Source organism: Triticum urartu, chromosome 2A (genome assembly GCF_056163025.1).
Source record: "Triticum urartu cultivar PI428250 chromosome 2A, HENAU_Tu73, whole genome shotgun sequence".
Lineage (NCBI taxonomy): Eukaryota > Viridiplantae > Streptophyta > Magnoliopsida > Poales > Poaceae > Triticum > Triticum urartu.
Genome location: NC_141874.1, coordinates 691,480,504 through 691,550,774, shown reverse-complemented (window position 1 = coordinate 691,550,774; position 70,271 = coordinate 691,480,504). Strand labels below are relative to the sequence as shown.

Here is a 70,271-nt window from a genome sequence, read left to right as displayed (position 1 = left end):
TTAAGAAGAAGACAGACGTGGATGGTAATGTGACCATCTATAAAGCTCGGCTTGTCGCTAAGGGTTATCGACAAGTTCAAGGGGTTGACTACGATGAGACTTTCTCACCGGTAGCGAAGCTGAAGTCCGTCCGAATCATGTTAGCAATTGCCGCATTCTATGATTATGAAATATGGCAAATGGACGTCAAAACGGCATTCCTTAATGGTTTCCTTAAGGAAGAATTGTATATGATGCAGCCGGAAGGTTTTGTCGATCCTAAGAATGCTGACAAGGTGTGCAAGCTCCAACACTCGATTTATGGGCTGGTGCAAGCATCTCGGAGTTGGAACATTCGCTTTGATGAGATGATCAAAGCATTTGGGTTTACTCAGACTTATGGAGAAGCCTGTGTTTACAAGAAAGTGAGTGGGAGCTCTGTAGCATTTCTCATATTATATGTAGATGACATATTTTTGATGGGAAATGATATAGAACTCTTGGACAGCATAAAGGCCTACTTGAATAAGAGTTTTTCAATGAATGACCTTGGAGAAGCTGCATATATATTAGGCATCAAGATCTATAGAGATAGATCAAGACGCCTCATAGGTCTTTCACAAAGCACATACCTTGATAAGATATTGAAGAAGTTCAATATGGATCAGTCTAAGAAGGGGTTCTTGCCTGTGTTGCAAGGTGTGAAATTGAGCTCAGCTCAATGTCCGACCACGGCAGAAGATATAGAAGAGATGAGTGTCATCCCCTATGCCTCAGCCATAGCTTCTATTATGTATGCCATGCTGCGTACCAGACATGATGTAAACCTTGCCGTAAGTTTCGTAGGAAGGTACCAAAGTAATCCCGGCAAGGAACACTAGACAGCGGTCAAGAATATCCTGAAGTGCCTGAAAAGGACTAAGGAAATGTTTCTCGTTTATGGAGGTGACGAAGAGCTCGTCGTAAAAGGTTACGTCGACGCTAGCTTCGACACAGATCTGGATGACTCTAAGTCACAAACCAGATACGTGTATATTTTGAATGGTGGGGCAGTAAGCTGGTGCAGTTGCAAGCAGAGCGTCGTGGCGGGATCTACATGTGAAGCGGAGTACATGGCAGCCTCGGAGGCAGCACATGAAGCAATTTGGGTGAAGGAGTTCATCACCGACCTAGGAGTCATACCCAATGCGTCGGGGCCAATCAAACTCTTCTGTGACAACACTGGAGCTATTGCACTTGCCAAGGAGCCCAGGTTTCACAAGAAGACCAGGCACATCAAGCGTCGCTTCAACTCCATTCGTGAAAATGTTCAAGATGGAGACATAGATATTTGTAAAGTACATACGGACCAGAATGTAGCAGATCCGTTGACTAAACCTCTCCCTAGAGCAAAACATGATCAACACCAGAATTCCATGGGTGTTCGATTCATCACATGTAACTAGATTATTGACTCTAGTGCAAGTGGGAGACTGTTGGAAATATGCCCTAGAGGCAATAATAAAAGCATTATTATTATATTTCCTTGTTCATGATAATTGTCTTTATTCATGCTATAATTGTGTTATCCGGAAATCGTAATACATGTGTGAATAATAGACACCAACATGTCCCTAGTAAGCCTCTAGTTGACTACCTCGTTGATCAACAGATAGTCATGGTTTCCTGACTATGGACATTGGATGTCATTGATAACGAGATCACATCATTAGGAGAATGATGTGATGGACAAGACCCAATCCTAAACATAGCACAAGATCGTATAGTTCGTTTGCTAGAGTTTTCCAATGTCAAGTATCCTTTCCTTAGACCATGAGATCATGTAACTCCCGGATACCGTAGGAGTGCTTTGGGTATACCAAACGTCACAACGTAATTGGGTGACTATAAAGGTATACTACGGGTATCTCCGAAAGTGTCTGTTGGGTTGACACGGATCAAGACAGCCCACTCGGTAATGCATCATCATAATGAGCTCAAAGTGACCAAGTGTTTGGTCACGGGATCATGCATTACGGTACGAGTAAAGTGACTTGCCGGTAACGAGATTGAACGAGGTATTGGGATACCAATGATCGAATCTCGGGCAAGTAACATATCGATTGACGAAGGGAATTGTATACGGGGTTGCTTGAATCCTCGACATAGTGGTTCATCCAATGAGATCATCGAGGAGAATGTGGGAGCCAACATGGGTATCCAGATCCCGTTGTTGGTTATTGACGAGAGAGCGATCTCGGTCATGTCTACATGTCTCCCGAACCCGTAGGGTCTACACACTTAAGGTTCGGTGACGCTAGGGTTGTAGGGATATGTATATGCAGTAACCCGAATGTTGTTCGGAGTCCCGGATGAGATCCCGAACATCACGAGGAGTTCCAGAATGGTCTGGAGGTAAAGAATTATATATAGGAAGTGCTATTTCGGCCATCGGGACAAGTTTCGGGGTCACCGGTATTGTACCGGGACCACCGGAAGGGTCCCGAGGGTCCACCGGGTGGGGCCACCTATCCCGGAGGGCCCCATGGGCTGAAGTGGGAAGGGATCCAGCCCAAAGTGGGCTGGGGCGCCACTTCCCCCTAGGGCCCATGCGCCTAGGGTGGGGGAAACCCTAAAGGAAGAGTCCTAGGAGGGGAAGGCACCTCCTAGGTGCCTTGGGGAGGAGGGATTCCTCCCCTTGGCCGCACCCCCCTAGGAGATTAGATCTCCTAGGGCCGGCGCCCCCCCTTGGCCCTCCTATATATAGTGGGAAGATGGAGGACTTCTTAACCCTTGCCTTTGGTGCCTCCCTCTCCCTCTCCAACACCTCCTCCTCCTCCATAGTGCTTGGCGAAGCCCTGCCGGAGTACTGCGGCTCCATCACCACCACGCCGTCGTGCTACTGCTGGAGCCATCTTCCTCAACCTCTCCTTCCCCCTTGCTGGATCAAGAAGAAGGAGAGGTGCCGTTACGCTGACCGTACGTGTGTTGAACGCGGAGGTGCCGTCCGTTCGGCGCTAGGATCTCCGGTGATTTGGATCACGTCGAGTACGCCTTCCTCATCCCCGTTCTTTGAACGCTTCCGCGCGTGATCTACAAAGGTATGTAGATGCAATCCGATCACTCGTTTCTAGATGAACTCCTAGATGGATCTTGGTGAAACCGTAGGAAAATTTTTGTTTTCTGCAACGTTCCCCAACAGTGCAAACCCCTACAACGTCGTCTGTGGATGTTGTGAACACCTGACAGACACATCCTGATGACTACTTGATAGTTTAGTGCACCATACTTTACGGCTTAGAATTGGGATTCCAATGACGTTTTGAACGCCATAAGACATATGAGATGTTCCAAGAGCTGAAATTGGGATTTCAGGCTCATGCCCGTGTTGAGAGGTGTGAGACCTCTGACAAGTTCTTTAGCCAACAAGATGGAGGAGAATAGCTCAGCTAGTGAGCATGTGATCAGAATGTCTAGGTGCTACAATCACTTAAATCAAGTGGGAGTTAAACTTCCAGATAAGATAGTGATTGATAGAGTTCTCTAGTCACTATCACTAAGCTACTAGATCTTCGTGATGAACTATGACATGCAAGGGATGGAGTTGATCCCGGAGTTTTTCGCGGTGATTAAGACCATAAAAGGTAGAAATCAAGAAGGAGCATCAAGTGTTGATGGTTTAACAAGACCACTGGTTTCAAGAAGGGCAAGGGCTAGAAGGGAAACTTCATGGATGGCAAACCAGTTGCCGCTCCAGTAAAGGAACCCAAGGTTGAACCAAACCCGAGACTAAGTGCTTCTATTGTAAGGGGAACGGTCACTGGTAGCGGAATTACCCCAAATGCATGGTAGATAAGAAGGCTGGCAACTTCAACAAAGTATATACGTGTTATTAATGTGTACCTCGCTAGTACTCCTGGTAGCACCTGGGTATTGGATACCAGTTCAGTTGCTATTACTGGTGACTTGAAGCAAAAGCTACAGACTAAACGGAGACTGGCTAAGGGCGAGGTGACGATGTGTGTTGGAAGTGTTTCCAAAGTTGATGAGATCACCATCGCACGCTCCATCTGCCTTCGGGATTAGTATTGAACCTAGATAAATGTTATCAGGTGTCTACGTTGAGCATGAATATGATTAGATCATGTTCATTGCAATACGGTCATTCATTTAAGTTAGAGAATAATGGTTATTCTGTTTACATGAATGATACCTTTCATGGTCATGCACCCTATGTGAATGGTTCATTGAATCTCGGTCGTGGTAATACACATGTTCACGCCAAAAGATGTAGAGTTAATAATGATAGTACCACTTTCTCGTGGCACTGCCGCTTAGGTCATATTGGCGTAAGATGCATGAAGAAACTCCATGTCGATGGATGTTTGGAGTCACTTGATTTTGAATCGCTTGACACATGCAAGCCATGCCTCATGGGCAGGATGACTAAGACCCCGCTTTCAGGTGCAATGAAACGGGCAACTGACTTTTTGGAAATCATACATGCTGATGCGTGTGATCCAATGAGAATTGAAGCGTGCGGTGGATATCGCTATTTTCTCATCTTCACTGACGATTTGAGTAGATATAGGTATATTTACTTAATGAAGCACAAGTCTGAAACATTTGAAAAGTTCAAGCGATTTCAGAGTGAAGTTAAGAATCATCATAACAAGAAGATCAAATTCCTACGATCTGATCAATGAGAATATCTGAGTTATGAGTTTGGCAAACACTTAAGACATTGTGGAATTATTTCACAGTTGAAGCCACCTGGAACACTACTGGGTTATGGTGTGTCCGGATGTCGTAATCGAACCTTATGAGATATGGTGCGATCTATGATGTCTCTTATCAATCTACCGTTTTCATTTTGAGGTTATGCGTTAGAGACAGCTGCATTCACTTTAGATAGGATACCATCTAAGTCCGTTGAGACGACGTCGTATGAACATTGGTTTGGCAAGAAACCAAAGTTGTCGTTTCTTAATGTTTGGGGCTGCGATGCTTAAGGCTTCAGCCGGAGAAGCTCGAACCCAAAGCGGACAAACACATCTTCATAGAATACCCAAAGGTGACAGTTGGGTACACCTTCTATCTCAGATCCGAGGGCAAATTGTTTGTCGCTAAGAGCGGGTCCTTTCTCGAGAAGGAGTTTCTCTCTAAAGAATTGAGTGGGAGGAAGATAGAACTTGATGAGGTTGTCGAACCTTTACTTCAACCAGAGAGTGATGCAACACAGAAAGATGTTTTCTGTGGAGCCTACGTCTGTTGAATAGGAAGTTAATGATAGTGATCATGAAGCTTCGGATCAAGTTGCTATCAAACCTCGTAGGTCGACAAGGACATGTACTACTCCTGAGTGGTACGGTAATCCTGTCTTAGATATCATGTTGTTAGACAACAACGAACCTACGAGCTATGGAGAAGCGATGGTGGGCCCGTATTCCGACAAATGGTTAGAAGCCATGAAATCCGAGATAGGATCCATATATCAGAACAAAGTATGGACTTTGGTGGACTTGCCCGATGATCGGCAAGCCATTGAGATAAATGGATCTTTAAGAAGAAGACGGACGTGGGCGGTAATGTTACCGTCTATGAAGCTCGACTTGTGGGAAAGAGTCTTTTCACAAGTTCAAGGAGTTGACTACGATGAGAATTTCTCACCCGTAGAGATGCTTAAGTCCGTCGGAATCATGATAGCATTAGCTGTATTTTTCGATTATGAAATCTTACAGATGGATGTCAAAACAAGTTTTCTTACCAGTTTTCGTAAGAAAAGTTGTATGTGATACAATAAAAGGTTTTGTTGATCCTAAGGATGCTAAAAGGTATGCTGGCTCCAGCAATCCTTCTATGGACTAGAGCAAGCATCTCGGAATCGGAATATATGTTTTGATGGAGTGATCAAAGCTTTTAGGTTTATGCAATGTTTGCTAGAAACTTGTATTTACAAGAAAGTGAGTGGGAGCACTACAACATTTCTGATAAGTATATGTGGATGACATATTGTTGATCCGAAATAATGTAGAATTTCTGGAAAGCATAAACGGTTGTTTGAAGAGTGTTTTTCAAAGGAAGACCTGGATAAAGCTGCTTACATATTGGGCATCAAGATCTATAGAGATGGATCAAGACGCCCGATGGTACTTTCAAAGAACGCACACCTTGACATGTTTTTGAAGGAGTTCAAAATAGATCAGTCAAAGAAGGGTTCTTACCTGAGTTGTAAGGTGTGAAGTTGAGTAAGACTCAAAGCTTGACCACGGCATAAGAAAGAGAAAGGACGAAGGTCGTCCCCTATGCTTTTGTCATAGGCTCTATATGGTATGCCATGCTGAAGTACCGCACCTGATGTGTGCCTTGCCACATGTCTGGCAGGAGGGTACAAAGGTGATCTAGGAGTAGATCACCAGATAGCGGTCAAAATTATCCTTAGAGGAATAAGGAAATGTTTCTCGGTTATGGAGGTGATAAAGAGTTCGACGTAAAGAGTTACGTCGATGCAAGCTTAACACCTATCCGGATAGCTCTGAGTAGAGATACCGGATACGTATAATGGAGCAACAATTTGGAATAGCTCCAAGTGGAACGTGGCAGCAGTATCTACGATATAAAGTTTTGCGAAATACATAGGGATCTGAATATGGCAAGACTCATTGACTACAACCTCTCTCACAAGCATAACATGATCAAACCCAGAACTCTTTGAGTGTTTATCACATAGTGATGTGAACTAGATCATTGAGTCTAGTAGACTCTTGGATGTTGGTCACATGGCGATGTGACCTGTGAGTGTTAATCACATGGCGATGTGAACTAGATTATTGACTCTAGTGCAAGTGGGAGACTGTTGGAAATATTCCCTAGAGGCAATAATAAATTAGTTATTATTATATTATATTTCATTGTTCATGATAATTGTTTATTATCCATGCTAGAATTGTATTGATAGGAAACTCAGATACATGTGTGGATACATAGACAACACCATGTCCCTAGTAAGCCTCTAGTTGACTAGCTCGTTGATCAATAGATGGTTACGGTTTCCTAACCATGGACATTGGATGTCATTGATAACGGGATCACATCATTAGGAGAATGATGTCATGGACAAGACCCAATCCTAAGCCTAGCACAAAGATCGTGTAGTTCGTATGCTAAAGCTTTTCTAATGTCAAGTATCATTTCCTTAGACCATGAGATTGTGCAACTCCCGGATACCGTAGGAATGCTTTGGGTGTACCAAACGTCACAACGTAACTGGGTGGCTATAAAGGTTCACTACAGGTATCTCCGAAAGTGTCTGTTGGGTTGGCACGAATCGAGACTGGGATTTGTCACTCCGTGTAAACGGAGAGGTATCTCTAGGCCCACTCGGTAGGACATCATCATAATGTGCACAATGTGATCAAGGAGTTGATCACGGGATGATGTGTTACGGAACGAGTAAAGAGACTTGCCGGTAACGAGATTGAACAAGGTATCAGGGTACCGACGATCGAATCTCGGGCAAGTATCGTACCGATGGACAAAGGGAATTGTATATAGGATTGATTGAATCCTTAACATCGTGGTTCATCCGATGAGATCATCATGGAGCATGTGGGAGCCAACATGGGTATCCATATCCCGTTGTTGGTTATTGACCGGAGAGTTGTCTCGGCCATGTCTGCATGACTCCCGAGCCCGTAGGGTCTACACACTTAAGGTTCGATGACGCTAGGGTTATAGGGAATAGATGTACGTGGTTACCGAATGTTGTTCGGAGTCCCGAATGAGATACTGGACATCACGAGGAGTTCCGGAATGGTCCGGAGGTAAAGATTTATATATGGGAAGTCATCATACGGTCACCGGAATAATTCGGGGGTTACCGGTATTGTACCGGGACCACCGGAGGGGTTCCGGGGGTCCACCGGGAGGATCCACCTGCCCCGGAGGGCCCTATGGGCTGTATGTGGAGAGGGACCAGCCCCTTAGTGGGCTGGGCGCCTCCCCCCCTAGGTCCCATGCGCCTAGGGTTTGGGGGAACCCTAAAGGGGGGGCGCCCCCTTGCCTTGGGGGGCAAGGCAACCCCCCTTGGCCGCCGCCCCCTCCTCAGATTGGATCTGAGGGGGCCGGCCCCCCTCTCCCTTGCTCCTATATATATGTGGGGGTTGGGAGGGCAGTCGCACCCAAGTTCTGGCGCAGCCCTTCCCCTCTCCCAAGTCCTCCTCTTCTCCTACGGTGCTTGGCGAAGCTCTGCAGGATTACCACGCTCCTCCTTCACCACCATGCCGTCGTGCTGCTGCTGGATGGAGTCTTCCCCAACCTCTCCTTCTCCCCTTGCTGGATCAAGGCATAGGAGACGTCACCGGGCTATACGTGTGTTGAACGCGGAGGTGCCGTCCGTTCGGCACTAGGATCATCGGTGATTTGGATCACGATGAGTACGACTCCATCAACCCCGTTCACTTGAACGCTTGCGCTTAGCGATCTACAAGGGTATGTAGATGCACTCCCCTTCCCCTCGTTGCTAGATTACTCCATAGATTGATCTTGGTGATGCGTAGAAAATTTTAAATTTCTGCTACGTTCCCCAACAAAAACTACATAGGATGAGTGGTTCCTCTTCCAGATTAGGGTTTATCGATGACGAGCAACTGACATTAGTAATAACTATGAGTTGATATCACACTTTTATATGTATAACACAAGAGGCAGTTGATCCTACTTAATTAAGTACTAAGATACCCCGGCCCATGCATTTGTCGCAAGTACCCCATATGTCCTATTTTTAGCAAAGTCATGCTAAAATTCACGAAAAATTTCAGCATGACCTTTGTTGAAAATAGGACATATGGAGTACCCGAATTTGCCGGAACGGAAGTTAATCGACATTCCGGCAAACTCAAGGGCCTCTCGGGGTACCTGCAAAATCATCACGACATGATGGTCGGAGACAAAACCCAGCAAACTCCTTCCCTTCACTCGGGGTACAACAATGTATCTTCTAGCCATGAAAAATAATACCAACTAGGATCGGTATGACCTTCGTTTTTCATTTTCTGTATGATCAATTAAATCTTCTACAAGCTTATATGAAAAGGTTCAGCAACTTGAAACATAACTCTTGCTTGGTGTGCCAAATCATTTCATTTATATTTTAAATAACAGTAGGAATTATTTCATAATAGAATTTACCCCAAAAACAAATTCCTTTAATGCCATTTTCAAACTCTGAGTTGCCTCTGTTGCACTAAAACTAATTCAAATAATTTTTGACTAAAGTAGGAAATCAATGTTGACTAAATTTTTTAAGTGCTCTTCCTAAAAATCACTAAAGTAGGAAATCTTTAACATAATGTACCCTGCAGCTTTGTTCAATTGGTACAGTCAACAGTGGGTTTCGTTCAATTGATCAGGAGTAGGAGATCTTGGTGTTAGACCAAAAATTCAGTTATGTCGTCGTCCAAAAATTGCTAATCTGATGTCACAGTAGCCACTATCTACCACGCATCATACAGAAGCACATCAGGCAACCGAACTAGCAGCAGCAGCCAATTCACATTAGCAGGATCATTGGTTGTGCCAACAAAATCACACTAAGCATTGACAGTACCAACAACATTGCCAGCACCATACAAAATTGTTTCACTGGCAGCCACCAATCCAAACTAGCAGTTCACACTAGAGCAGTACACACGAGAGAGGAGACAGAGAGACGAGGAACTCACCGGCGTCAGGCGGTGAGGGCGGGGCGGAGTCGGGGGACGGAGGCGCCGGCGGCGAGGCGTGGAGGGGTCGGAGTTGGAGGAGGGAGACAGCCGGCGGCGCGCTTGGGTGGGGTGGGGGAAAACCTAACAGAGGGGCCGAGCGAGCGTGAGAGAGAGAGGGGCCAAAAATTCAGTGCTTCTTCAGAGGAGGTCAAGGACGACGGCGATGGCGGCGTAGCAGCGGGTGGGGCGGCGGCGGGTGGGGCAGGAGGCCGAAGGCGATGGACGGGCGGAGGAGGAGGGGGGCTTACGGGCGGAGGAGACCGGGCGGCAGCGTAGTGGTTGGGGCGGTGGTGCAGTGGGTGGGGCGGCGGCGCAGTAGGTCGGCGGCGAGGACCGAGACGGCGAGGCGGGGCGCGGGGGTTGTCGGAGCGGGTGTGGAGCGAGGGGGGAAGTGGAGGGAGGGACGAAGGGATCGAGCGAATTAGCTAGGGGGAAGATTACTAATGGCGCACCCCCTGGCGGTGCGCCATTAGCTAGGGGGAAAAACTTAGTAATGGCGCACCTGTGGACAGTGCGTCATTACTAGTTAAACTAGTAATGGCGCAATGTCTACATGATGCGCCATTAGTATGTTTGGAAAAATGAAAAAAAATTGTTACTAGTGGCGCACCTGCACATGGTGCGCCACTGCTATATTGTAGTGGCGCATCACATGTCAGGTGCGCCATCAGTATCCATTTTATCTATAGCCCTTTTCCTAGTAGTGGGTGGGGGCGCCCAAACCCATCTAGGGTTTCCCCTGTGGCCGTCGCCCCTCCCCTAGGGAACCCTAGGGCGCCTCGTCCACCCCCTTTCCCCTATATATAATGAGGGAGAGAGAGGGCAGCCGTACCCTTCCCCGCAGCCCCTCCCCCTCTCCTACACCCCTTCCTCCTCCGTAGCGCTTGGCGAAGCCCTGCCGGAGAACCACGAGCTCCATCACCACCACGCCGTCGTGCTGCCGGAGTTCTCTCTCAACTTCTCCTCTCCCCTTGCTTGATCAAGAAGGAGGAGACGTCCCCGGGCTGTACGTGTGTTGAACGCGGAGGCGCTGTTGTTCGGTGCTTAGATCGGAATCGACTGTGATCTGAATCGCTGCGTGTATGACTCCACCAACCGCGTTCTTGTAACGCTTCCGCTTAGCGATCTTCAAGGGTATGAAGATGCACTCCCTCTCTCGCGTTGCTAGTATCTCCTAGATTGATCTTGATGACACGTAGGAATTTTTTTTGATTTATTGCTACGTTCCCAACAGTTTTTGCTGAGGTGACATGTTTGCTTTTTTTTTAAAAAAAGGGGTGACATGTTGAGATAAATAAAACTAGTGAGAATCAACTACTAAGTTATACACATATTTGTTCTACTCATCATGTCACTGGCTATTAGGCACCTTGCCAACATGGTCCGTGGGTGATGACACAACTAGAATCGTTCTTTTTGCCGAGTTGCGAAAAAATAGGCAGAGCCCATAATAAGCTCGGCGAGCCTCCATTAGCCGAAACTCCGCAAAGATGTGACCCCTGCAATTTTGATTTTTTAAAAATGTAAAAGAGAGGGAATAGTATATACATGCCGCTGAAAACTAAATCCAACCTTGCTAAAACTTGGAGACATAAAAGAGTCTAGTTCTTTTCGGCTTTATGCCGTATCAAGGTTACAAGATCCAACAAGTCTACAGAAAAAAGTTCTTTCTATTTGCAAGTGTAGGATGAAAGTGTGATCAACGTAAACTAGGGATACAAAAGTGGCCATCCTGCGAAACATACACAGCTTGGATTGCATATATAAAGATGATACCATGAATTTATTATGAAAGTCTACAAAAGCCATGTTTTATTACAAGCAAATTGAAAAGCAACTATCTATGCCATTACTCCAATCAACCTTAAAAAAAGGCCATTACTCCAGTGGAGGGTCTGCTGCTGGCTAGATCGATCTTCTATGCGACGGTGTTTCTCATGACGATCAGATCACACCTGATGGTGAAGCAGTCGTCATCCCGCAGCTTGCACTTTTCGACAATCACCCGATCTTCCCAACCACTGAAAATCTCGATACCTACATGTGAGAAGGGAAGAGTTCGTGTGGCGGTCACCGGTTCCGTGCCTTTATACGGCTTGCCGTCGCTCCCCAGAAAGCTGAGCGTGGACTTGACCGTCACGCCAGGCTCCTTGGCCGTTCCTTGGAGACATAGGTAGGCGTACGCTTGGCCAGCATACCCGTCAGGGTAGAAATGGATGCACCAGTTGTAGCCGCCGACGCTGAACGTTTTGGAGCTTACATGATTGCCGGCGCCCATGCCGTCGAGCAGCGAGTAGTTTGTCACCTCGAATTTGTGTGCGCCCGTCGCGGTCTTGGTGACGCATCTCGACGACGTCTCCGCTCCGCACGAAGAGCTGATGTTTCCCATGGCAAATCAAGATAGCCGGCGGGCCAAGGGCAAACGCACGGGTGAGCTCCAAAGAAACCAGGTCATCTATATATATTTGTAAGCTGTTTTCTCGAAAGTAGAACGGATTACAGTACTATACTAGGAGGATACCAAGTCGGAGTAGGAGAGCATCGTCCAGGATAACCGGTACGTCGCACGAACTACGTACGTGCCGGTGACACGTGTACAAGCACACACACTGTCGTATCCATGTAAAATAAGAAAAGAAAAAGGGCACGCACTAGAGTGAGTGCACGCACACATCCCAGGACTGCTTCCCTTTTAAACTCACGTCGCCGGACTAGCTAGACACGCGCGTATGCTTTTTTACCGACTTGTTATTTTGGAAACGTTATAGGTCTGATTGCAGTATTGTACAATTTCGCGTGAACAACTCGAAGGCCCTTACAGCAAGTCTAGCCGATCCCATATAATCGGTTAGCAAAAATGTTAGATACACGGACTAAGGCCCTATTTGGTTCAGCTTTTATCAACGGATTCCGCTGCCGTGTAGCAGAATTTAAATTAAAGGACGAATCCAGCAGAATTCGATTTTAAAAATCCGCTGCCAAAATCTGAATCAAAAGCGGAAGCAGTTCAGGACGTGCTTTCCAAAAGGCCAGTGCTAGGTGCTGGCGGACCGGCCCAATTTTCAGCCGGTCGCCTAGCAGCCGACCGATTTAATTAGATTAGATTACTGCCAGCCATTAGATACGTAACCGTCATCGTCTTCCCACGCGCAGGTCTTCAGACACCCTAGACAAAAGTGGATCACGCACCACATGCAGCCCACACGCATCAACTGTTGCGCCGGTGGCAAGTATCTCTCTCTTCCAGCACCGCCGACAACCATCTCCGCCGCCGCAGCCCTCCGGCAGCCCCGTTCACATCACTTCTCGCAATCCTCGCTGGTAGCAAATGTCCAGTTAGTCGCAGCAAAAAACTGGTCGCTAGTAGCAGCTTTCTCTTCGCCGCAGTTGCAGCCATAGTAGCACCGTCGTCGCCGGCCGTGGCACTGCTCCACACCGGTGGCAACACCGCTCCTCAGGTCACAACACCATCTGCTGCTGCTGCCGGTCACAGCGTCTTGGTCGTTTTGCGTCGCCCACCATACTGCCACGATTCGGTTGTCGACGCACCACCAGCCGCTCGTCGTCCCTGCCCTTGCAGCACCGCCCGCCCATGGTTGCAGCACCCACGGCCAGTAACCTCATGATTCATCAAAGATGGATGTAACAATCAATATCGCCGGTAGTAGTAAAAACCCGAAAAGGTGATAGCAAAAATATACAAATAGTTCCAACAAAAAAACATGGCAACACAATTTGGGTTAGTTCGAGCAAAAATCTAAGACGGTGGTAGCAAATTGATACACAGGTTCCAACAAAGACAAAACGTGCTCGCAAAACACTTGATTGGTTTCAAACAAACACGGAAGATGATGGTAGCAAAATTTTGAGCTGGTTCCAACAAAAATAATCATGGTTCCAGCAAAAAAAAACTCGTCGGCCGTCCGGATATAAGCGTGTTCCTAAAAGAAACAGCGGTTCCTACTGGACAACGGCCATGGACGCCTGAGACCTGACCTTGAAGCATCACCAGCTCGCCGCCGGTCGCCGTCCTCACATCATCCGTTCCTCGTAGCACCCGTCCTCGCCGCCGGTCGCCGTCCTCGCAGCCGCCGTCGTCCCGTAGCAACGCCATCATCGCTCGACGCTTTCGTCGTTTGCAGCAATTAGCTGCCTCCGTCATAGCACACTGATGTTCGTCAGGTAGTTGTTGTTCGGCGGAGCGGTGACAAGAAGGCGGCGAGGACGCTGTCGCAAGCGAGGCGACGGGTGATTGTCGTTCGATGAATCGACCTGGAGGAGGTTGACGGGAGCAATAGTGCCGAGGTGCGGTACAAGAAGATCTCATCAAGATCGTCGTTCGGGGGTGCGAGGAAGAGGCGAAAAAGTTGCGAGCTGTCGTCAAGGTGTGCACATGAGCTATCAGTTTGTGTGCGCGTGCGTTTGTGCTATTCTGATGTGATCGATCTTGAGGGCAAATTTCCAACATTTGGTATCTAGAGCAAGGTTCGAGTGAAGCTGCGCTTGCCCCGAGGTAGCGACCCTGCTAGTGCCTCGGGGCGGGCAATAGAGTTGCTGTTGTAGCGATGAAGAGAATTGGGCGGTCGTCGTTCGGCATAGCGGCGACGAGAAGGCGGTGAAGGTGTTGTCGCAAGAGAGGTGACGCGTGATTGCCGCTCGGCGGAACGATCCGTAAGAGGGCGACAGGGCTGTCGTCGGCAAGGCGTTGGTGATCCTTGATGGTTATGGAGGTGTCGAAGTTGTGACACCGAGGAAATCATCGAGATCATTGTTGGATGATGCAAGGTGGAGATGGCGAAGTTGCGAGCCGTTATCAAGGTGTACACATGAGTTCTTGCAAGCTGCGTCCAAGAGCTCAGATGTGTGAGTCTTCTGCTGCAGTTGAGATGCGTCACTGGCGGAGGAGAATTGCGAGCGAGAGCGGGCGGAAAAAGGAATTTGTGCCTTGCGTTTCCGTTCATGATCATGGAGTTCCGGCGAGTTCATATACGGTGAAAATGAGTTGCACGTATATGGCGAGTTGTGTTGCTGCTGGACATGAGGTGTCGTTTGATAAGATGTGGCATCGGCGACATTGAGAAAAAGAAAAAATATGGCGGGTGAAAAGATGTGTTTCCCCGTGCACAAGCAACCGATGAGAAGACGAAGATCAACGTGAAGATGGACGAGCACCAGTTAAGTTGAGTTCCTGCATGAGGCTATGCGTTTAGTCTGCATGTAGCACGCTAAGATGTGACAGCGTGGCTGGTAGTCCGGGTAATCGTTGGTTAATGTCTATGAGTCGGTATGCAAACGAAGTTACGGTGACGATGAAGTGGTGGCCATCGTTGTAAGAAGAGAGAGGTTGCGGTCCGATAAGTCACGTCACCGGAGGCAACCGGCGGGACAAGATGAAGAGACGATCGTCTGCGTGTCTTGTCGAGTAAGAAGTTGAATGTTTGAATTAGGGGATGAATGTTGGAATAATTCAAACATATAGTAGTTATGATTAGTAAAAGATGATCAACGTTGCCGGTTGATACGGAATAGGTAAGTCTGAGTTTGGTATTAGTCCTATACGTGTGAGTCTAGTAGTACTTGGCTGCGTCCGATTACTTTATTGGTTTCATTGTCGGTTTAGGTATTAGCCGGTTATGTGGTAGGTTTAGTTTAGGCTGAGTCCTAGTCGGTTCCTGTTTAGGTTTGCTTCGATCGAGCGTGTATATATATACATACGATCTGGGCTGGAAGATTGTATCGTGACGAGTAATATCAGAGAGAAAAAATAAAAGCAATAAAGAGAGCGATTAGAGGGTGTGAGACGCACCCTTGGCTATCAGTTTTGTGTGCGCGTGTTCATCGTGTGATTTGATGTGCTTGATCCTGAGGATGAATTTTCAACAGATGTAGCACCGCCATGTCATCGGCTGAAGCTCCCGATGCCGCCGCTCGCACCATTGCCATCCAACAAAGACCGATTGAAGCTTTTTTCCATGTCCCTTGAAGCTTTTTTCGGGCCGGTTGTAATTATTTCTATGGTTTGAAGCTTTCTTTCTCATGGCCATTGAAGCTTTTTTCATGGTTGAAGCTTCCTCCTTCATCGGTTGAAGCTTTTTCACTGACCAGTTGAAGCTTTTCCCCTCGTGGCTCGAAGATTTTTTTTCGAGGTTGAAGCTTTTTATCTATGGCTCCATGCCCGTTGAAGCTTTTCCCCATGGTTGAAGCTTTCTCCTTTCCCGGTTGAAGCTTTTTCCGCAGTTGAAGCTATTTTCACGCCGGTTGATAAATTTTTCACGGTTGAAGCTTTTTTCATGCCTGTTGAAGCTTTTTTTCATGCCGGTTGAAGCTTTCACCAGCATCCCCGCCACCATTCGCAGGGCGTCTCGCTGCTGGTTCCAGCATTGCACGTCGACGGTTCCAGCTTTTGCTCTTGCCGATTGCAACATGCGCTGCTGCTGGTTCCAGCATCTCCGTCGTCGTCTCAGCTCTTATGCCTGGCTAGCATCAATGGTGACACCAGTCGCACCCGAAGCCCCCAGCCTCGCCATGATGCTCCGCACCGCCGTCACCCACCTCCCTCTCTTCTATCTCCGGCACGTGGCCTGCCTAGCACCCTCATCACAGTCCCCGCTCACCACACATCCCCCCGGGTGCCGCTCACACTAGCACATGTGCGGCTGTTATTCCCCACTAGCTGGAGGAGGAAGAAGAAAGCGATTCCCCACTAGCTGGAGGAGGAAGAACAAAGCAGCATGGCTAGGGGAGGTCCTGTGGCGGGCTCTCGCCGAATGCACAAATTCTGGCTGGGATTAACGGAGCAAGAGGAGCGGAGAAGAGAGGGAGAGAAGATGTGTTGGAAATAAGAATAGAGGGAAAATGCGTCGGAAGGGATAAGATATGGCGGGTGATAGGCGCCGGTCGACCGGCCCAAATTGGGTCGGTCGACGCGCAGCCCTTCAATTAGACCAGAGATGACCACCCGTTCGCCATCCTATTTCTTCCTCTCCCTGCTCCCTTACGAACACCACACCCGTGAAGGCCCTCTTCGCAACCCCGCCTCACGGGATCACCATCGGTGAGCTTAAAGTGCCCCCCCACCGCCGAGCTCGAAGCAACCCCGCCGCCGAGCTCGCTCGAGTTTTGCAGCACCTTCCCGCTTGCATCTTGTGTGCTTCCCTCGGTTCCAGCTCCGGACATGATCATTGCAGCCCCCCAACGAAGCTGGTTCCAGCATCTCAGTGCTACAGCCGCCGGCCAGTACCATCCCCTTCTCGCTGGATGCAGCTCCAAAACAAGCCCTGGCTAGTTGCAGGTCCCGTCGATGCCTGTTCCAGCATCGCAACCGCTCCTTCCATCAAAAACAAATCCCACAAACCACAAACTCTCCATCAAATTTGATTGTAGCAAAAGAAACAGCCGGTTCCTGCAACAAATTACTCTAGTTCCAGCAAAAATCCCACAAACATCAGAATCCAACAAATTTGATTGTAGCAAAAGAAACAGACGCTTCCAGCAATAATTTACTCTAGTTTCAACAAAAATTTCACGAACATCAAACTCCAACAAATTTGATTGTAGCAAAAGAAACAGCCGGTTCCAGCAATAATTTACTCTGGTTCCAACAAATATCCCACAAACATCAAACTCCATCAAATTTGATTGTAGCAAAAGAAACAGCCGGTTCCTGTAACAAATTACTCTAGTTCCAGCAAAAATCCCACAAACATCAGAATCCAACAAATTTGATTGTAGCAAAAGAAACAGACGGTTCCAGCAATAATTTACTCTGGTTTCAACAAAAATTTCACGAACATCAAACTCCAACAAATTTGATTGTAGCAAAAGAAACAGCCGGTTCCAGCAATAATTTACTCTGGTTCCAGCAAATATCCCACAAACATCAAACTCCAACAAATTTGATTGTAGCAAAAGAAACAGCCGTTTCCAGCAACAAATTACTATGGTTCCAGCAAAAATCCAACAAAACATCAAAATCCAACAAATTTGATTGTAACAAAAGAAACAGCCGGTTCCAGGAACAATTTACTCTAGTTGCACCAAAAATCCCACAAACGTCAAATCCAACAAAAATTGATTGTAGCAAAAAGAACCGGAGGTTCCAGCAACAAAAAACTCCCGTTCCAGCAAAAAAAACATGTTGCCGGAGAGCTCACTGCCCACGCTCGAGGCACCCCCACATCGCCTCTCGTCGGCACCGCGTGCACGCAGAGCCGTCGTCGCCCGTCGCTCCATCACCTCGGGCATCCAAACCCCTCTGCTGACACGCAAAGTGGGAGAGTAGGTTGGGCACGGCTTGTAATGAGAGGAAATGGATGAGTTTGCCGGAGAAAGCCACCAGCGGGATTGGTTGGGAGGCTTCATGTGGGCGGGGCGCGGAGGTGGTGGTCATCCCTGGTGCTGCTAGCCGGAGGTGCGGTTTGAGGAGAAGAGAGATGCTCAGTTCACGAAGAAATGAATGGCTGGGAAGCTTCGCGTGCGTACAGAGGACAGCGCTTCGTGTCCAAATGGATAAGGCAGCGCGTGTCCAGCGGACGTGTCTACCGCGCATGTGAGTCGCACGATCGAGAACGATCATGCGGCGCGCGTCGGACCGGCCGAGTCGATTAGCCGGTCGACCGGCCGCAAACATAACCCTTTCCAAAATCTGATTCCGCTGCGGGCCAAAATTTGAAAAAAATTGTATCAGCTGGTTTGCCAAATGACCTACATCTTTTTCACATCAGATTTTCCACAGCTGTTTTTTCAAAGCAGATTTTTCACAGCTGCTTTTAGAAATCCACGGCCGAATCAAACAGGGCCTAAAGCAACAGGATTTTACAGACTTGCTGACTTGTTCCTTTTTAATTGGACTAAATAACCATCTCCTCCTAATTAATCGGGCCCCTGATTTTAACTGGTGGGGGTGGGCGCCAAGCCCTGTAAAGCTCCGTTGATATAGCAAAGCCGATCGTTACTCAAAAAAAAAAGCAAAGCCGATCGGTTAGTAGAGGAAAATATGGGCTAACCAAACTCGCAAACCATTAGCGGAGTAAAGTTTATCCTCCTCCGGCCAAAGACTTCCACCAACACTCCTAAATATACTAGACCTTGGCCGTGCCAAGTAAAAGTTTCAGCAGCCCTCCCCCCTTCCCGCCGCCGCCACCCTTATTCCCACTTTTTAGGAATTGTTTTTCAAAAATGTTAACGCCCACACATGTGGGCGTTTGCATCTCGCCCACACGCGTGGATCCGCGTCCGTTCGTGAGCGTATGAATCTTGGCATATTTCTAGTGTCACGTAGGACTGGCCTGGTGTGTGGGCGTTTAGCCGGTCGCTCACACGGCCGTTTCACCACATAGGAGGGGCACGCTGGTGTGTGGGCGTTCAGCAGTTCGCCCACACGCCATTTTGCACGCACACACAAGGGCTAGTGTGTGGGCATTTGCCATCTCGCCCACACGCCCGTTTCCTCTCCCACACCCAAGCTGCTAGTTGTCATGTGTTTTGCAGTGCATATGGCAACTGCCCCTAGTGTCCTTTATAAGCAGGTGGCAACTCTCTTTTTTTACCCGAGTTTGCCATGTGTTTTGCAGGGTACACGGCAACTACCTAGTGTGCACGTAAGCAGATGGCAACTCTCTTTTACCGAGTTGCCATATGTTTTTGCATGATACATGGCAACTGACCTAACGTGCATGTACATGGCAACTGCCCTAACGTGCATGTACATGGCAACTGCCCTAACGTGCACGTAAGCAGATGTCATCTCTTCCTTTTTACATGGCAACTGCCCTAGCATGCTTATGAGCACATGGCAACTCTCTCAACTGCCTAGTGTTAGTATGTGGCAACTCCTAAAGTTATGAAATCATCGCAACTACATTAGATCAGACCATACATGGCAACTGCAGTTGTCCGACATGACAATCGTAGTTCAGCGACATGGCAACTGCAGTTAAACGAACATGGACGAGGGTCTGGACCATGGCAACTGCGGGCGCGCGGTGATCGTCACGCGTGGCGTGCGGGACCAGGAGGTATGAGGCCTGACATACGGGCGTGTGGGCGTTATCAACTTCGCCCACACGCACGCGTGTGAGAAGGATCGGGAGGGGAAAAAGAGGCATGTGGGCGCTGGTTGTTTTGCCCACACGTAGGTGTGTGAGCTGTTCCTCTTATACACCACACAAAATGTGTGGGCGAACTCCCTAACGCCCACACGCGTGGCACTTATCGGCGTCCTTGTTTTTTGAAACATTGTACACTTTTCTACTTTTGTACATTTTTTTGCGTCCCAAATGACGGATGCCATGTTCACATTGCAAATGTAGGTGTTCTGTTTTTGAATTGGACCATGGCTAAAAGTTTGTATTTACGATAGAATTATTATTGTTCTTCTTCTTAATTACATTCACTTGCGACATACAGGTCTTCCATGGATTTTGGGTCGTGTCATTTCTTTTCCTTTTCACGACGCGTTGTGAACGTAGGGTAATGCTACCCCTAAGAAGAGGTTAACGTAATGTTTACGTAATTAGCCAGATGAAAAGTTATGATCAATAAGTATGATTGGGGTTAGGGGAAGGAGGGCCCCACCCCACTTAAATTTGGGGGGGGGGGGGGGGGGGGGGGGGATTGTTTGATGGAAACTTATGTTAGTCTTGGGAGGATTATTCGTGAACTTATGATTTGTAGATCAGATCTTGTAGCTATTTGGGCCAGGGGCTGTGCGAAATTTACTTTGGCAGCCATTCAAATACAAAAACAACTTAACAGCCAAATCTCAAACACCATGTGGGATACGCAGAAACAAGAAAAGAAGAAAGCAGAAATAGTGTAGCAATATATACCACAGAGGAGTAATGCAGTGGCATCCCAAAATTCACGGCCATGACCCCTTTTCATTATTGTCTCTAGGCTGTCTTTTGCTGAGACACATGTAGTTCGTTACTTCATACTAGTAGAGTGCCCGTGCATTGCCACGGGCTCTTGAAAAATTTGCAAGAGTTACATGTTAAATTTCACATGCAGAAACAATATAACACAAATACAATTACTGAATAATTGAAGTCTATTTTGCAATGAAAATTGATAACAAAAAGAAAGACTAACGGCATGTCCATGTAACAAACTAAGCGATGTCCATGCAAGTTTCAGACGCTTCTCAAGTCCTACTAACTGTTTTTTATATGAGAAATATTAGGGATTAATATAAACAAAACATATGTTAAGATGAGAAAAAACAATAGATATTTACTGTCTATATTTGATGAGAAAAAACATTCAAACAAACCTTCTTCAACCAAGTACATTTGTTTTTTCTCTCAATTTTATTGTGATACCCTTAGTATATGAAAGGTAAGTACAAAAAATATTTATTTTTATGAACCATATTTAATATATGTATACACTTTTATTATTTCTGTCATGTATGTATACATTTAATATCTATGTTTTTTATCATAAATTCCTACACATGCGAGTCTAGCATTTTTATCGTTGAGCAAAATTTGCACACAAGGCCCAAATTAGCTATCCACCACGGCCCAACCAGCACCGAAACTTAGCCCCCTAAAAATAACTATAAAAGAAATTACCTTATTCACAGTATATTTTTTGAGGGAACAGTATACCTGGAAAAATGGGCCAGCCCAACACGACACGGCACGGCCCGGCCAGGATTACACGGGCCAGGCACGGCACTTCCCGGCCAAGCACGCGTGCTGGCCTCTCCGGCCCAGGCACGGCAAAGTTGCCTCACGGGCCGGCTCGACGGCCCACTTGGCACGGTGGCCTCTGGGCTCACTGGCCACCCCTCGCCTTTTCACCTCCCTCCGCCGCATCCCAACCCTAACCCCACTCACTCACCACTCTCCCCTCCACTCACTCACTTCCTCTCGCACTTGCCCCTCCCCCGCCTTATCGCCGCGTGCCTCGACGAGGCGGCGCCCGCGCGACTCCGTCCGTCGACCGCCGGATCTATCCCAAGCCGCGGCAGATCTTGGGGCTCACTCACCCGCCACCTCTCGCCCTCTCCCCTCCCCCCGCCGCATCGCCGAGCGAGTCACCGAGCCCGCAACCGCGTGACTCCGCCCGCCGACCACCGCATCAGTCCCATGCCGCGGCCGGTCTTGTGGCTCATTCACCTCTCCTCCACTCACTCCAACATCTCGACCATCTCCCCTCCCCTCGACGCATCGCCGCGCGCGTTGACCGTGCGACTCCGCCCACTGACCACCGCATCGACACGGCTCGGGGCTCCGACGAGATGTGTGCGGCGCGACCAACGGGGACGGACGCAACGAGCTTACTGACACGGGCGCGGGTGCTCGGTCCAGTCCCGTTCCCCTCGCATCCGCGGCGGTGTTCGTCTCCGGCGAGGTGGCAGGTGGATCTGAAGCGCGGCGAATCGATCTGCATCGCCTCCGGTACGCCCGTGCGTTGCTACGGGCTATGCATATAAATAAATAAAAAATTATTAAGGTTGTCTTCGTGGACGCCCTTGATACCTCTAAACCCGCCACCAACTCTGGCGCTCGCGACTTTCCGCCTAGCCACACTTGAATATGTTAACCCCTGCCTTCCCTCCGTCGGCAATGACCCGATGTTATTGTTGTACTTTTTCCTCCCGCCACTGCCTTTTTTTATCTACCCTGTAAAACCGCCCACCTCTCTTTGCCTAATCCCCAGCCTGCCACCCATAATTGAGAAGTGTTGATGCTCGTTGCTTCCCGGCCCGAGTCGCCGCCTACGCTACCCACAATTGAGGAGTCCTGATGCATCCCCCCTTGCCGCCCCTTGCCCAAGTCCCCGCCTAAATCATGCATTGGTACGAGAGACAAAAATCGTCGATGATCGTCACATTGTCCACCTATTCTTGATGAATATGATCAATCCCGAGTCAATGAGTGGCGGAGCTTCACATGAATGCTTGGAGGGGCAAAAGACTTTTAGGATCCCATGCACATCAAGCGACATTGTAAATTTTGTTATCATTATATGACATTTTCTCCTTTCTTCCTTCTCCAAGTAACTAATTCTGGTTAAACATAGTAATTTACGAAATTTTATATGATTTGCAAGAATGCCAGTGACCGAGACATTCTAAGAGTGCCACTTTCTGTGAATAATCTCAAGCAACTACTCCATCTGTCGCAGAAATCTTGTCTTAAATTTGTGGATACGGATATATCTAGACATGTTTTAGTGTTAGATTCATCCATATGTAGATAGATCTAAGACAAGATTTTTAGGACGGTGGTAATATAACTTTGTGAATTTAGTCCATGTACATAACCTTTTCAGCATGCATAGAGCAATGACACACATTACGCCACTAAACCTCAACCGGATCATCTTTGTGTGCATGTTGAACTTAGTATATATAGAGAGCTAACATGAATGATAACAAATATTTGCATACAAATAAGATGGATGTTTTAGTAGAACTGAAGTATACCCGACACGAAAAAGAGAACTGAAGTATACTAATGCCCATCAGGAAAAGCGCACTTCTATTTACTTGGCAGAAACTCCTAAATAGTTGTATCTTAACATAAGTAGGCAGAAGCACTAAATTGTACTACATAGGAGAGGAGAATGACACTTAAAAATTTGGATAGTCCCAAACCGCAGCTAATGAAAGCCCAGGTGCAGTGGAGAGTAAAAAAATGGAAGGATTTTTTCTCTAGCACACATTTCTTATCCTCTCTCTTTTGCTTTTTCTTTCTTTTACTCTCAACTTTTATTTGAGAGAATCTTTTATTCTCAACTTAACCACACCAAAACTGAACTGCAACTCTGCAAGCCCAAACTGCAAGCCCAATTTTCTATCTCACACAGGAGCAGGTCACGCAAGTCATCTTCGTTCTTTCATTGAACTGAACCATACCACAGACTGAACTGAGCCCCCAAAAAAAGACTGAACCACGCCAAAGTTTCTGTCTCACAAAAGAAGGTCACGCCGGTGCAGATAGTTCAGGGGAGGTGAGGCAGAAAGGAAGGCAGCAGAGGTTGGGCTAGCCTGCGAGCTGTGGCATAGAGATGGGGAGGAGCGAGAAGGATGGTAGAGAGCATGGCAGTTGGTGGTGAAGGTCCGTCAGAAGCGCAGACTTTGCACACTCTGCCGCTGTCCAATGTCGGCATCGCCCATGCGCTGATGCGGATGCAGTCTACCGCGGGTCCATTTTCTGATGGAGTCTTGCAATGCTTCTTCACTATGTACAAAAACACCATCTATTTAGAAACAGATGAAAGTACATACTGCATGATCAGTTGGTCACACACCTCAAGAATCAATACATCAGGTCACCAAAACATCAGAAAATTGTCTATTAAACATGCCGACAGGTGAAAATGCAACAATACATTGATCTTCTAAATTCTGCAACAAACTCTGAAATTGATTCTTTTTTTCATTCTGAATCTGTAGAGAAAACAGGAAGCTCAGGCTACTTACCAAAACCTGACATTGAAGTCCATACCTATGCCAAGCTTATATACACCATCAGCATGAAGCACCTTCTCCCCCCGAGTCTGAATACAGAAAGATAGATATGGAAACAAATCAATTATCTCCATAGCTTTCTACCCCATTGGCTTTCTAACATTCATAAGACGTTTTCAGTACCGATTCTTTTAACTTGCAGCCCACAACCCGTCGCAAGTAACCGAAGCTGGGTAGAAAGAAGGCATCCAAATATGGATTGTTACTGAAAATAAAGAATCACAAGGGTACTTTTGGCTGTTGCAAACCCACATATACGAGGGAAAGAGAGAGGCTACCTAGCAGCTAGCTCAGCCAGCAATGGTAGCTGTCGCTGCTTCTTGCTCCTACTGGTCAATGCTAGTCACTGCTCCTGCCTCAAGCAGCTGCGCATGCAGCCAACAACAATTCAGAGATATAAGATGACAGATAACAAAGAACCAGAAAGCAGGATGACGACACAGAGAAAAACGTTCAGATTGCAATTCGTGTATACCAAGCTATGTTATGCATTTTGGCATAAGTTGGTGGAATCACGCACATATTTCCTTTCAAATAAAAGTAATACTCGAGGTCTGAATTCAGTTTCAGAGAACAAAGCACGCATACTGAAGTTCGATGACAGGTCGACGGAGGTTGTCCGTTTTCTAGCCTTCTCACACTGCATGATGCGCGCCTTCTCCTCTGCGATTCAGATTCGAACGTGGGTGAGCAATGGCCGTGTCAGGTTGTCCCTGCAGGGCACCTTGTCAGACAGCGATGAACTTGTTGCCGGTGATGCTAGGCACTGGGGGGACGGCATGAACAACAGCATCAGCGGGAACGGCCTGAGAAGCATTGTTAAAAGCATTCATACAAAATCTAATCTTCTAGATGATAAGAATAAAAAATACAAATGCAATAATCCACCAAATATAGGAAAGCATTGTTACAGAATATAAATTCTAATCCGTGATAAATAGAGATCTGAAACCATTGATCACATGCAAGAAAACAGGAGGAGGGGGTGCACAACTACATGTAGGGCATGTAGACGCCGCTGAACTCAAGATTTGTGGGCTCCTGTTGCTTCTGTCGATCTCGTCATCCCCAAAGTCAAGTATACTGTCATAACATCAATCATATATGTGTTGGCATATTACTGTATCTGTTATGACAGGGATGGCCTTGCTTTAAATAGAGCATGTTCAAAGTGTGAGAGTTCAATCAAACTCGACAAACTCATTGATGATGTCCAATTTACCAGGAATTGGGTTCTCTCATCCAAAGCTGCCACAACTACTTAGTTTTACCTAAACAAGGAAGGCATGGTCAAACAATTTAATTCCACGCGTTGCACATTCGTAAATCACATGACAGATGTACCACACCTCATGAATACATGGGTGTCAGATGATGGTGCATGGATCTGATCCCAGCAATTACTACTCCATGTCTGTCAAAATATAAGGTGAATTAAATTTCCAAAAGTCAAAGTTTCCTATGTTCGATCAAATCTGTAACAAAATACATCTAACACCTACAATACTAAAGGCCTGTTCGGACTCACTCCCACTCCACAGCTCCGCTCCGGAGCGGAGTGGCATGCAACTATAATCTACGGAGTGGCCAGAAGGTCGCTCCGTCCGATCCGCTCCGTGGCGAGGGCGTGGAGGCTTTCTGAACAACCCCTAAATAATTCAAATATGGAAATATACTTCATCATGAATCTAATGATACTAATTTTCTATAGTAGATATTTATGTTTTATTCTACAAACTTGGTCAAAATTAGGTAAGTTTGAATTCTTTAAAAATTAGTACACCTTACAAGTTCAAACTGAGGGGGAATTGAACATTTCTGTAAAGACATGACCTTTTCTTGAATTATCAAATGATGCATCATCCTAACCATTAGATCATATTATCAATGTACGGTCCATAATCATTTGGGCACATCATAAAAATACTTTGTGACTGTGCGAGAATCTGTCGCTTACCCCGTCGGTGGCCAGGATGACGAACTGGTCCCGGGCGGTGATCCTCCTCTGCGTCACCTCCGGCGCCGAGATGACGCCGTAGTCCTTGACGCAGTAGTCGCCGAACGCACGCGACATGGCCAGCCCCGGCGCCTCCCGGTGGGGCACCCACACCCGGTGCACGCCGGGCTCGTCGTCGAGGCAGTGCACGCGGCCCTCGCACAGCATGATGCGTGCCTTCTCCTCTGCGATTCAGATTCGAACGTGGGTGAGCAATGGCCGTGTCAGGAATGGACTGTCCGTCTTCTAGTCTTGTCACGACGACTTACGGGGTAAGCCGGGCTTGAAGTCGATGGTGAGCTGGACGGCCGTGACGTCCCCGTCGTCCGACGTGGTCGCACGGACGGCCCACGAGTCGCCGACGTTCGCGACCACCATCAGGTCGCCCTGCTTCACGATGGACAGAGCCGTGCAGCCGCTGTTGAAGGCGTCGAGGCGCCGGCTCCGGTGGAGCTCCTCGTCCACGGCGGCGGCGGCGGCCAGGTAGGACTGCCTCAAGAGGTCAAACTGGCAGTTGCTGAGCCTCTTCTCGCCGTCGATGAGCGACGCCAGCGCGACGGCCTCCTGCCAGCGGCACAGAAGCGACTGCGGTAGCGACTCCCGGACGGCCTTGGCGGCGTAGTGGCCCGACTGGTCGTGCCCGTGCAAGACGCCGCAGAAGATGGTGTCGTCCTGGCACCCGTATCCCTGGACAGAGAAGAGAGCGACATGAGAAATTGAGAACAAACACGAATAACCCAATAACCAACTGTCTGTTTTTTATCCAACAAAAAAATGGGTATTCACATGGAGTATGAAATACAATGATTTTTGCAGTCTGAAAACAATCAGCAAATCTGATCCTACTATGAAGATGTTGGAAATAACATTTTTGCGTACGTAATTCAAGTTTTCTCCCATCACAATCAGTAAGTTTTAGGCGTTTAACTGTCCAAAGCAACTTTGGATTCAGATACCAAGAAACCCAACACCTTTTTGCTCCGGCAAATCAAGAAACGTACCATCCCTTTTTTTGGCAGATACTACTCCTACGGACTGAAACCCCTACAGGAAAAAGGCAAGCGCCGTATCCAAGAAACTTGTAAGTCCGTCCGCTTTCACGCCGGCCACGGTGGTCAACCTCGCCCCCCCTCGGAAACACCATGATGGCCACAATCGACCTTGCCCTGCCCACCGGCATGGTCGCCATTGCAAGCATCACCTTCCCGTCTTGCCCGTGCTCGCCGACCGCCTCTCACACAACCCGCTCAACAACTACCCGGCTCCTGCTTCCATGAAAATGCAATATATTTCATAGTCACCAATAGGCAACAGAAGTAAGATCACCAATTAAATCCTAGTATGATGAACCATTTATGCCGAAATAGATACAAAGCAACTCATAGATTAAACTTAAATCTAGCAATATAGTACACGTGGCACCAGAGTAAACCCCAGATTAAACAATGTGGTAGATAGTGTTTACCTGAATGCTAACAGAGGTATACCAAGTAACAAAGCTAGTTACAGCCAAAGCTCGATGCCTCCAAACCAAAGTTTAACTCCTAACAGGAAATGTCTCCATATCAAGCTAGCTGCGGCCAAACTTTGGAACCTGAAAAAAATGGAGGGGAAAACGAAATCAGGAAAGGCAAGAGAAAGAAAGTCATATAGGATAGAATTATCTCACTGCTCCAAACATATACAGTACTGCTAAGAAATCTCCTTATTAGTTCTTCTATAGAATTAGCCCACTGATGAGAGAAGAGAGTAAATGTAATTATTTCTTACAACAATCTTTGGAAGATTAGTATTAAACATATACATTGGGAATTCGCAAAAAAAACATATACAACGGGAGAATAAGTGGTTTTTTTCAGAGAACTAATTGAACAAAGAAACTACAATTAATAAAGTAGCACATAGTCCGTGATGTAATTCGTAGCAGTACAGGTCCGCTGATGTTACCACACAAACACAAATTACCTGAAGCCTTCCAATCAAATCGAGTACGGTACGTATTAAAAGAACTACTATGTGAGCTAAGGAAGCAGCATCGAGGACGCAAGGAAATACGATTGTCACTTGTCAATACATTCCCCTAATCTCCCCAATTATACGGTACATGCTCATACACTTATATTTTTTTCTAGGTCTGCTGGCTGTGAAAACTGAAGTATGTGGGTATTTTTGACCTGTAAGTGCAGCTAGGGATGAATGTAATTCAGAAAACTAAAATACAAAGTAGATGTTTTCTGCTTGTAAGATAGATCTGCTACCAACCATTCACAAGGATTAAGCTAGATGCTGGCAAACCTTGTTCAGGAGGTTGCGATGGCTAAGACAGGTGACGAATTCTCATGTTTTTTTACTGGCTCCTTAGTTCTATGAAGAAACCACCCAGCTCTGCATCCAAAACTTTTTGCTGTAGCCAAAAAGAATCAATAGTTTTGTCCTTCAAGAAGTAATGCTAATCAAGCAACCAATGCTATATTCAGTAAGGCATTTAATACAGGCGAATCCTTCCATGAAAAATCATATCAAACTTTCTCCAAAAAAACAGTAACAATCTGACGGTGCATCACAATGGGATGTCGATCACGTTGAAATAGAGTTCAAATTCCTTGCAAAGAATAAGATTGCTGTGAGGAAATTGAAAAGAAAGTTACAATTCTCATAAATGGATTGGCTGAAGGCATGCAGTACCTGAACACAGCACACATGCACCTCCTTTTCCTACCTCCAGATTGCGATCTGCACGAGGTCACCACCCAGCCACGCCTGGCCACCCCCCGCGCTCTTGATTAGCGGCGACAGCGTTATCCATCTACATCAGCTAGCTGGAGAAACAAAGCCATATGCTACACTGAGAGTCAAATCGATGATCCCACAATTGTAACAATAGAACAAATAACCGAACCTTAAACCGGAAAGCTGCTACTTGGCTCCAGGCTCCATCTTCATGGCCATCGATCTGCTGATTATAGATCATCAACCCTCCTATATTAGCCGTGACCCTCGATTCTTGATACATCGGATGATAGGGGAGGGGGTGGGAAGACCATGGAAAAAAGGGTATATCAGATCGAACCTGCTCTGATCAGGTCGCCTGGGTCAGTCCTACGGCGTAGGATGGCGGAGCTTGGCCACAGACAGCCGTCTGGATCCTGCAGGTGCACAGGGCATCCACGGGACAAACACGCCCAACACAGCACACTCGCGTGCCCGCCATGGACAGATCACGTATGCCCACTCGCACGCACATGCAGAGACGCACGCCATCGATCCAACGGTTCATCCATGCGCGCTGGAGAAGGGGGATGCAATGGAGGAGAGTGCACACGCAAAAAAGGAATGGGCGTTGATGCTGGGCTTTGGCCGCCCGACGTTGGTGCCGTCGTGGGAGGCTCTGAACGGCTGACGGCCGCGGCGGCCGCCGCCGCCCCAAGTCATACGCGCGAGAGGTAAGCAATCTTATTCTTTTGGTGAGGCGAGATGTGCGCCCAAATTTCTTCGCCGGTCTGTTTCACGCAGGTGGGTCGGAATCGAGGGGCGGACGAAGATTGTGCAGGATGCGGTCAGTCTTGGCCGCGGGAGGCGAGCAGGGAGAGACAGAAGAGCGGCGGCGTGGTGGCGTGCTTCAATGATGGCGAGTCCCCGACAGCGGCAGGGTGCCCCTCCGATAGCGACGTAGCGCGGTCGATGGTGGGAAGGCGTGACCAGATCGACCTCTCGCGTAGCCGGCCGCCACCGCTCGCAGGCAGAGAGAGATGTGAGAGGGGAGGGACTTCCATGGGAGAGAAGAGAGGATGCGTTGACCTGTGGAGCTCGCCGTCAGATGCGTCATGTGTAGAGATAAAGGAAACTACAAACTGTCTCTGGTGGGACGAAAATTAACCGGCGGAGACTACCAACTGCTCCATTAGGAGTAGAGATAAAGGAAAACATCAGTTCATCGAAGATGAACTCAACGAGCAATGAAACTAACACAAAATTAAGCAATAATTTTCTTAATTTGTTTTGTAAACACCGAGCGGCTCCGTGGTCTCCACATAGGCGAACGCCTCATAACTTATGTAAGAGCTGTCTTCACACAGCGCCATGTTTGCAACAAGTGTCCCCTTATCCCAATGGCCAACACGCACCGCCTCATTGCTCGTCGGTGTCCGGCCTAAAGACGACGTGTGCTTATAATACAAGAGTCGTTCATATGTTAGGACGTACTTGCCATACACAAAGTGCCACCGTGGGATATCTTGCTTGAAGTTGTACCGGTGGCTCCACCGTTGTCCTTCCTCTAGAACCCATACATTAGGCCCGGCGACAAATCCCAGCCTTCCATGCACCTCCGCCAGGCGGTACTGATCACGTCGGACTGGCAACGGTATGGTGGTGGAGACGACACGCTCGTCGCTGAGGTCAAATGACATGATCTTTGCCGCGCCACCACCGGTAACCCTAACCCAGTATGTCATGCCATCGACGCTTATGATACCAGCGGCAAGCCTGGTAATCACGTCGCCAGGGTCGACCGGCACCTCCCTCCACGTGGGCTCCCCCAGCGTGAGCACATGAACGGCGTTGAACTCACAGATCCGGTCGTGGCTGGACGGGACGTGCACGACCTTGTATTGCCCCGTGGTCGGGTGGTACGCGAAGCTGTACGCGTAGCCCCATCCAATCGAGCGATGGGTCCCGATGATGAACGATTCTGCGCACGGCAGCGGCCGGACTGGATGCTCCTCGCCGGTGGCCGGGTTGAGCAGGGTGATGGTGCCGCCTACCCCTTTGGTGTTATCGCACAGGCAGAGCAGCCCGTTGCAAGTGCCGACCAGCTGCAGAGCGTAGAGGGGGCGCTCAGGTTCGGAGTACCTCCACAGCTCGGTGCAGCTCCCTGTTGGCGATGGCGACGACAGGTCGCTGGAGACATAGACGATGGCCTTGTCGGCCCTCCAGAGGAGGAGCTTGGGACGGCTCTGCGACTCCGTGGTTCGCTCGTTGACGACGTCGCGCCAGAGTCGGCACACTAGGCGTGCCCGGCGCCTGGAGCTCGGCGGGAGACGCAGCAGGATCTCCGCCATCACGTCCCTGGGGAAGTCATGATCCATGGCCATAGCTCTGCGCTTCTTTCTTCTTCTTTTTTGACTTCCACCACGGCGGCTCGTGCGTTGATATCGCGTGTGCGTAACAGAACTCTTTTGCTTCCCAGGTTGTTTTGTTTTTTTTTTCCTTTTTAGCTGGTGGAACTTAACGTAGCTGTCAAGTTTATTGGAACGGGAGACCGTGGCGGATACAGAACAGTCTATTTAATCCGAAGAGATAGCGTTACAATTTACAAATGTTCCACCAATATAAACGACCATTTGCAATTACAAGAGTTTTTTAAGAGAAAAAAGACGCCAGCCGAGCCCAAGAAAAAATTAAACCTAGCCCGACTTTAAATTAACAAAGCGATTAATTGGTTTAGTTTTAAGCTCATAATCTAGTTAAGTGCTCTTGTAATCTAAGAGTAGGCCATCAACCAGTCAGGATTAAAAGGGCATCACAATACAGAGGAAATAAAACACAAAGCGGAAAAGCAAGAATACAAAGTGCTAAGGATGACAACTCAAAGGCAACAACAACAGTGAGCCACAGTACATAGCACCATTGCCGGCGACCAATGCTGCACCAACGCCAACTAACAAACTAAGGGCATTTTCAGCCGTTGGCCCCCCAGGAGAGGCAAAAAATCGCCCCCTAGGGGCGCACCGGCGCTAAACCGCGCACTGGGGGCGTGATGCCCCCAGTCGCGGCCCCCCACAGGTTTTTAAAATGTTCAAATTCGGCGCAAACACAACGCAAACACGGGCGAGTTCGTTCAAATTTAAACATTCTCGGCATGTAGAACCGCGTGTAGTCACCGCCGCCGCCGCCGTCGTCGTCGTCATCGTCGCCCCCGCCTACGCCTCCGTCATCCCTGCTGCATCCCTCCCCCGGTTGGCGCGGCGGGTTGGACGGTCCGGGGGCGTCGTCGTCGTCGCTATCGAGGACGACGACACCGTCCTCGTCCTCGCGCCCACTTTTGCAGGCGGCGATCTCCTCCAGGGCCCGGCACTGCCGGACCATCTCCTCGTGCAGGTAGTTGTCGCGCGACCACCGTGTGGCGTCCTCGTCGGAGAAGCCGCGCCGGGCTATCTCCTCGTACTCCGGGGGGAGGCTGGACTCCACCTTGGGCTCGACGAGGGCGCCAGAGCTGCGGGTACGCGCGCTGACAGGCGTGTCCTAGGGCTCCGGCTTGACGGGGCGGAGGTGGAGGCAGGGAGAGCCGCTGGACGAGGAGGACACCCCGGTCTCCATGCGCCTCGGCGTCCAGGAGCTTCCCCGGCGGCGTGAGAAGGACGGGGAAGCGGGGTACTCGAGGTGCGGCGTGTTGCCGCCTTCGATGTACTCGAGGACGGACTCCAACGTGCGCCCGGGCACGCCCCACCACCGACGCCGGCCGTCGGCGTTGAACCTGCCGGAGGGCACGACGCCGTTGGTGGCCTCGAGCTGCTCGTCGTGCCGGCGGCGGAAGTACGGCTCCCAGATTGGGCTGTCGGGGACGTACCGGGGCCCTTCCCTCGCCGCATGCGGTAGGGACGAGCGGATGTGTGCGATCTCCGCACGCCGCGCCGCGCCGGTGGGTACCAGGGGCACCGGCACGCCGCCGGCGCTGATCGTCCACGCCTCGGGCACCCGCATGTCCGGCGGGACCGGGTACTCGGCCTCGAAAAGGAGGCGAGCCTCGTCCTCGTGCAGATGACGGCGCCCGAATCCGTTCGCCGCCGCAGCGTCGCCTAGGAAACGCTCGGCCATGCTTTCTCAACTGGTGACGGCAAGAGGAGGAAAGGGGGAGAAATGAGCGCGTCGTCGGTGGATGATCGGGGTGAGTCTCTCCGGCGCGCTTGCAGTCGGCTTTTATAGGCGGAGACGCCGCGTGGTAGGCTTGGCCGGCGCGTTACGCGTGGCGCGATTGCGTGGCGGCCGAGGGACGCGTCGCCCAGCCTTCACTGCGCCGTCCGTGAGGCATCAATGGAGGCTGACCGGCGCGGCAGCGCACGGCAGCTTTGGCATTGATTCGCCGCGGGAAACGAGGCGATGAAGACGACGAAGGGGCGAGAAGAGAGTAGAGTCACTGACGCGGCGGGCCCGCGGCTCTTCGCGCCAAAAACGATTCGCCCGGCGCCCCCGAGCGACCCCCAGCGCGCCGGGTTCGGGTTGGGTCCGCCGGCGCCAATTTCGGCCCGAGCCGGCGAAAACTGGGCTCTTGGAGGCGCGACTGGGCCGATTTTTTGACGCCGGAGGACAAAAAAACGCCTGGAGGGTCTTCTTGGGGGCGCGGCTGGAGATGCTCTAAGGTCTCGGGATGAAGGCACCACTGTGAGCATCATGCACCGACTGCATTTGAAGGGCCAAACATGACCAGCACACGATCTGTCTCCCTCGCCTCAAAGGGCCACAACCCTTTCACCCAAGCTCAACGGGTGCCGCCGTATAGAGTGGTTCCCAAAGAACCCACATTCAAGGTTCCCAAGCTGCCAAAGGAGAAGCAATAGGCCAGACCCACAGGCATGAATTACTGACCATACGAGCACGGTCGCTGGCAAGGGCAAGGCAAAGCGTTGGACGATAGCTATCGAACGAGGGTGCATATCCATGAAGAAGGCCGAAGAGGGCATCACCATGCATCGATCGAGGATAGCACCAGGAGCGAGGATTGTCGCAAAAGTAGCATCAACATATAATTGTTTTTTTTGGTAATCAAAACCTACATTATGCTAGTGCGACTTGCCGATATATTCAATATATTGACCCTTGTGGTGCAATATATCATCTTGCAGGACTTACATAGGAGATGTAATAACTTTTAGATGAAAGATTTTGGAGCAGCTGATAGTATCTTGAACATCAAGCTTTTGAGAGGCGACGATGGTGAAATCACTTGGTTGCAGTCTCGCTATGAGGATGGACGGATCGGCCTCGACGCTGCGGCACGCGTGGTTCGACATCGACCCACCACTGGGATGGCATCAGCAGTACCACAGCATGGTGTACCTCAAGGACGTCATGGAAACAGAAGGATGGGACAATGGCACCGATTGCGTCGACACGATGGTCCTGTTCACCGGCATGGAAGTGGTGCTACAAGGATCCAGGCTTGGAATGATCAAGCACAAATCCAAACGTCTTGACACCTACATAGACTCTATCCTCTAAAATGCAGTATATTTCTTGGTGGCATCATATACATGCGTTTTAATTCAGAGTACTAGCACCTCTTTTATCTATTTTTTTGGTGCAATAATTATCTGTCTGTTCCAAATGAGGGGACTAATAATAAATGTATGATTTATGAACACCTCCTCGACATAAATTTATCATTGTATCTCCAACTTGGCTATTTTAGCAATTCTTGTATCTGTGCTATCAACACATTCCTCCAATATTTCAATGGCCCAAGGAGCAGAGATATAACTAGAAAAACAATAATCGAAGCAGACCACAATTAGGCGGATACCATGAAGAAAGAGATATTCTCAAATTGGAGAATGATGAGATTTTGATTCAATTATATTGCAACTCTGTTTACAAAAATGCCCAGGCAGAAGATCTGATACTATATGCTGCAAGCAGCACCACAACCTAAAATTATCTCTATGGCTGCCCAAAAGAATGTGATTTTACCAATTGAAGTAAAATTACAGTATAATCATCAAAGGAAGTCAATATTCAATCAACGAAGCAATGCGCCAAGTACCTCTCCAAGGCCAAAGCTACAGTTCTAACTTCTGGCTGCCCAACTGGCTGAGCATGATCGCCATGTCCATACCATGAGTCATCGTCGCCATAGCCATTTCATACGGGCATTTCTTGGAGAAGCCGACCTTGCCAGCCTTCTTCACTTTCCTCATGCAGTTTTTGAACTTCTCATGGCATTTGATACTCATCAGGCCTGATCAATTTACATTTATGCAAAGAAAAAGAACCATGAGATTGAGGATTCAGAGTACAGATCTTCAGATAAACAGCTCGAGCGCAAACTTTCTTTCACACCACAAGCATCATATATCCGTTGTGTTTCATGCATGCATACATGTCCCAGCGAAACTGGTTACTCATGGTGTAAGATAAACAAAGCAATATAATTATAGGAATGCGGGGAATGTACTGATTGATCTGGCGGGTGTCATCTGTCATTTGAAGGTAAAAAGAGGTTCCACCCATATGAAGTCCTCGATGCAATTTGTTCAACAATTGCCCCCCTTGTACCCAAACACCCATGCGACTCTTTAGCTGTACAATACTCAATGACACATGAAATTTAACAGGGAACTACAAAGCTGTGAAGACACAGCCGCAATTGACAAATACGGAGTATAATATAAAATTATTGACCAAAAACTGCGACTTGTCCCAATGCAGTATAACTATAGGATTGTGGAGATGTCATTAATCGATCTGGCGGGTGCCATATGTCGTTTGGAGGTAAAAAACTGTGATCCATGTCAACCTGATGCAATGTTGAACACCCCTTTGAATCCAAACCGCCTGTCATCTGTCGTTTGGAGGTAAAAAACTGTGAACCATGTCAACCTGATGCAATGTTGAACACCCCCCTTGAACCCAAACCGCCAACACATATCGCCCAATCCATGCGGCTGCACGACTTACTGTACATAACATGTGCAATTTAGAAGGAAATTGGTGGAAGCATAGCTGTATACTGACAGGAAACGGCTGACCAGATATGTAACTTGTCTGGCTGTCCCGATGCGTTCTGGTGTGCATACTACAAAGCTGTGCAGTTTATCTAGCAAATTAACCACACACAATTTATCACTGAACAACAGATGAGCGAAAACATCAGTTCATACAGGCAATTGTGAACCAAAACTACCACTGCATTGCCATTACTAAATGACAGAGCAGAGTAGAGCAAACAGCAATTGAAAGTCTGAATTCTGAAACTGTCTAGCCAATGCCCATCTTATCAACTGTCAGCACCTTCCGAATTCACATGTCCAAACAATACAGTGCAGCGTATGGTTGTTCATGGCGGCCTGGGTTGACCGATCCAGACGCCATTGTTTCTTTCTGAAGCTAGAAAGGGGATGACGTACCTTTCTTGCCGACGCAGTGGTCGTGGTCGCGGCAGCAGGCGTCGAGGTCGTCGCAGGGCTCCTCCCCCTCGCACCCGCTCCACCCCACGCCGCAGAACTTGCCGTACCGGATCCCCACCGCTGCCACCCATCCCATCCATTCCATGGTCAGAGCATGCTCAGATCAGAAAGAAATCGTCACACTCGATTGACCGGATCAGGGGAGGACGAGGAGGCTCACAGTCGCAGTTGAGCGTCGCGCACGACCGGCTGCACGGCGGCGGCGGCGGCGACGCGGCCGCGGAGCCCCCGGCCAGGAGGAGGAGGACGAGCAGGACGGCAATCGCCATCGCCGGTTCGTGGTGGAGATTGTTCTTGGAGCCGCGGTGGTGGCGGGCCACGCCTGTCAGTACACTCTTCAGACTTCTGGTTGTTCCCAAAGGCAAAGCCCAAGCCCAAGGCCCTCTTTGATTCCCAGGATTTTCAAATTGTAGGAATAGGAAAAGTATAAGGTTAAAATGATATGCACACATAAATCCTACAGGATTAGTATGAAGTGTTTGATGGTAAAAAAACAAAGAAATTGTAAATAAAAGTTGAAGTGAATGTTAAATTTCCTATAAAATGTAGTACAAAAGATTTTATAGAAAAAATTTCTATAGGATCCAATCCTATAAATCAAAGGACCAACGTAGAAAAAATTCTTAAAAATCCTATAGAATTCCTTTGAATCGAATCAAAGGAGCCCCAAATCTTTTCCCCAAACCCCACCCACCCACGCGCGCACCGGCCACCCCCGCAATGGCGGCGGCGGCGGCGGCGTCTCCGGCCACCGCGCAGTCCTCCTTCCCCTCCACCCGCAAGGCAACGCTGCTCTCCTTCCGCGTCTCGAGCAAGCTCAGAGTCTCCGCCGCGGCGGCATCGGCCGACCCGCCCCCGGCCTTCAGGTCCGTCACGGCGTTCGCTCCGGCCACGGTGGCAAACATGGGCCCGGGCTTCGATTTCCTGGGCTGCGCCGTCGCCGACGCCTCGCTCTCCCTCGGCGACACCGTGACCGCCACGCTCGACCCCACGCTGCCCGCCGGCACGGTCGCCATCTCGGGCATCACCTCCCCGTCCTTCCCGCGCCTCGCCGAACGCCTCTCCCGCGACCCGCTCCGCAACTGCGCCGGCATTGCCGCCGTCGCCGCGCTCAGCGCCCTCGGCGTCCGCTCGCACGGCGTCTCGCTCAGCCTCGCCAAGGGCCTGCCGCTCGGCTCCGGCCTGGGCTCCTCGGCCGCCTCCGCAGCAGCCGCCGCCAAGGCCGTGGACGCGCTCTTCGGCTCGCTGCTCCCCCGCGACGGCCTCGTGCTCGCCGGCCTCGAGTCCGAGAAGGCCGTCAGCGGCTTCCACGCCGACAACATCGCCCCGGCCATCCTCGGGGGCTTCGTCCTCGTGCGGAGCTATGAGCCTTTCCGCCTCGTCCAGCTCCCCTGCCCGCCCGCACTCCACCTCTGCTTCGTCCTCGTCACGCCTGAGTTCGAGGCGCCCACCAGCAGGATGCGCGCCGCCCTGCCCAAGAACGTCGCCCTCAGCCACCACACCCGCAATTCCAGCCAGGCTGCTGCGCTCGTCGCTGCCGTCCTGCAGGGTGACGCCGCCCTCATCGGTTCGGCAATGTCGTCTGACTTCATAGTCGAGCCCACCAGGGCGCCGCTGATTCCCGGCATGGCCGCGGTGAAGGCCGCCGCCCTGGAAGCCGGAGCGCTAGGATGCACCATCAGCGGAGCGGGCCCAACCGCCGTGGCTGTCATCGAGGGAGAGGAGAAGGGGGAGGAGGTCACGCGGAGGATGGTTGACGCCTTCCTTTCAGTGGGGAAACTGAAAGCCACCGCCACCATCGCGCAGCTTGATAGAGATGGCGCCAGGGTTATCTCCACCTCAAGTTTGGAGTAGGAAGGTACATTGTCTTGCTTGTCTGGTTTGTGTATGTGTATTACACTGACTGAACATGTTGTCGGTGATTTGGTGCGGTAGGTGTTTGGAAGTTCTCCCAAATTAGTGTATTATCACTCGGTTGTCAGTTCTAATTGTTTGTTAAATGTTCTTAATGAGTGGATCGATTTACCATTTAATTTGAAATTGTAATCGTATTATCAATCCCTGACCGAGTGGCACAACTTGTTGGACAGCAGCCTCAAAGCAACATGGCGGTGTATCATTCCCTCTGTTAACATTTTTTTCTTCCCTGTTTCATGGATAGTTTAAACATTTATGAATCTACTAAACCTGTGCATTTTTTTAGTCGTCCTTGTGTCTACTGTAACCATTTCAACATACTATTTATTAGTGATATTTTAGATTTCTGTTTTGTATTCACTGTGGAAGGAAAGGAGGCACACCTGTCAGATAGGTGTAAAACTGTCCTGTTTTGTATTCACTGTGGAATTGGGTTTAAGACAAAAAATGTTGCAAAAGAAAAATATGTTGGGATAGCAGCAGGTAACTGGAGTTGGGGAAATAAATAAACAATCTGCAAAAGATACCAGAATGTTGGATGGTGTGGAATGCTCAGATACTGACAGTGGAAACAGTGTCTCCAGTGCTAATAACCAGGGGCTCTCTCAGGATATGCTAGATGATCCTGACAGCTTTGCAGGAGGAATGGGGCTTAGTACACAGGTGATTGCAGAGGTAAACAGAGGACTTGATGAGGAGCAGGAGGCCATAGGATCACAACTGGTTGGAGGTGATTTTGGGGAGGAAAATTCAAATAGAGACCAGAACTTACAAGCAAAAAAAGTGGAGCTTGGAGGTGTGTTGAGAGATTTCAGCCAGGAAAAGGATAATATAGTGGATGAGAATTGGAGGAGGGCTAGCAGGAATGTGACAGATCAGCATGTAATGGAGAAAGCAATGGACAGGGCTAAAGTGAAGAATTTGGAGTTTTCCAATTGGTGAGTCTACTTCCTTAAATTTTCCTACAGTTTTAAATGCTGCACATGAAAAACTATTAAGTTCAGTTGCTACTGCGGGTGTTAAATTAGGTGGAAATGAGAAGGAAATTAAGCAATCTGAGAAGTTTTAAAGAAACTAGAAGAAGCTAGATGCAATTTATTTGAGGCTAGTCCTGGTAAGAGCAGTAAAGATTTGCTTTGTAGTGGCTCTAAGAAAATTAGTTTTAATGTAGCTAGAGGTATGGGGGAGGCTGATAAAGTAAAGTTTCTTAAAGAAACTATTGTAGAACATAATATTTTATTTGTACGTGTGCAGGAAACAAAGAAAACTAGTTATGGTGCTGATTGGTTAATTAATATTAGTGGTAGAAAGAATTTTTCCTGGGTATGTGTTCCATCAGTAGAACTGAGTGGTGGTATTATGTTAGGAGTGGATAGTGATTGTTTTGAAGTACTGGAAGCTGAATCGGGTGATTTTAATGCTAGAATGACAGTTAGAGAGAAAAGCTCTAATAAGAAATGGATTTTAGCTGCTGTGTATGGGGCTGCTCATGGTAGAGACAAGGGAGCCTGTTTGGTTGAGCTAGTGCATATTTTTTTATTGTAATGAGCTCCCTCTGTTAGTTGGAGGAGACTTTAATTTGATTAGGAAAATTAGTGATAGCAGTCGGGCTAGGAGATTAAATAAATGGTCTAATCTTTTAGTACTATTATTGAGCGTTGTGAGTGTAAGGAGGTGGAGATTGCAGGTGGTTGTTTTACTTGGTGTAATGACCATAGTTCTGCTTTATTTAAGAAATTGGACAAGATTATAATGGTAAATGGGTAGGAGCAAATGTTTCCTCTTGTACATGTGAATACCTTGCCTAGACCTATCTCTGATCATTCGCCTTCAGTTGTTAATTTGGCATTAAATATCCCTAAAATTGTAAAGCCTTTTAAGTTTCTTAGAGAGGATCTAAGTGAGGTGGCCAGCAAAGTTTGGAATGCATTTCATTTTGATACAACTAAGTTAGATAAGTGGCAGAATAGAGCTAGAGTAGTGAGAAAAAAGTTGAAAGGATGGAACATTAACTATGAAAGTTTTTATAGAAAACAGAAGAAAATTTTGGAAACTGCTATTGATGATATAGACAAAGAGAGTGAAATTATGCTTTATCTGTAGACAAGTAGTATAACACTAGAAAAGATCTAGATGTGCAGTAACAACATATTAGAAAGGAGGAGCTGGTGAAGTGGTATCAGAGGTCAAAAGACACTGACCTGCTCCAGGGAAATTCTCTTACTAAATATTTTATGGCTAAAGCTAGCGGTAGAAAACGGAAGAAACATAAGATTTTATTATCTCTACAACAAGAGGAGGGTTTGATTGTAGGGGATGATAACATTCTACTTAAGCATGCCATTAAATACCCTAGAGAGCTCTTTGGTCCAGAGGCTAGTGTTATTAATGTCTCTTTAGATGTTCCTTCACAATGTGTGCTTGATGATATCGATAAGCAGTTGCTGATCAAACCTTTTACAGTTGAGGAAGTAAAACATGATGTTTTCCAGATGAAACATAATAAATCCCCAGGTCCTGATGGGTTTCCCAGAGTTTTTCCAGCATTTCTGGGACTTGAGTTGTGATGATTTGATGCCTCTGTTTCATGATTTTTTTAATGGAAAGTTGGATGTAGGAAGACTTAACTATGTCATTATTTATTTGTTGCCTAAAGGGAATGATGCTGACAGAATCCAAAGATATAGGCCTATATGTTTGCTAAATGTTCCTTTTAAGACTTTTACTGTGGTAAAAGTAGAGCCGTTGTTGTAGAAGATAAGATTATATCCCGTGTGCAGACGGCTTTTATGAGAAATATGTTTATTTTAGATGGTGTGGTATTGTTGCGTGAGATAATTCATGAGATTAGAGTTAGAGAAAAGAAGTGCTGTCAATTTCAAGATTGATTTTGAGAAAGGACAAAATTAACTAGGATTTTTAGAAAAGGTGATGGTTATGAAAGGGTTCCCAATTAAATTTGTAAAGTGAGTTATGACTTATGAGTACTGTTAATGATGGTAAGGTGGCTTTTATGGTCAGTGACAATATTCATACCTATTTTCCCACTAGAGAAGGTTTGAGGCAAGGGGACCCTCTGTACCCCATATTGTTCTCAGTACTTATTAATAGAGTTGTAGAACATGGTCTCATTGCTCCTATGGTCGATAATCTAGTAGAGGACGGAATGGCCATGTTACAGTATGCAGATGACACAATTTTCATATTTGAGGATGATTTGGATAGTGCAGTAAATTTAAAACTTATTCTGTGTATTTGTGAGCATTTATTTGGTTTGAAAATTAATTTTCATAAAGTGAGATAATTCTACTGGGTAAAGCTAAGGATACAGTTTTGGAGTATAGATCTATATTTACTTGTGTAGAAGGTGAGTTACCTTTGTGTGTGTGTGTGGGTGGGGGGTGGGGGGCTTGTTCGTAATACAAAGTTAAGAAATAGTGATTGGAAAGATTCAGAGGAAAAAGTAGAGAACAAAGCTGGAACTGGGTAAGGGAAACTGATGTGTTCTGGCGATAGATTATTATTACTTAGTCCCTCCATCCCACAATATAAGATGTTTTTGCAAGCTGTTTTAGCTTGCAAAAATGTCTTATATTATGTGATGGTGGGAGTAGATCTTGTGTTAGTAATGTGCGTTTATACATTTTATATATGTATGATCTGCCCATTGCTCCTGGGAAGAGAATGATTTTTTTTTATGAAAATAATGATTTGGCAGGAAGATGAGAATATTAAGAAGTACCATCTAGTTAATTGGCAGGAGATTTGTCAACCTAGAAAGCAGGGGTGTTAGACTTATCTGCTTAGTACTCCCTCCGTAAAGAAATATAAGAGCGTTTAGATTAGTACTTTAGTGATCTAAATGCTCTTATATTTTCTTATAGGCGGAGTAGATTACAGTGGAAGCTCGAAAACGAGGAGGGTTGATGGTAGGAATTAATTAGGATTAAATACCTTAGTAATGTTACTTTGTCTCGGTGTAAATTGAAACCTGTGCACTCCCACTTCTGGTTTGGATTAATGAAAGTAAAAGATGTCCTTTTAAAGTTTTGTAGGAAAACAAGTTCTTCAATGGTGAGAGAACCAGGTTTTGGGAAGATGTCTGGATCGGTGATGTTTGCTTAGCTATCCCAGATTGTATAATCTTTGTAGCGATAAGAATTGTAGAGTGAATATCCATTTCTGAGCCCATGCTCATCGACAACCGGTTAAGAGAAAATAATAATAAAAGCAACTACAAAATTTAAAAAAATGTTTTTTTGCATGGTAGATGATTTGGTGCGTTAGATCTGCTCCAAATTTTAGATCATTTGGACATATGAGGAACTCTCAGCAAAAAAAAAAGGACAAATTGGGTCAGAACAGTAAACTATTTCACAAACCCCAAATTTGCCTTCTTTGCTGAGAGATACTTAGATGCCAAAATAAGCTGAAATTTGGAGCGGACCTCACACACCTTGAGCGTCTTTCATGCAAAAAAAAAAATCATCGTTCATTGTGTTGGCTCAGTGTCTTCACCTGTGTTCGCCAACGATGATTCACCTGTGTTTACAATGAACGATGATTCACCTGTGTTTACAATGAATAAAATCATCGTTCATTGTGTTGGCTACACCTGCGTTTACAACTGCATCTCTGCATCAACATGAAGCGTTTGCCAGAAAGAAAATTGCTACAACGCCTGCACGGCTGCACTGTTGGCTTGTTGATGACGACCAACTCACACTTGATGGTGAAGCGGTCTCCTCGCAGCTTGGACTTGTGAGCCAGTCGGATATTGCCATAACCAATATTACCGTCGGACGTAAATTTTTGGATCAGCAACGGCCCAGCCGGGTGCACCTTGCCGCCTTTCTCCCGCAGGCTTAAGCGGTACCACGCCTTGACCCCCGTCTCCGCCGCCGGGCCGCCGCGGAGATGCAGGAAGGCCGCCACGTGGTCAGGCGCCCGGCGGTCGCCGTCAGGGTAGAAGTAGATGTTCCAGTCGTAGCCCCCGACGCTGAAGGTGCTGGAGCTGACGTACTCGTCGGCGCCCGATCCCACGAGCAGCGAGTAGTTCTTGACGACGAACTTGTGCGCCGCCGTGGTGGCCTCCGTCGTGCACACCGACGACGTCCTGCACACCGGCGAGTGCTCTGCCCAGCAAGAGTAGAAGTTCCCCATTGCTTTAGGTACGTCTTGACTCTTGACTGCTCTCGCTCTCCTCCTGGGTGTGTCTAGACTCTAGGGTGGTATGAAGTTTGACGAAGGAAAGCATACCCACAGTCGGAGTAGCGCCAAATCTGAAAAATAACTGAATTCAACTTCCTGTTTACTTCGGACTGGACTTCCGAGCCGGCCGGCTGGTTTTCATCGAGTGCCTATAAAAGAAGGGCTCTCCCTTCCGATTTTCATCGAGTGCCTGCAGCGACTAGAGACAATCTATTTCCATCGATCGTGTCATGAGCCAGCGACCTAGTACGACGATCAGGAACTTGTAGTACGCCGATGGCCGCGTCAGCCAAATCGCTCCACCCGACACCGTCGGACCTCACCGTGCAGCAGTGCCACTATCCCTGCCCCTGCGACGTCGAGTATGATGATTCGGTGGAACTGTCCTTGCCTCCGCGACCGCCGATCCCCAGGGAGCTCATGGACGATTTGGGCATAGGTTTGGACACCGGCGACGTCGGCGAGAACGCGGACCTGTTCAGGCAGTTCATGGCCCTGGAGAAGGAGCTCGACCTGCTTGAGTGCGAGGAGGAGGACCTGCGGATCGAGATCGCGGACCTGCTGCCCATGGTTCGGCTCATGGAGGCAGAGCACGAATACCAGCACAAGACCAAGTGCGGCGGCGCCCTAATCGTCGGCCACGTCGTCGAGGTTGTCGACGAGGGCCACGCTGTCGTGACCACCAGCGCCAGGCCCTTCGCCTTCTGCGTGCCCGTCCTCGGCGACGTGGACCGCGCGCTCCTCAAGCCATCGGCCAACGTCGCGCTGTCAATGTCGAACCTCGCGGTCGTCCAAGTGCTGCCGGCGGACTCCGGCTGGACCGTGCCCCTCGTCAATGCCACCGAGAGGCCGAGCGTCACCTACGCGGACGTGGTCGGGTGCGAAGAGCAGAAGCGGGAGGTGCTCGAGGCCGTGGAGCTGCCGCTGACGCACCCGGAGCTGTTCGCCCGTGCCGGCGTGGAGGCGCCGCGCGGCGTGCTCCTGCACGGCCCGCCGGGCACCGGCAAGACCATGCTGGCCAAAGCCGTCGCGCATCACACGTCGGCGGCCTTCATCCGCGTGAGCGGCTCGGAGTTCGTGAACAGGCACCCGGGCGAGGGGCCCAGGATGGTCCGCGAGGTGTTCCAGGCCGCCCGCGAGAACGCGCCGGCCATCATCTTCTTCGACGAGGTGGACGCGATCGCGGCGGCGCGGACCGACTCCGACGACGCCTCGGCCGCCGACCGCGAGGTGTACAGGGTGCTGCTGGAGCTGCTCGCGCAGATGGACGGCTTCGACCAGTGCCCCGACGTGCGGGTGATCATGGCGACCAACCGCGCCGACGCGCTGGACCCGGCGCTGCTGCGGCCGGGGCGCCTGGACCGCAGGGTGGAGTTCCCGCTGCCGGGGAGGGCGCAGAAGCGGCGGCTGTTCCAGGCGTGCACGGCGGGGATGCCCCTTGACGGCGGCGTCGACCTGGAGGACCTGGTGGCCCGGCACGAGGAGATGAGCGCCGCGGACATCGACGCCGTGTGCCGCGAGGCTGGCATGCGGGCCGTGCGCGACCGCCGGTGCGTGGTGACGCGCGAGGACTTGGAGGAGGGCTACCACGCCGTGGCCAAGCATATCGACCGCGGTGCTGACCAGTTCGCGTTCTACAGCTTATAGTAGAAAAACTTGTTCCGTCGTGGTCATTTTTGTTCAGCTTCTCAGACCAAACGGGAGTCATGTATTCACGTTTACACCTGTTGAGCTGTAGAGACATGCTTGCTCGCTGTAGGTTGGGTGTTCGATTATACATCTATACTCGGTCCTCCTCTCATATTTTAGGTCAAATTTTGGCCATGTATATAACGAAATTGCTAAATTTCGACTTCTCAGTCCATTGAGACTTCAGTGTCGATGCTTTATTCATGAATTCTTACGTGAAGATCTGTGTAATTTTTTGTAAAATAAGTCCATTGAAACTCATATTTTTTATAATTTTTTGGAAGATCACGCCCTTTCGTCCCCATCACATCTTTTATGTTTTGCATTTCGACCTGAATAAAATGACCGATGCCGAAGCTCCCCGGCTCGCCGCCCTCGTTCCCAGGCAGCCACACTGACCGTCGCTTGTAGTTGTAGCAAAACGTGCAACCGGTTTTAGCTCTTTGTCGCCGGCCGGCGGGGTCTCGTTCTTCAACTCCTGTGTCGCCCTAGGTTGCAGCATACGTCGTTTACGGTTGTAGCTCCCGCCGTGGACGTTTCTAGCTTGCTGCACCCCCATGGTCCCGCTTCTGGTCTTCAAGCTCTGACAAAAATGCCGCCCGTGGCCGCCGTGGCCGTTTGTAGCACCGTTGATGCCGTTCTAGCAAAAAACTTGTTGCACCAAAAATTGCCACCTCGTAGTAGCACCGAGTTCCAGCCGGTTCCAGCATCCCTTCGCCATGATTCCAGCATTTTGCCACCGTGGTTGCAGCAAACGTCAGCATGGTCACCGTCGGGAGTTGCGGCTTCCAGCATCTCCCGCCCATGGTTCCAACGTCTGCGCCATGGATCTAGTATCCGCACTCCATGGTTGCAGCACTGTTGTCCCCTTGTGGTTACCATGGAAGCTCGGACACTACTCATGGTCGCGGGAATTGCCAGATGCAATTCCAGCATCTGGGCATGGCAGTGCCAGCATGTTAGGTGCATGGTTGCAGCACGTGGACCGTGCGAAGATGCAGCTATAGATGGCCCTTGGCGTCAATGGTGGAAAGAGGGGAAAAGAGGAAAGGCTTGCCAAAGAGGTAGAAGAGTAGCAAAGGGGATTCGCCAGTGGTGGGGCTCATCGGAGCTTGGATGTGGCGGCGCAAGCAAGAGGTGAGGAGGCAAGGCAAGAGGACGAGCGCTCTTGGGGAAAAGAAAGCAAGTTGAAGAAATCGGTAAGTATGTGCGTGAATTGTGTCGATGAGTGGTACATGGATAAGAACGTGTGTGGTGCGCGTGCGACCCACAAACGCAGAGTGTGTGTGCATGTCTGCGAGAGAAAAAGAGCGAGCGCCACCGGACGATTGAAACGTTTCCCAATTTTTTTTGAACTAATTATCTCTCTTCTATATTGGTCTCCCCTAGCTACAAGGGCGTGACTAGGTCTCGGTTAACTAAGATTTAACCAAGTGTCAGTCAAGTGATATAACATGTAAAAAAATCAGAGAAGAAAAGTTTACACCGATGTCAATGTAAGATCTCACGAATATAGTATCGACTAAGACATAACCAAGTCCCAGCTGAATAAGATTTAGCAACACTATTACAACAATGCATCAACCTCCACCGCGCTCCGCTGCATCCTTTTATTTTTGAGAAAATACGTTATATAACATTGTTTTAAATACTGTTTCCTTATTTGACACTGCAAAACTTTTAATTCCCTATCTAATATTGTGTCTAAATTTTATGTTTTTTATGACACGTCCGTCCATTTTGAGCCTTAACGGTGTCAAATGATACCTGAAAAGACCCATTTGCCCCTCATTGGTTTGTGATCAAAATTTTGGGTGGTAGTTTTGCTTTAGCATGTGACTCTATCTGGATGGTGTTCGACGCAAGTTTGTACCAAAGAGATATTAATTACTGAAATTTTTTCTTGAATGCGGAATATACAGGGAAGGAAAGTTGCCTCAGTACATGCATCCAATGGTCATCCGAGGCCGAGGCACAACCTCGAGCCTGGTGTTCATCAATGTGGTCGACTGCATGAACTCTGGCCCGCCAGCCACCATCATGACCAACCGCGGCGCTCCGCACAAGCTGTCTGAAAGTGTTTGTTCCCTGTATGGCTGAATACACGTAAAATTGCGGCCATATATCACATGAGGGGCTAATAGTCTTTTTCAGGTGTCATTTCACCATTAAGGCTGTAAATGGATGGAAGTGTTACAAAAAAAATTAGTGTTAAATAAGACAACAAATTTTAAGACAATGTTAAATAAGAAATTCTCTCTTTATTTTTCATCCGGGCTTATTGTTTTGAAAAAGAGGGACAAGAAACCTGGCTTATTTTTCAATTTAGGAATTTTCTAGGGCTGTTTAATACTATAGTTTGTTTAATTCATATATAGATGTTTTCTAAGAATGTCACATCTAATCTCCCGCAAATAACGTAGCAACAAGGAATAAAAAGAAATTGAGACAAAAAAAACAAACATAATGAACATCATATTAGATATGTCACATCTAGGTCTGTGCTAAACAGACCCAACTATACTCTCTTTGAGCAAGCTCTGGATCTCCGCCGCGAACTTCTCCATGGCCATGGTTGGCAGTGCGACCGGCACTGCCACCGCATCCGCCCCGTCGCTGTTCTTGACTGCCACAAAGAAGGCGCTCCCGAACTTGATGCCAGAGGGCCCGCCGTACACCGGCTCGCCCCACCTGGAAGTCCACACGTTGGAACCCAACGTGCCGGAGGTCAGACAGAAGGAACATATTTGCCCTGGCCAAAGGCGGCCGCCCACGGAGCACCAGAAGGTCCGCCGTGGAGCGCATATACTCGGGGGTGACCGACGCCTTGGCCTCCCGCACCTGCTCCACCACCTCCGCCAACGAGCAGCTGAGCAGCGTGCCGGCGGCCATCACCACGGTGACGTACGCGCAAGCGAAGCCGTAGTAGCCGGCGGGGAGGCGCAGGGCGGTGCTGTGCCTCCTCACGCTGACGACGGTCACCAGCCGTGCCTCCTCGTCGGACCAGAGCGTCCTCAACGCCGCCGTGCGGGCGCGCCACAGCACCGCCGCGAGCACCTCGAAGCTCGTTGCCCTGTCTCGGAGGTGAGGCGGCATGACTTTCTCGATCGCGGCGACTTCCGAAGGGCCGAACACGAAGGCGCGCCTTACAATGTCATCCTCGGTTGGTGTCTGCGTCCGAGGCACTGGATCGTACTCGCGGTGCGGGAATGCAGGCGTTGGGGGGCTTCGCGCGTCAAGAACCTCGCGAGACCAGGCAGGTGCGACGGTCGGCGCAGGAAGGCCTCGAGCGAGCTCGGCGACGGCGTTCAGGAACTGGATGAACCCCGCGGCGTCGCACATGGTGTGGTTGAAGCTATGCCACACGGCGAAGCCGCCGCACAGGAGCCGCGTCACCTGACCATCGGCAAGAAAAGTTGTTAGCCTCTAACTGTGCGTGGATAATGTGTGTGCTCACGTGCAAATATGAAATGCTTAATTACCTGAATGATCACCAGGGGGCAGTTGAGCAGAGCGCTGGAGCCGTCCACCTCGAAGCAGAGCTCCTCAATCCACGGGAATGGCGGCATCAGCCCGGGCACGTCGGCCTCGAGATCCGCCAGTCGCACGTCGGCGTCCGCCTTGACGAACGTCACCCCTTGGCCGGTGCAGTCGACGACCAGTTTCCGGTTTCCCACCTCGCGCAGCCGTCCGGCGAGTGGGTAGTAGTGCACCAGCGCCTCGGACAAGGCTCGGCGGATGATGTCCACGGGGTCGTCGCGCGCGAGCCCGCCGCGGCGGTAGAAGAAGATGCCGCGGATGTGCGACCGCAGCTCGTCTTGGTCGTCGACGTCGGAGAGGCGCTTCTTCTCGCGCGGTGTCCTCGGCGAGGCTGGGCCGACGAGCACGGGCTCTCTCCAGAGCACGGTGAAGCTGAGCGTGGACATGACAGGGTGTTCTAATTTTGTTCCGTTGTTTCTGCATGGAAAAGGTATCAAGTGTCCGGAGTCTTGTGCCAATGTACTGTTACACACGCGCCGTTCGTTCCTAATCCATTACTGTACTGTTACACCTTTGCCAAATGCCTCGGACCAATCGTTCCTAATCCATGCACTGTACTGTTACACCCCTTCACCCTTGGGCACGTGTAGGCTCAGGTCATGGGTGCTGTAATCATCGAAACATTCTCATCAAGATAACAAATAACAATAATGCTACACCTACGGAGAATATATAAATGATTTACTTAATTTTTCAAACTAAATTCTCTCTTTCCCACCTAAATTCAACGGAAAAACTAACGCCCACACGTGTGGGCATTTGCACATCGCTCACACGTGTGGGCGTTTGCACATCGCCCACACGTCTCCATCACCACTCATTTTCTCACGTATGAACAGATGACATCAGCAGATTTTTTTTGGTTTTCGGCTTAAAAATGTTTTATCTCCTAATTAAAAAAGCGAATTAAAAATTTGTTTTCATCATTAAATCCGTCTCGGCGAGATCTTCAAAACTAGACCCCATGTTGATGGCAATTCCAGTACTTTGATCATGAAAATATTTTTTTTGTATAAACCATGGCAATTTTTTAAGTGCATGTATCATGGCAATTTTAGTTTATGGTGCATGACAAGTCTAGTTTCTTAATTCCCCGTTTTATAATATGTCAAAATTTACTTTTAAATATAGAAAAAATAGATGAAACATATCATGGCAACTTCAGTGTAAACATAATGGCAATTCATGTGCAATAGACACGGCAACTTTTAATCAAAAAAAATTTTCGTCGAAATATATTGATATGAGATCTAGTTTCGAAGATCTCATCGCAAGGAATTTTCAATCGGATTTTTCATTTACGAGATAAAACATTTTAAAGACAGAAAATCAAAAAAAAAATCCACATACACGCATGCGGTGACATGGCGCAGTCTATGTGTTATAGGACGTGTGGGCGGGTTTGACTCCCAACACACGTGTGGGCGTTAGCGTTGTCCAAAATTCAACTGAAATGGGCTCCTTCCCCTTATTACCTAATCATAACTTCACATCAACTTGCCTGTTAAAAATTTGACTAATATTTTGTAGATGTAGCATTACTCTAATGGATAATCATGTTCATTGGCTCCATGTAAATAAGCGGATCAAATCGACCCCAATAACTGGCGGATGCTCTTTGCGGATCATGTGGGTGGCAGATTTAATGTAGAGGGGTGGCAACTTAAGTTGTAGGGGTTTGCTGTTTTTGTTTCTAAAAGATATTCTTCACAAAAAGTGCCATCGTTCGATTGCGATCAAGCCGCCGTGCGGGCGTTCGCCAGGGCCTCCTTCCAGCAAGCATTCGTCAATTAACATTATCGTATCTCAAACTATGTACAGCTGAGGGTGATGGTTGATGTTATTGTTATGTGTAGTTGAGCGCTACAACATGACTGTTGATTGTCTTGTTTCATTTTATTACTTATTAATAATTTGATTATTTGCATCATTGATGTCTCTTTGGCATTATATTTTTACAGATACCATGTTGATATTAATATATCGAAAATGATATTTGGCTGACGTTCCCTCGCAACATCAGCCCAGCAAACGACCTTTCAACTGCCCATTCCTTTGCATGAATCTCGGACCAGAGGAGAGGAACCACATTAGTTTTTTTACTCGTTTGTTACAAACTAAGCTGCAGTGCCAAGTTTGTTTACATATACTGGCTTACTAGCGACCATTTGAATTGCAGCAAATATTTTGGATCACATCCAATATTTTGGTAACCTGTTCTGGTTCTTTGTATGCGAGCTGGCAAATTTTGGCGATGAATTCCCTCGTCAATATTTTGGCACGCCCCCATTTTGATTAGGTTTGTTTGGGCACCATTGAAAACATGTGTTAGATCATCTCTAACTGACCCCCATAAATGCATTATAGGAGTAAAATTTTGGTCTTTCTTCTCTAAACCGCAACTAACCGATCTCCTATACGCATTAGAGTAAAAAAAAACTTCATGGCCACCCGAACTCTTAAATATACTCGACTCCACACCGCTGGAGTAAAAATTTCTCCCCACCACCGTTCGACCTCATCCATTCCAGCGCCACCCAAGCACCTCGCATCCCCGCCGTCGCGCCCCCGCATCCACTCCGCTGCAGCCCCGCTGCCTAAATGGTCGGATCCAGGTAGCACTGGCCCCCATCGCCAATCAGAAGCGTCGATCCACGCCGCCACGTGCAGCCGTCCTGAGCCTATCGCGGTAATTCCTCCTAAAGCAGCGTGTCCTCATCTTGGTTCCCTGACCTGCCATCACCGCCGGTGCCACGAAGGGGGCAGTGGCGGAGCAAGGTTTACGAAAATGGGTGTACATAGTGCAAGATTCTACAAATTTTCTAGATTTTTTTCAATATATACTTATTTTATCTACTTAGTTTGTTCTGTCTTTCCAGAATTAATGGGTGTACAAATGTACACCCATGTACCCTTTTGACTCCGCCCATGGGAGGAGGTACCTCGGCGTGCGGCATCAGTCATGGGGGTGTGAGTGGCCAAGATCACGCACCACGAAACCCACCGATGCATCTAGATTGGCTCCTGTCAATCTGCAGCGTAGGCAAAGTGTGTGGTGCGTACGCCATCCAGTAGGTGCGCCTCCATGGCGCGGGGGCATGGCTCAACTTCCCCTTCAGACCCGCCATGTCAGTGTTGGAAATATGCCCTAGAGGCAATAATAAAATGGTTATTATTATATTTCTTTGTTCATGATAATTGTCTATTGTTCATGCTATAATTGTGTTATCCGGAAATCATAATACATGTGTGAATACATAGACCACAACATGTCCCTAGTGAGCCTCTAGTTGACTAGCTCGTTGATCAATAGATGGTTACGGTTTCCTAACCATGGACATTGGATGTCATTGATAACGGGATCACGTCATTACGAGAATGATGTGATGGACAAGACCCAATCCTAAGCACAGCACAAGATCGTGTAGTTCGTCTGCTAAAGCTTTTCTAATGTCAAGTATCATTTCCTTAGACCATGAGATTGTGCAACTCCCGGACACCGTAGGAATGCTTTGGGTGTGCCAAACGTCACAACGTAACTGGGTGGCTATAAAGGTGCACTACGGGTATCTCCGAAAGTGTCTGTTGGGTTGGCACGAATCGAGACTGGGATTTGTCACTCCGTATGACGGAGAGATATCTCTGGGCCCACTCGGTAAGACATCATTATAATGAGCTCAATGTGACCAAGGAGTTGATCACGGGATGATGTGTTACGGAACAAGTAAAGACACTTGCCGGTAATGAGATTGAACAAGGTATAGGGATACCGATGATCGAATCTCGGGCAAGTATCATACCGGTAGACAAAGGGAATTGTGTACGGGATTGATTGAATCCCAGACATCGTGGTTCATCCGATGAGATCATCGTGGAACATGTGGGAGCCAACATGGGTATCCAGATCCCGCTGTTGGTTATTGGCCGGAGAGATGTCTCGGTCATGTTTGCATGATTCCCGAACCCGTAGGGTCTACACACTTAAGGTTCGGTGACGCTAGAGTTGTTATGGGAAATAGTATGCAGTTACCGAATGTTGTTCAGAGTCCTGGATGAGATCCCAGACGTCACGAGGAATTGCGGAATGGCCCGGAGGTGAAGATTTATATATGGGAAGTCATCATACGGTCACCGGAAGTGTTCGGGGGTTTATCGGTATTTTACCGGGACCACCGAAGGGGTTCCGAGGGTCCACCGGGAGGGTCCACCTTCCCCGGAGGGCCCTATGGGCTGTATGTGGAAGGGAACCAGCCCCTAAGTGGGCTGGGCACCATCCCCGCTAGGGCCCATGCGCCTAGGGTTGGGGGGGGACCCTAAAGGGGGCGCCCCCTTGGCCGCCCCCCTCTAGATCCATGTGGAGGGGGCCGACCCCTTGCCCTATCGCCCTATAAATAGAGGGGTGGAGGGAGGGCAGAAACACTACATCCAAGGCGCATCCCTCCCCCTCTCCAATACCCTCCTCCTTCGTTGAGCTTGGCGAAGCCCTGCCGGAGAACTGCAAGCTCCATCACCACGCCGTCATGCTGCCAGAGCTCTTCCCCAACTTCTCCTTCCCCCTTGCTGGATCAAGAAGGAGGAGACGTCCCCGGGCTATACGTGTGTTGAACGCGGAGACGCCGTTGTTCGGCGCTTAGATCGGAATCAACCGCGATCTGAATCGCTACGAGTACGACTCCTTCATCCGCATTCTTGTAACGCTTCCGCATCGCGATCTTCAAGGGTATGAAGATGCACTCCCCTCTCTCTCATTGCTAGTCTCTCCATAGATTGATCTTGGTGATACGTAGAATTTTTTTAATTTCTGCAACAATCCCCAGCAGTGGCATCATGAGCTAGGTCTATGCGTAGTTTCTATGCACGAGTAGAACACAAGTTGTTCTGGGCATCGATTTTATCAATTTACTTGCCGTTCCTAGTCTTATCTTGATTCGGTGGCATCGTGGGATGAAGTGGCCCGGACCAACCTTACATGTACGCTTACGTGAGACAGGTTCCACCGACTGACATGCATTAGTTGCATAAGGTGGCTAGCGGGTGACAGTCCCTCCCACTTTAGTCAGATCGGATTCGATGAAAAGGGTCCTTATGAAGGGTAAATAGAAATTGGCATATCACGTTGTGGTTTTGGCGTAGGTAAGAAACGTTCTTGCTAGAAACCTACAGCAGCCACGTAAAAACTTGCAACAACAATTAGAGGACGTCTTACTTGTTCTTGCAGCATATGCCATGTGATGTGATATGGCCAAAAGGATGTGATGAATGATATATGTGATGTATGAGATTGATCATGTTCTTGTAATAGGAATCACGACTTGCATGTCGATGAGTATGACAACCGGCAGGAGCCATAGGAGTTGTCTTAATTTATTTTATGACCTGCGTGTCGCTGAAAACGCCATGTAATTACTTTACTTTATTGCTAACCATTAGCCATAGTAGTAGAAGTAATAGTTGACGAGACAACTTCATGAAGACACGATGATGGAGATCATGATGATGGAGATCATGGTGTCATGCCGGTGACGATGATGATCATGGCGCCCCGAAGATGGAGATCAAAAGGAGCAAAATGATATTGGCCATATCATGTCACTATTTGATTGCATGTGATGTTTATCATGTTTTACATCTTATTTGCTTAGAACGACGGTAGCTTAAATAAGATGATCCCTCGCAATAATTTCAAGAAAGTGTTCCCCCTAACTGTGCACCGTTGCGAAGGTTCGTTGTTTCGAAGCACCACGTGATGATCGAGTGTGATAGATTCTAACGTTCGAATACAACAGGTGTAAGCCAGATTTACACACGCAATACACTTAGGTTGACTTGACGAGCCTAGCATGTACAGACATGGCCTCGGAACACGGAAGACCGAAAGGTCGAACATGAGTCGTATAGACGATACGATCAACATCAAGATGTTCACCGATGATGAGTAGTCCGTCTCACGTGATGATCGGACACGGCCTAGTTGACTCGGATCATGTATCACTTAGATGACTAGAGGGATGTCTGTCTGAGTGGGAGTTCATTAAATAATTTGATTAGATGAACTTAATTTTCATGAACATAGTCTAAAACTTTGCAATATGTCTTTTAGATCAAATGGCCCATGCTAATGTTGCCCACAACTTCAGCGCGTTCCTAGAGAAAACCAAGCTGAAAGATGATGGTAGCAACTACACGGACTGGGTCCGTAACCTGAGGATTATCCTCATAGCTGCCAAGAAAGTATATGTCCTTGAAGCACCGCTAGGAGATGCACCTGTTCTCCCAGCAACTCAAGACGTTATGAACGCCTGGCAATCGCGTAGTGATGATTACTCCTTGGTTCAGTGCGGCATGCTTTACAGCTTAGAACCGGGGCTCCAAAAGCGTTTTGAGCAGCACGGAGCATATGAGATGTTCCAAGAGCTGAAAATGGTTTTCCAAGATCATGCCCGTGTCGAGAGATATGAAGTCTCCGACAAGTTCTACAGTTGTAAGATGGAGGAGAATAGTTCTGTCAGCGAGCACATACTCAAAATGTCTGGGTTGCACAACCTCTTGTCTCAGCTGGGAGTTAATCTCCCGGATGACGCGGTCGTTGACAGAATCCTTCAGTCGCTCCCACCTAGCTACAAGAGCTTTGTGATGAATTTCAATATGCAGGGGATGGAGAAAACTATTCCTGAGGTATATTCAATGCTGAAATCAGCAGAGGTGGAGATCAAAAAGGAACATCAAGTGTTGATGGTCAAGAAAACCACTAGTTTCAAGAAAGGCAAGGGTAAGAAGAACTTCAAGAAGGACGGCAAGGGAGTTGCCGTGCCCGGTAAGCCAGTTGCCGGGAAGAAGCCAAAGCATGGACCCAAACCTAAGACTGAGTGCTTTTATTGCAAGGGAAATGGTCACTGGAAGTGGAACTGCCCCAAGTACTTAGTGGATAAGAAGGCCGGCAATACCAAAGGTATATATAATATACATGTTATTGATGTGTACCTTACCAGCACTAGTAGTAGCTCCTGGGTATTTGATACCGGTGCGGTTGTTCATATTTGTAACTCAAAACATGAGCTGCGGAATAAGCGGAGACTGGCGAAGGACGAGGTGACGATGCGCGTCGGGAATTGTTCCAAGGTCGATGTGATCGCCGTCGGCACGCTACCTCTACATTTACCTACGGGATTAGTTTTAAACCTCAATAATTGTTATTTAGTGCCATCTTTGAGTATGAACATTGTATCTGGATCTCGTTTAATGCGAGATGGCTACTCATTTAAATCTGAGAATAATGGTTGTTCTATTTATTTGAGAGATATGTTTTATGGTCATGCCCCGCTGGTCAATGGTTTATTCTTATTGAATCTCGAACGTGATGTTACACATATTCATAGTGTGAATGCCAAAAAATGTAAGGTTGATAATGATAGTCCCACATACTTGTGGCACTGCCGCCTTGGTCACATTGGTGTCAAACGCATGAAGAAACTCCATGCAGATGGATTTTTGGAGTCTCTTGATTATGAATCATTTGACACGTGCGAACCATGCCTCATGGGCAAAATGACCAAGACTCCATTCTCCGGAACAATGGAGCGAGCAACCAACTTATTGGAAATCATACATACTGATGTGTGCGGTCCAATGAGCGTTGAGGCTCGTAGTGGTTATCGTTATGTTCTCACGCTCACTGATGACTTAAGTAGATATGGGTATGTCTATTTAATGAAACACAAGTCTGAGACCTTTGAAAAGTTCAAGGAATTTCAGAGTGAGGTTGAGAATCAACGTGACAGGAAAATAAAGTTCTTACGATCAGATCGTGGAGGGGAATATTTGAGTCACGAATTTGGCACACACTTAAGGAAATGTGGTATTCTTTCACAACTCACGCCACCTGGAACACCTCAGTGTAATGGTGTGTCTGAACATCGTAACCGCACTCTGTTGGACATGGTGCGATCTATGATGTCTCTTACCGACCTACCGCTATCATTTTGGGGATATGCTTTAGAGACTACCGCATTCACTTTAAATAGGGCTCCGTCGAAATCCGTTGAGACGACACCATATGAATTATGGTTTGGGAAGAAACCTAAGCCATCGTTTCTGAAAGTTTGGGGATGCGATGTTTATGTCAAGAAACTTCAACCTGAAAAGCTCGAACCCAAGTCGGAAAAATGCGTCTTCATAGGATACCCTAAGGAAACTATTGGGTGTACCTTGTACCTCAGATCCGAAGGCAAGATCTTTGTTGCCAAAAATAGATCCTTTCTGGAGAAAGAGTTTCTCTCGAAAGAAGTAAGTGGGAGGAAAGTGGAACTTGATGAAGTACTGCCTCTTGAACCGGAAAGTAGCGCAGCTCAAGAAAATGTTTCTATGGTGCCTGCACTGACTAGAGAGGAAGTTAATGATGATGATCAAGGAACTTCGGATCAAGTTACTACTGAACTTCATAGGTCCACAAGGACACGTTCCACGCCAGAATGGTATGGAAACCCTATCCTAGAAATAATGTTGTTAGACAACAGTGAACCTCCGAACTATGAAGAAGCGATGGCGGGTCCAGATTCCAACAAATGGCTTGAAGCCATGAAATTCGAGATAGGATCCATGTATGAAAACAAAGTATGGACTTTGAAAGACTTGCCCGATGATCGACGAGCCATACAAAATAAATGGATCTTTAAGAAGAAGACGGACACGAATGGCAATGTGACCAACTATAAAGCTCGGCTTGTCACTAAGGGTTATCGACAAGTTCAAGGGGTTGACTACGATGAGACCTTCTCACCCGTAGCGAAGCTAAAGTCCGTCCGAATCATGTTAGCAATTGCTACATTCTATGATTATGAGATATGTCAAATGGACGTCAAAACAACATTCCTTAATGGTTTCCTTAAAGAGGAATTGTATATGATGCAGCCGGAAGGTTTTGTCGATCCTAAGAATGCTGACAAGGTATGCAAGCTCCAACGCTCAATCTATGGGCTGGTGCAAGCATCTCAGAGTTGGAACATTCGCTTTGATGAGATGATCAAAGTGTTTGGGTTTACGCAGATTTATGGAGAAGCCTGTGTTTACAAGAAAGTGAGTGGGAGCTCTGTAGCATTTCTCATATTATATGTGGATGACATACTATTGATGGGAAATGCTATAGAACTCTTGGAAAGCATAAAGGCCTACTTGAATACGTGTTTTTCAATGAAGGACCTTGGAGTAGCTTCTTATATATTAGGCATCAAGATCTATAGAGATAGATCAAGATGCCTCATTGGTCTTTCGCAAAGCACATACCTTGACAAGATATTGAAGAAGTTCAATAAGGATCAGTCCAAGAAGGGGTTCTTGCCTGTGTTGCAAGGTGTGAGATTGAGCACGGCTCAATGCCCGACCACGGCAGAAGATAGAGAAAAGATGAGTGTCGTCCCCTATGCCTTGGCCATAGGGTCTATTATGTATGCCATGCTGTGTACCAGACCTGATGCAAACCTTGCCGTAAGTTTGGTAGGAAGGTACCAAAGTAATCCCAACATGGAACACTGGACAACAGTTAAAAATATCCCGAAGTACCTGAAAAGGACTAAGGATATGTTTCTCGTTTATGGAGGTGACGAAGAGCTCGTCGTAAAGGGTTACGTCGATGCTAGCTTCGACACAGATCTAGATGACTCCAAGTCACGAACCGGATACATGTATATTTTGAATGGTGGGGTAGTCAGCTGGTGCAGTTGCAAGCAAAGCGTCGTGGCGGGATCTACATGTGAAGCGGAGTACATGGCAGCCTCGGAGGCAGCACATGAAGCAATCTGGATGAAGGAGTTCATTACCGACCTAGGAGTTATCCCCAATGCGTCGGGCCCGATGGCTCTCTTCTGTGACAACACTGGAGCTATTGCCCTTGCCAAGGAGCCCAGGTTTCACAAGAAGACCAGGCATATCAAGCGTCGCTTCAACTCCATTCGTGAACATGTTCAAGATGGTTACATAGATTTTTGTAAAGTGCATATGGATCTGAATGTCGCAGATCCTTTGACTAAACCTCTTCCACAAGCAAAACATGATCAACACCAGAACTGTATGGGTGTTCGATTCATCACAATGTAACTAGATTATTGACTCTAGTGCAAGTGGGAGACCGTTGGAAATATGCCCTAGAGGCAATAATAAAATAGTTATTATTATATTTCCTTGTGCATGATAATTGTCTATTGTTCATGCTATAATTGTGTTATCCGAAAATCGTAATACATGTGTGAATACATAGACCACAACATGTCCCTAGTGAGCCTCTAGTTGACTAGCTCGTTGATCAATATATGGTTACGGTTTCCTAACCATGGACATTGGATGTCATTGATGACGGGATCACATCATTAGGAGAATGATGTGATGGACAAGACCCAATCCTAAGCATAGCACAAGATCATGTAGTTCATTTGCTAAAGCTTTTCTAATGTCAAGTATCATTTCCTTAGACCATGAGATTGTGCAACTCCCGAACACCGTAGGAATGATTTGGGTGTGCCAAACGCCACAACGTAACTGGGTGGCTATAAAGGTGCACTATGGGTATCTCCAAAAGTTTCTGTTGGGTTGGCACAAATCGAGACTGGGATTTGCCACTCCATATGACAGAGAGGTATCTCTGGGCCCACTCGGTAAGACATCATCATAATGAGCTCAATGTGACCAAGGAGTTGATCACGGGATGATGTGTTACGGAGCGAGTAAAGAGACTTGACGGTAACGAGATTGAACAAGGTATAGGGATACCGACGATCGAATCTCGGGCAAGTATCATACCGGTAGACAAAGGGAATTGTGTATGGGATTGATTGAATCCCCGACATCATGGTGTTGGGGAATGTAGCAGAATTTTAAAATTTTCTACGCATCACCAAGATCACCCTATGGAGTCATCTAGCAACGAGGGAGAGGGGAGTGCATCTACATACCCTTGTAGATCGCGCGCGGAAGCGTTCAAGAGAACGGGGTTGATGGAGTCGTACTCGTCGTGATCCAAATCACCGATGACCTAGCGCCGAACGGACGTCACCTCCGCGTTCAACACACGTATGGTTGGGAAGACGTCTCCTCCAACTTGATCCAGCAAGGGGGAAGGAGAGGTTGATGAAGATCCAGCAGCACGACGGCGTGGTGGTGGAAGCAACGGTGATCTCGGCAGGGCTTCGCCAAGCTCAGGGAGAGGGAGGAGTGTCACGGGAGGGAAAGGGAGGCACCAGGGGCTAGGGTGCGGCTGCCCTCCCTCTCCCCCACTATATATAGGGTCCCTAGGGGGGCGACCCTAGGAGATCCAATCTCCAAGGGGGGCGGCGGCCAAGGGGGTGGCTTGCCCCCCAAGCCAAGTGGGGCGCCCCCTACCCCTAGGGTTTCCAACCGTAGGCGCAGGGGGAGGCCCAAGGGGGGCGCACCAGCCCACTAGGGGCTGGTTCCCCTCCCACTTCAGCCCATGAGGCCCTCTGGGATAGGTGGCCCCACCAGGTGGACCCCCGGGCCCCTTCCGGTGGTCCCGGTACAATACCGATTACCCCCGAAACTTTCCCGATGGCCGAAACTTGACTTCCTATATATAAATCTTCACCTCCGGACCATTCTGGAACTCCTTGTGACGTCCGGGATCTCATCCAGGACTCCGAACAACTTTCGGGTTACCGTATACTAATATCTCAACAACCCTAGCGTCACCGAACCTTAAGTGTGTAGACCCTACGGGTTCGGGAGACGCAGACATGACCGAGATGACTCTCCGGTCAATAACCAACAGCGGGATCTGGATACCCATGTTGGCTCCCACATGCTCCTCGATGATCTCATCGGATGAACCATGATGTCGAGGATTCAATCAATCCGTATACAATTCCCTGTGTCAATCGGTACGTTACTTGCCCGAGACTCGATCGTCGGTATCCCAATACCTCGTTCAATCTCGTTACCGGCAAGTCACTTTACTCGTACCGTAATGCATGATCCCGTGATCAACCACTTGGTCACATTGAGCTCATTATGATGATGCATTACCGAGTGGGCCCAGAGATACCTCTCCGTCATACGGAGTGACAAATCCCAGTCTCGATTCGTGCCAACCCAACAGACACTTTCGGAGATACCTGTAGTGTACCTTTATAGTCACCCAGTGACGTTGTGACGTTTGGCACACCCAAAGAACTCCTACGGTATCCAGGAGTTGCACAATCTCATGGTCTAAGGAAATGATAATTGACATTCGGAAAAGCTATAGCAAACGAACTACACGATCTTTGAGCTAGGCTTAAGATTGGGTCTTGTCCATCACATCATTCTCCTAATGATGTGATCCCGTTATCAATGACATCCAATGTCCATAGTCAGGAAACCATGACTATCATTTGATCAACGAGCTAGTCAACTAGAGGCTCACTAGGGACGTGTTGTGGTCTATGTATTCACACATGTATTACGATTTCCGGATAACACAATTATAGCATGAACAAAGAAATATAATAATAACCATTTTATTATTGCCTCTAGGGAATATTTCCAATAGTCTCCCACTTGCACTAGAGTCAATAGTCTAGTTACATTGTGATGAATCGAACACCCATGCAGTTCTGGTGTTGATCATGTTTTGCTCTAGGGAGAGGTTTAGTCAACGGATCTGCCACATTCAGGTCCGTATGAACTTTACAAATATCTATGTCTCCATTTTGAACACTTTCACGAATGGAGTTGAAGCGACACTTGATATGCCTGGTCTTCCTGTGAAACCTGGGCTCCTTGGCAAGGGCAATAGCTCCAGTGTTGTCACAGAAGAGAGTCATAGGGCCCGACGCATTGGGTATGACTCCTAGGTCGGTAATGAACTCCTTCACATAGATTGCCTCTTGTGCTGCCTCCGAGGCTGCCATGTACTCCGCTTCACATGTAGATCCCGCCACAACGCTTTGCTTGTAACTGCACCAGCTTACTGCCCCACCATTCAAAATATACACGTATCGGTTTGTGACTTAGAGTCATCCAGATCTGTGTCGAAGCTAGCATCGACATAACCCTTTACGACGAGCTCTTCGTCACCTCCATAAACGAGAAACATATCCTTAGTCCTCTTCAGGTACTTCAGGATATTCTTGACCGCTGTCCAGTGTTCCATGCCGGGATTACTTTGGTACCTTCCTACCAAACTTACGGCAAGGTTTACATCAGGTCTGGTACACAGCACGGCATACATGATAGACCCTATGGCTGAGGCATAGGGGACGACACCCATCTTTTCTCTATCTTCTGCCGTGGTCGGGCATTGAGCCATGCTCAATCTCGCACCTTGCAATACAGGCAAGAACCCCTTCTTTGACTGATCCATTTTGAACTTCTTCAATATCTTGTCAAGGTACGTACTCTGTGAAAGACCAATGAGGCGTCTCGATCTATCTTTATAGATCTTGATGCCTAATATATAAGCAGCTTCTCCAAGATCCTTCATTGAAAAACACTTGTTCAAGTAGGCCTTTATGCTTTCCAAGAATTCTATATCATTTTCCGTCAACAGTATGTCATCCACATACAATATGAGAAATGCTACAGAGCTCCCACTCACTTTCTTGTAAATGCAGGCTTCTCCATAAGTCTTCGTAAACCCAAACGCTTTGATCGTCTCATCAAAACGAATGTTCCAACTCCGAGATGCTTGCACCAGCCCATAAATCGAGCGTTGGAGCTTGCACACCTTGTCAGCATTCTTAGGATCGACAAAACCTTCCGGCTGCATCATGTACAATTCTTCCTTAAGGAAACCATTAAGGAATGCCGTTTTGACGTCCATTTGCCATATCTCATAATCATAGAATGCGACAATTGCTAACATGATTCGGACAGACTTCAGCTTCGCTACGGGTGAGAAAGTCTCATCGTAGTCAACCCCTTGAACTTGTCGATAACCATTAGCGATAAGCCGAGCTTTATAGATGGTTACATTACCATCCGCGTCTGTCTTCTTCTTAAAGATCCATTTATTTTCTATGGCTCGCCGATCATCGGGCAAGTCAGTCAAAGTCCATACTTCGTTTTCATACATGGATCCTATCTCGGATTTCATGGCTTCCAGCCATTTGTCGGAATCTGGGCCCGCCATCGCTTCTTCATAGTTCAAAGGTTCACCGTTGTCTAACAACATGATTTCCAAGACAGGGTTGCCGTACCACTCTGGTGCGGAACGTGTCCTTGTGGACCTACAAAGTTCAGTAGCAACTTGATCTGAAGTTTCATGATCATCATCATTAACTTCCTCTCTAGTCGGTGCAGGCACCTCAGGAACATTTTCTTGAGCTGCGCCACTTACCGGTTCAAGAGGTAATACTTCATCAAGTTCTACTTTCCTCCCACTTATTTCTTTCGAGAGAAACTCTTTCTCTAGAAAGGATCCATTCTTGGCAACAAAGATCTTGCCTTCGGATCTGAGGTAGAAGGTATACCCAATAGTTTCTTTAGGGTATCCTATGAAGACACATTTTTCCGATTTGGGTTTGAGCTTTTCAGGTTGAAGTTTCTTGACATAAGCATCGCATCCCCAAACTTTTAGAAACGACAGCTTAGGTTTCTTCCCAAACCATAATTCATACGGTGTCGTCTCAACGGATTTCGACGGAGCCCTATTTAAATTGAATGCGGCAGTCTCTAAAGCATAGCCCCAAAATGACAGCGGTAGATCGGTAAGAGACATCATAGATCGCACCATATCCAATAGAGTGCGATTACGACGTTCAGACACACCATTACTCTGAGGTGTTCCAGGCGGCGTGAGTTGTGAAACTATTCCACATTTTCTTAAGTGTGTGCCAAATTCGTGACTCAAGTATTCTCCCCCACGATCAGATCGCAAGAACTTGATTTTCCTATCACGTTGATTCTCAACCTCACTCTGAAATTCCTTGAACTTTTCAAAGGTCTCAGACTTGTGTTTCATTAAGTAGACATACCCATATCTACTCAAGTCATCAGTGAGGGTGAGAACATAACGATAGCCACCGCGAGCCTCAACACTCATTGGACCGCACACATCAGTATGTATGATTTCCAATAAGTTGGTTGCTCACTCCATTGTTCCTGAGAACGGAGTCTTGGTCATTTTACCCATGAGGCATGGTTCACACGTGTCAAATGATTCATAATCAAGAGACTCCAAAAGTCCATCTGCATGGAGCTTCTTCATGCGTTTGACACCTATGTGACCAAGGCGGCAGTGCCACAAGTATGTGGGACTATCATTATCAACCTTACATATTTTGGTATTCACGCTATGAATATGTGTAACATTACGCTCGAGATTCATTAAGAATAAACCATTCACCAGCGGAGCATGACCATAAAACATATCTCTCATATAAATAGAAGAACCATTATTCGGATTTAAATGAGTAGTCATCTCGAATTAAACGAGATCCTGATACAATGTTCATGCTCAAAGCTGGCACTAAATAACAATTATTGAGGTTTAAAACTAATCCCGTAGGTAAATGTAGAGGCAGCGTGCCGACGGCGATCACATCGACCTTGGAACCATTCCCGATGCGCATCGTCACCTCGTCCTTCGCCAGTCTCCGCTTATTCCGCAGCTCCTGCTTTGAGTTACAAATGTGAGCAACCGCACCGGTATCAAATACCCAGGAGCTACTACGAGTACTGGTAAGGTACACATCAATTACATGTATATCACATATACCTTTAGTGTTGCCGGCCTTCTTGTCCGCTAAGTATTTGGGGCAGTTCCGCTTCCAGTGACCACTTCCCTTGCAATAAAAACACTCAGTCTCAGGCTTGGGTCCATTCTTTGACTTCTTCCCGGTAGCTTACTTACCGGGCGTGGCAACTCCCTTGCCGTCCTTCTTGAAGTTCTTCTTACCCCTGCCTTTCTTGAACTTAGTGGTTTTATTCACCATCAACACTTGATGTTCCTTTTTGATTTCAACCTCTGCTGATTTCAGCATTGAATATACCTCAGGAATGGTCTTTTCCATCCCCTGCATATTGAAGTTCATCACAAAGCTCTTGTAGCTCGGTGGAAGCGACTGAAGGATTCTGTCAATGACCGCGTCATCCGGGAGATTAACTCCCAGCTGAGTCAAGCGGTTATGCAACCCAGACATTTTGAGTATGTGCTCACTGACAGAACTATTTTCCTCCATCTTACAGCTGAAGAACTTGTCGGAGACTTCATATCTCTCGACCCGGGCATGAGCTTGGAAAACCATTTTCAGCTCTTCGAACATCTCATATGCTTTGTGTCTCTCAAAACGCTTTTGGAGCCCCGGTTCTAAGCTGTAAAGCATGCCGCACTGAACGAGGGACTAATCATCAGCACGTGACTGCCAAGCGCTCATAACGTCTTGGTTCTCTGGGATGGGTGCGTCACCTAGCGGTGCTTCTAGGACATAATCTTTCTTGGCAGCTATGAGGATGATCCTCAGGTTCCGGACCCAGTCCGTATAGTTGCTGCCATCATCTTTCAGCTTGGTTTTCTCTAGGAACGCGTTGAAGTTGAGGGTAACATTAGCGTGGGCCATTTGATCTACAAGACATAGTGTAAAGATTTTAGACTAAGTTCATGATAATTAAGTTCATCTAATCAAATTATTCAATGAACTCCCACTCAGATAGACATCCCTCTAGTCATCTAAGTGAAACATGATCCGAGTCAACTAGGCCGTGTCCGATCATCACGTGAGACGGACTAGTCAACATCGGTGAACATCTTCATGTTGATCGTATCTTCCATACGACTCATGCTCGACCTTTCGGTCTTCTGTGTTCCGAGGCCATGTCTGTACATGCTAGGCTCGTCAAGTCAACCTACGTGTATTGCGTGTGTAAATCTGGCTTACACCCGTTGTATTCGAACGCTAGAATATATCACACCCGATCATCACGTGGTGCTTCGAAACAACGAACCTTCGCAACGGTGCACAGTTAGGGGGAACACTTTCTTGAAATTATTACGAGGGATCATCTTATTTAAGCTACCGTCGTTCTAAGCAAATAAGATGTAAAACATGATAAACATCACATGCAATCAAATAATGACATGATATGGCCAATATCATTTGCTCCTTTTGATCTCCATCTTCGGGGCTCCATGATCATCGTTGTCACCGGCATGACACCATGATCTCCATCATCATGATCTCCATCATCGTGTCTTCTTGAAGTTGTCTCGTCATCTATTACTTCTACTACTATGGCTAACGCTTTAGCAATAAAGTAAAGTAATTACATGACGTTTATGTTGACACGCAGGTCATAAATAAATAAACACAACTCCTATGGCTCCTGCCGGTTGTCATACTCATCGACATGCAAGTCGTGATTCCTATTACAAGAACATGATCAATCTCATGCATCACATATATCATTCATCACATCCTTTTGGCCATATCACATCACACGGCACATGCTGCAAAAACAAGTTAGACGTCCTCTAATTGTTGTTGCAAATTTTTACGTGGCCGCTATAGGTTTCTAGCAAGAACGTTTCTTACCTACGCCAAAACCACAACGTGATATGCCAATTTCTATTTACCCTTCATAAGGACCCTTTTCATCGAATCCGATCCGACTAAAGTGGAAGAGACAGACACCCGCCAGCCACCTTACGCAACTAGTGCATGTCAATCGGTGGAACCAGTCTCACATAAGCGTACGTGTAAGGTCGGTCCGGGCCGCTTCATCCCACGATGCCGCCGAATCAAGATAATACTAGTAACGGCAAGCAAATTGACAATATCGACGCCCAAAACTGCTTTGTGTTCCACTCGTGCATAGAAACTACGCATAGACCTAGCTCTGATTCCACTGTTGGGGAACGTAGCAGAATTTTAAAATTTTCTACGCATCACCAAGATCAATCTATGGAGTCATCTAGCAACGAGGGAGAGGGGAGTGCATCTACATACCCTTGTAGATCGCGCGTGGAAGCGTTCAAGAGAACGGGGTTGCTGGAGTCGTACTCGTCGTGATCCAAATCACCGATGACCTAGCGCCGAACGGACGTCACCTCCGCATTCAACACACATATGGTTGGGAAGACGTCTCCTCCAACTTGATCCAGCAAGGGGGAAGGAGAGGTTGATGAAGATCCAGCAGCACAACGGCGTGGTGGTGGAAGCAACGGTGATCTCGGCAGGGCTTCGCCAAGCTCGGGGAGAGGGATGAGTGTCACGGGAGGAAGAGGGAGGCGCCAGGGGCTACGGTGCGGCTGCCCTCCCTCTCCCCCACTATATATAGGGTCCCTAGGGGGGCGACCCTAGGAGATCCAATCTCCAAGGGGGGGCGGCGGCCAAGGGGGTGGCTTGCCCCCCAAGCTAAGTGGGGCGCCCCCCACCCCTAGGGTTTCCAACCCTAGGCGCAGGGGGAGGCCCAAGGGGGGCGCAGCAGCCCACTAGGGGCTGGTTCCCCTCCCACTTCAGCCCATGAGGCCCTCCGAGATAGGTGGCCCCACCCGGTGGACCCCCGGGACCCTTCTGGTGGTCCCGGTACAATACCGATTACCCCCGGAACTTTCCCGATGGCCGAAACTTGACTTCCTATATATAAATCTTCACCTCCGGACCATTCCGGAAATCCTCGTGACGTCCGGGATCTCATCCGGGACTCCGAACAACTTTCGGGTTACCGTATACTAATATCTCAACAACCCTAGCGTCACCGAACCTTAAGTGTGTAGACCCTACGGGTTCGGGAGACACGCAGACATGATCGAGACGACTCTCCGGTCAATAACCAACAGCGGGATCTGGATACCCATGTTGGCTCCCACATGCTCCTCGATGATCTCATCGGATGAACCACGATGTCGAGGATTCAATCAATCCGTATACAATTCCCTGTGTCAATCGGTATGTTACTTGCCCGAGACTCGATCGTCGGTATCCCAATACCTCGTTCAATCTCGTTACCGGCAAGTCACTTTACTCGTACCGTAATGCATGATCCCGTGATCAACCACTTGGTCACATTGAGCTCATTATGATGATGCATTACCGAGTGGGCCTAGAGATACCTCTCCGTCATACGGAGTGACAAATCCCAGTCTCCATTCGTGCCAACCCAATAGACACTTTCGGAGATACCTGTAGTGTACCTTTATAGTCACCCAGTTACGTTGTGACGTTTGGCACACCCAAAGCACTCCTACGGTATCCGGGAGTTGCACAATCTCATGGTCTAAGGAAATGATACTTGACATTCGGAAAAGCTATAGCAAACGAACTACACGATCTTTGAGCTAGGCTTAAGATTGGGTCTTGTCCATCACATCATTCTCCTAATGATGTGATCCCATTATCAATGACATCCAATGTCCATAGTCAGGAAACCATGACTATCATTTGATCAACAAGCTAGTCAACTAGAGGCTCACTAGGGACGTGTTGTGGTCTATGTATTCACACATGTATTACGATTTCCGGATAACACAATTATAGCATGAACAATAGACAATTATCATGAACAAAGAAATATAATAATAACCATTTTATTATTGCCTCTAGGGCATATTTCCAACACGTGGTTCATCCGATGAGATCATCGTGGAACATGTGGGAACCAACATGGGTATCCAGATCCCGCTGTTGGTTATTGGCCAGAGAGATGTCTCGGTCATGTCTGCATGATTTCCGAACCCGTAGGGTCTACACACTTAAGGTTCGGTGACGCTAGAGTTGTTATGGGAAATAGTATGCAGTTACCGAATGTTGTTCGGAGTCCCGGATGAGATGCCAGACATCACGAGGAGTTCCTGAATGGTCCGGAGGTGAAGATTTATATATGGAAAGTCATCATACGGTCACCGGAAGTGTTCGGGGATTTATCGGTATTGTACCGGGACCACCGAAGGGGTTCCGGGGGTCCACCGGGAGGGTCCACCTGCCCCGGAGGGCCCTATGGGCTGTATGTGGAAGGGAACCAGCCCCTAAGTGGGCTGGGCACCATCCCCCTAGGGCCCATGCGCCTAGGGTTGGGGGGGAAACCTAAAGGGGGCGCCCCCTTGGCTTTGGGGGCAAGCCCCCTCCCCCTTGGCCGCCCCCCTCTAGTTCCATGTGGAGGGGGCCGACCCCTTCCCCCTTCGCCCTATAAATAGAGGGTGGAGGGAGGGCACCAGCACTACATCCAAGGCGCAGCCCTCCCCCTCTCCAACACCCCTCCTCCTCCGTTGAGCTTGGCGAAGCCCTGCCGGAGAATTGCAAGCTCCACCACCACGCCGTCGTGCTGCCGGAGCTCTTCCCCAACTTCTCCTTCCCCCTTGCTGGATCAAGAAGGAGGAGACGTCCCCGGATTGTACGTGTGTTGAACGCGGAGGCGCCGTTGTTCGGCGCTTAGATCAGAATCAACCGCGATCTGAATCGCTGCGAGTATGACTCCTTTATCCGCGTTCTTGTAACGCTTCCGCATCGCGATCTTCAAGGGTATGAAGATGCACTCCCCTCTCTCTCGTTGCTAGTCTCTCCATAGATTGATCTTGGTGATGCGTAGAAATGTTTTAATTTCTGCAACGATCCCCAGCAGTCGGATCTGCTCCCCGTCAACTCCGAGTGGCCTTCCCACGCGAGCTGTGGGAGGACCGGGAGGCTTGAGAGTGCCTCGAGGCAGAGCACGCAGACGAGGAGTACATAGCGAAGGTCCATCGCCGATATCTGGAGCGCGTCGAGGAGGAGCGCTGGCAGTTCAAGCTCTACAAGTTGGGGAGACTGATGAAGCCGGGTCGTCCATTGCGACGGTCATCGACCTTTGTTCTGGCGATGGCGACGGCTCTGGGTTTGACAGCGGCGGCAATGATAAGGACGTCAACGGCGAGCCAAATTGGGAGAAACTCACGGCTCTGGGCTTAATTTGCTGACTGGGTGTCCACTTGAATTGCAGCTAAAGTTTTGGACTGCGTCCAATATTTTGGTCACCCGTTCTGATTCTCTCTACGCGTGCTGGTGAGTTTTCTGTCGGCGAATTCCCTCCCTAATATTTTGGCACGCCACCGTTTTGATCAGGCTGGGGCGGGCACCATCCAAACAGCCTCCTCAAACTCAAACTCCTGTACCATGTACCAAAAGTCCAGATGACAAAGCACTTTTCGCTTTGTGAATCACTGTTTTCAGTTTTGGTCGTTAACAATTCTGTTTTTTAGAAAGTCGATAACGATCCTACTCGTTATCCTATATTATGTCAAACAAACTGTCAAAGGACCCTTAATCTCAGGCACGCACACAAAAGGGCCACGTTTCCTTGGGGAGAGACCAACCCACGCACGCCCGCAGGCCGTGTTGGGCTTGCATGCCATGGGGAACAACATCACCACTTGTCTGGGCAAGCCGCCCGCGCCGCCGGCCGAGACGTCGTCGAGGTGCGTGACGCCGACGGCCACCACGGCGCACAACTTCGTGGTGGACAACTACTCGCTGCTCAACGGCACCATTGGCGTCGACAAGTTTGTGAGCTCGACGACGTTCAGCGCCGGCGGCCGCAACTGGAACATCAGGTTCTACCCCGACGGTGACAGCCGGGGACCT

The 70,271-nt window shown here is 48.2% G+C and overlaps 7 protein-coding genes, 1 long non-coding RNA gene and 2 pseudogenes across 9 annotated transcripts in view; 3 read left to right on the top strand and 7 right to left on the bottom strand.

The window, feature by feature from the left end:
* Positions 1-11,640: 11,640 nt before the first annotated feature.
* Positions 11,641-12,111, bottom strand: LOC147986786 (BTB/POZ and MATH domain-containing protein 4-like). Its single transcript, XM_087542158.1, has one exon. It carries the CDS (start codon positions 12,109-12,111, stop codon positions 11,641-11,643), a length of 471 nt encoding a protein of 156 aa, XP_087398284.1.
* An 11,087-nt stretch (positions 12,112-23,198) lies between these two features.
* On the bottom strand, positions 23,199-27,103 carry LOC125537918 (putative protein phosphatase 2C 48). The gene is made up of 8 exons (XM_087542157.1): positions 27,083-27,103; positions 26,473-26,890; positions 26,165-26,388; positions 24,796-24,973; positions 24,486-24,572; positions 24,331-24,376; positions 24,160-24,236; positions 23,199-23,917 (listed from the first exon to the last, which is right to left on the bottom strand). The coding sequence occupies exons 1-4, from the start codon at positions 27,101-27,103 to the stop codon at positions 24,878-24,880; spliced, it is 759 nt and encodes a 252-aa protein (XP_087398283.1). The 3' UTR covers positions 23,199-23,917; positions 24,160-24,236; positions 24,331-24,376; positions 24,486-24,572; positions 24,796-24,877.
* Positions 27,104-27,328: 225 nt separating this feature from the next.
* LOC147986785 (uncharacterized) lies at positions 27,329-29,604 on the bottom strand. Its single transcript, XR_015617423.1, has 6 exons — positions 29,274-29,604; positions 29,103-29,159; positions 28,889-29,022; positions 28,499-28,805; positions 27,669-27,797; positions 27,329-27,468 (listed from the first exon to the last, which is right to left on the bottom strand). It is a non-coding gene; the product is annotated as an uncharacterized LOC147986785 (long non-coding RNA).
* A 588-nt stretch (positions 29,605-30,192) lies between these two features.
* LOC147986784 (F-box protein At3g07870-like) lies at positions 30,193-31,296 on the bottom strand. Its single transcript, XM_087542156.1, has one exon. The coding sequence runs from the start codon at positions 31,294-31,296 to the stop codon at positions 30,193-30,195; it is 1,104 nt and encodes a 367-aa protein (XP_087398282.1).
* Positions 31,297-34,723: 3,427 nt separating this feature from the next.
* Positions 34,724-36,751, bottom strand: LOC125539777 (putative phospholipase A2 homolog 1). The gene is made up of 3 exons (XM_048703290.2): positions 36,545-36,751; positions 36,325-36,444; positions 34,724-35,156 (listed from the first exon to the last, which is right to left on the bottom strand). The coding sequence occupies exons 1-3, from the start codon at positions 36,651-36,653 to the stop codon at positions 34,978-34,980; spliced, it is 408 nt and encodes a 135-aa protein (XP_048559247.2). The 5' UTR covers positions 36,654-36,751; the 3' UTR covers positions 34,724-34,977.
* Positions 36,752-37,062: 311 nt separating this feature from the next.
* LOC125539775 (homoserine kinase) lies at positions 37,063-38,516 on the top strand. Its single transcript, XM_048703289.2, has one exon. It carries the CDS (start codon positions 37,105-37,107, stop codon positions 38,236-38,238), a length of 1,134 nt encoding a protein of 377 aa, XP_048559246.2. The 5' UTR covers positions 37,063-37,104; the 3' UTR covers positions 38,239-38,516.
* A 4,375-nt stretch (positions 38,517-42,891) lies between these two features.
* Positions 42,892-43,464, bottom strand: LOC147986783 (BTB/POZ and MATH domain-containing protein 2-like). The gene has a single exon (XM_087542155.1). The coding sequence runs from the start codon at positions 43,462-43,464 to the stop codon at positions 42,892-42,894; it is 573 nt and encodes a 190-aa protein (XP_087398281.1).
* A 239-nt stretch (positions 43,465-43,703) lies between these two features.
* Positions 43,704-45,159, top strand: LOC125534137 (26S proteasome regulatory subunit 6B homolog pseudogene; annotated as a pseudogene).
* A 2,501-nt stretch (positions 45,160-47,660) lies between these two features.
* Positions 47,661-49,178, bottom strand: LOC125534136 (benzyl alcohol O-benzoyltransferase-like; annotated as a pseudogene). The gene is made up of 2 exons (XR_015615244.1): positions 48,684-49,178; positions 47,661-48,597 (listed from the first exon to the last, which is right to left on the bottom strand). The product of XR_015615244.1 is annotated as a benzyl alcohol O-benzoyltransferase-like (transcript).
* A 20,862-nt stretch (positions 49,179-70,040) lies between these two features.
* The window catches only part of LOC147986782 (BTB/POZ and MATH domain-containing protein 6-like), a 510-nt gene continuing 279 nt past the window's right edge, over positions 70,041-70,271 (top strand). Inside the window, exon 1 of the mRNA XM_087542154.1 lies at positions 70,041-70,271. This exon is cut by the window's right edge and continues 279 nt beyond it. Coding sequence (XP_087398280.1) covers positions 70,041-70,271 — 231 coding nt within the window.

Bases quoted from the DNA above. Each gene is read 5' to 3' on its own strand.
- LOC147986786 (XM_087542158.1), bottom strand. From the start codon at position 12,111: ATGGGAAACATCAGCTCTTCGTGCGGAGCGGAGACGTCGTCGAGATGC.
- LOC125537918 (XM_087542157.1), bottom strand. From the start codon at position 27,103: ATGGGAGAAAACTTGAATTAC. The intron at 26,891-27,082 runs GTACGCAAAAAT...TTCTCTGTCCAG, and splicing joins TGGGAGAAAACTTGAATTAC to GGATACGGGTGCCAGGACGA. The intron at 26,389-26,472 runs GTAAGTCGTCGT...TCTGAATCGCAG, and splicing joins CTTCAAGCCCGGCTTACCCC to AGGAGAAGGCACGCATCATG.
- LOC147986784 (XM_087542156.1), bottom strand. From the start codon at position 31,296: ATGGCCATGGATCATGACTTCCCCAGGGACGTGATGGCGGAGATCCTG.
- LOC125539777 (XM_048703290.2), bottom strand. From the start codon at position 36,653: ATGGCGATTGCCGTCCTGCTCGTCCTCCTCCTCCTGGCCGGGGGCTCC. The intron at 36,445-36,544 runs GTGAGCCTCCTC...GATGGGTGGCAG, and splicing joins CGCGACGCTCAACTGCGACT to CGGTGGGGATCCGGTACGGC. The intron at 35,157-36,324 runs GTACGTCATCCC...TAAATTGATCAG, and splicing joins CCACTGCGTCGGCAAGAAAG to GCCTGATGAGTATCAAATGC.
- LOC125539775 (XM_048703289.2), top strand. From the start codon at position 37,105: ATGGCGGCGGCGGCGGCGGCGTCTCCGGCCACCGCGCAGTCCTCCTTC.
- LOC147986783 (XM_087542155.1), bottom strand. From the start codon at position 43,464: ATGGGGAACTTCTACTCTTGCTGGGCAGAGCACTCGCCGGTGTGCAGG.